Genomic DNA, 60,948 nt, shown 5'->3' on the forward strand with positions numbered 1-60,948 from the left:
CAGACTGCAGGTGCAGCCGCGTGAGTTCACCCCAAGGCGGCCTCAGAGAATGAGAAGAGCCCCGGGCCACCTCAGAGACTTTTTATGCCACCCCTCGGGGCGAGGGACTTAGTAAGGGGGGGGTAATGTAGCGACCCTGCAGTAATGTTCAGTTATGTTAGTAATGTTGTCATGTTCAGATGTTCTGTTTAATGTTAAGCCTGTGGGTAGAGAACAGGTAGGGGCGGGGTAAGCACGGGAGTTGTGAGTGTGAGTGTGCGCATGCATAGAGCGGCTGAGCGGCGCCCGTTAGGAGGCGCGTCAGTTGAACAGCTGTTGAGCGGAGTTGAACAGCTGATTGAGTAAACTCAGCGGGGTTTTTATTGTTTTGGCGTGGTTACGGCCATCAGTAACCCATTTCTGTGACAGATAATAAATCTGTTAAACTGGTTTACGCTTCCTCATCCTTCTGATACATCCTGATCGCTACAATATGTTTAATCTTCTTGAATAACAAACATCACCCCTGGCACATGTTCTGTTTTTTATTTGTATACTGTTCGTGTATACTGTTTTGTGATAATTCTTTTAAATAAAGTAAAAAAAAAAAAAAAAACAGTGAGGAAGATACTTCCGGGTAGCTCAGACCAGCCTACCCATAGACATATGGCCCAATCCCAATCTCCACCCTCGCAGACTCGTAGACTTACGTGCGCATATACAATAGTTGTGTATCACCACTAACTAACGTTAACGTTACCTGCCCAAGTTATCAAGGGTGACCACCAGTACTCAAGTTGTAAAAAAAAAAAATCAGGGGGGATGGTGGATTTTATCATATGGGGGCAGATAATTTGTGCTGATTACAAATAATATAATATATTACAAATAATAGCAGTGACCAAAACACCTGCAGAAATACTGCAGGAATGACATAGCAGCAGTTAAATGCAGCCTTCTGTAAGCTTTAAATATCCACTGGGCTTACATCAAATACATCAAAACACAACAATAAAAAACACTTTTCTGAACTTATCAATATGACTCTGTCCTTCACAGGATAAGTAACATGGATCACTGCAAAAACTCTAAATCTTAACAAGAATATTTTTCTTATTTCTAGTTAAAATGTCTCATTTTAGTAAAAAAATCTCATTACACTTAAAACAAGACTCATCACTGGAAAAAACAACAATTTTCACCTGTTTCAAGTAGATTTTCACTTGAAATAAGTAGAAAAATCTGCCAGTGGAACAAGATTTTCTTGCTTATAAGAAGTAATAAGAAGATAAATCTTGTCTCACTGGCAGATTTCCCTACTTATTTCAAGTGAAAATTTACTTGAAACTGGTGAAAATTGTCAAACATTCATTGATGAAATGACATATGGGATGGAAAGGGGGGGTGGATGGATGGATGGATAGAGATGTGTATATATATATATATATATATATATATATATATATATATATATATATATATATATATATATATATATATATATATATATAGACACACATATGTAATGTCATGACGTAAATACATCATAATGTAATAATATATTAATTTATGTTATATGGTAATAATATGTATATATATATATATATATATATATATATATATATATATATATATATATATATATATATGTTATATGGTAATAATATATATATGTTATAATGTAACTATAAATATTACTAAGAATACTATAGAAATATTGATTAAATATGAAAACCATGTCATGGCTATCTGTTTCTGGTTATTTTCATATAAAAGTACGTTTTTCAATGTTTATAATTATTCACAAGTATGCAGTGTCATAACTACATCTCTGACGTTCATGACAAACCAAACTGTTTGAAAATCTGTTGAGAATTGAGCAAGTTAAGGCTGTTTAAGCAGTACATGCTCCATTGAACACAATGTTATTCTGAGCGAGTTCTCCTGTGGCAAGATGGCCGCCGTGTGACGACGTCGCTCTCCATTGGCAGCAGCGCGGACGAGTCATCTAGCCTTTATATATGTCTATGAGCCTACCCATGGGAGGGGGGGGCTTCCAAGATGGCGGCGTGAGCACTACCGCGTTCGGGAGCTGCACACCAACAATTGGAGAAAATAGTGAAACATATCTCATTATCCGAAAGCCACTCGTGGTAACTTTAGAGCAGTGGTGAGTACACCGTGGTGAACTGGTAGCGACCTTAATTAACAAAAAACTGCTACGGTACAACGACTTACGTCAATAATTGGAAGTTGCTAAGCTAAGTGCTTCAGTTAATTGGCGCACTACAACGACACCACATGGAGGCGCCGTCGACTAAAGTGAACCCTCTCATGCACAACCTGCATGACTACTCCATGACCGACAAACCTGTGATTTCCCTTGTGGATTCTGAGGTTGCTCCTCTTCCCGCGACACCAGTTTGTACCCCATCCAAACCCCCTGCATCAAAGAAACAGAAGACACAACGTTCCCTGGACATGGATGAAGGGGGGTTAGTGCAAAAAATATCCAACGTCCTAAACACCAGGCTGGATAGTCTGGAAAAAAACATGGAGAAACTGATTTCTGACAACACACTGAAGATTGAGGGGTTGAAAAAAACTGTTGATTTTGCCTGCGCTGAGATTCGGGAGGTAAAAGGAAAGGTGATACAAGTTGATGCTCAAGCCAGGGAGACGGAGAAAAAAGTGTCTCTGATGGACCAACGAGTCACTGATCTGGAGAACTACTCACGACGCTGGAACCTGCGCCTGTATGGAGTACCCGAAGATAAGGAGCAAGACGTCCGCACCGAGGTGATCCACATCTGCCAAGCAATCCTTCCGGAGTTCAAAGCTAAACTCCCAGACGTAATTGACACCGTGCATCGTCTCGGACATCCAAGGAAAGATGTCACCAGACCTCGAGGGATAATCATGCAGTTTGCCACTCGCTTCCACCGCGACAAGATCTGGAAAGCTGCAAAAAAATCTACACTTCTGCAGAACAAGAACCTGCGCTTTGCTGAGGATCTGTCACCTGCCACCAGAGAGAGACGGAGGCAGCTGTGGCCTCTGGTGGCCAAAGCCCGTGAACAAGGAAAAACGGCATACTACATCGGAGGGAGAGCGTTTGCTGAAGGAACTGAACTGTTTCCCAGTACCTGAGGTGATGAGCACATCACATGTTATGACTAAGAGTTATACTGATAACTGTGATAGTATGAAACATGGTGTTCTCAATTTATGTTTATGCATCCTAAGTGTTCTAAAATGCCTCCTGTTATGCTGAAGGTTTGATAAGCAAAGACAATCTTACTCAGGACTCTTTTTTACCTCGTTTTTTTATCTTACTCAGGACTCTTTTTTACCTCGTTTTTTTATCTTACTCAGGACTCTTTTTTACCTCGTTTTTTTATCTTATTTTTATAACACCAAGCCACACTTTACATATTGTCCTGCGGGATTAAACTTTATATGGCTTGTTGAGTTCAATCGACATCAAAAGTAGGCTATAGGTGCCACTATGTTTACATTTGATATGTTTCACTGTATATAGAACCTAAGATGGGTCAGCTCCTGTTAGGGAGGATTGTACTCTTTAAGGTTATTCCTTTTTTCTCATTCATTGTTAGTTTTATGTCTTTATCCATTGTTACTTTTAATGCCAGGGGGTTAAGAAGTTACTTTTAATGCCAGGGGGTTAAGAAATAATATTAAGCGAAAGGCACTTTTTTTATTTGCTAAGAAGCACAAAACTGATTTTTGTTTTATCCAAGAGTCACATTCAGTCCCTGATGACCGAAAGTTTTGGAGATCCCAATGGGGTAATGAGTTGTGGCATGCTCATGGTTCTGAACATTCGGCCGGTGTCACCAACTTAAAGCACAACTTTTCAGGATCCGTGTTATTAAAGGTATTGTGACATCATTTTTAACATGCTTTTAACACTATTAAAAGTCTTGGCCAACATCCCTCAAATGTGTCTAAAAGAGTGTAACAAGAAAAACTTCACTCTAGTACTCCATTCTGTCCTTTTTATGACAGTGTTTTTTTGTGCCGTGAAAAATGCTTCCTTTTTCCCCTTTCCTGTCAATCATTGCCCCGCTCCTCCTCCAAACCTCCTCCAACCAACCGCTACACACTTCTGCCGTCTTCACACACACGCGCGCACACCGACCACCAACACCGACACACAGCCCAGACAGGGCGACTAGACAGACCACAGCAAACAATCACAAAAATAAAGGCATGTAAATAAAGTGTCCCCTTATCTTAAGTCCAGTCAGTGGCCGCGGGTCTTCTTAGCTGTTTTCCTCCGGTGATGAGAACAAAAGAGGCTCTAACAGCTCCGTGTTAAGCCTGATTTATGGTTCCGCGTTAAATCGACGCAGAGCCTACGCCGTAGGGTTCAGCGTACGGTGCGCGTCGCCGCGTAACCCTATGCCGTAGGCTCTGCGTCGGTGTAACGCGGAACCATAAATCAGCCTTTATGGTGCGCTGGAGAGGAGAGGAGGCAGGGAGCTGGGTGGAGGGGGCGGTGATTTAGCGGGTTGTTACGTAACGACCCGCCACCAAACCAGGTGCGCCGTTTTTGCACAGTTATGCGGAAAAGCCCAGAAAGCACACAATACACTGAATGTTAAAAGTTCATTGTTTTTTGGGTGTAATTGATGTCAAGACACCCAACAAAACACAAAAAATCAAGAAAAATGTGTTTTTCATGTCACAATACCTTTAACAACTTGTGATCCCTCAGGCCATTTTATTCTCCAAGTGGTAGACATTGAAAAATTCATAGTGTTAACTGTTAATATTTATGGCTATAATTCACATAATGATAATGACATACTGCTGGATACATTAGAAAACCATATTTTAACTGCTTCTAATAAATTTCCTATCTCAGGTATTGTTGTAGGGGGAGACTTTAACATGATTCTTGATCACAACCTGGACTGCTGGCCTCAACGTAACTCTACTGCAGTTAATGAAAACCTGAAAGTCTTCATGCAAAAATTTAATTTAATTGATGTGTGGAGACTTCATCATCACAACGCCAGTACCTTTACATGGAGTAACAGGAGTGCCACCAGGAAATGGCGTCTTGATTTTTGGTTAGTTTCTAATAATCTGAACATTGACAAGATATCAGTTAACATTTTCACAACACCACTAACTGATCATAATGCAGTCTCCATTTTTATACCATTGCATTCTACCTCTACAAAGATATATAGAAATGCTTACTGGAAGCTAAACAGTTCTCTTTTAAAACACGAGACTGTTAAATTAGGCATAAAGAGGATAATAGCAGAATTTTGGAATAAGGCAAGTGCTGAAGGTGTTTATGGTAGCAACTGGGAACTTTTGAAATTTAAAGCTGCTCAATATTTAAGGCACTATGGTAGTACTCACACCAAAAATCAAAGATTAGAGGAAGAGAGAGTAATGTTATTATCACAGAAGAGCCCTGCTGATATGTCAGATAGGGATCGATCTGACTTGATCTCAGAACAAACTAAACTAAATGATATCTATTTACTTAAGGCTAAAGGTGCCTTTGTAAGATCAAGAAAGAGATGGATCGAAGAAGGAGAACAGAATTCATCTTATTTCTTTAACCTAGAAAGATATCACGGAAAGCTCAATTTAATCCAACAACTCAATATTAATGGTGATATAACTGATGACTCTAATAGAATAGCAAACTTTTGTTCCAGCTTTTACAGTGAGCTGTATAAAACAAAATACTGTCATCAGTCAGCTTCTTTTTTCAATTCTCTGAATAACATCACTAAAATTTCTAAAGATGACAAAGAGTTCTGTGACGGAATTTTCACTTTACAGGAAATCACTTATGTCATCGAACGCCTCAAAACTAACAAATCTCCTGGGGTTGATGGTTTGTCTGCGGAATTTTATCAAACATTTATTGAAGACTTAGCACCCTTTCTACTTAAGGTATTTATAGAAAGTGTGGAACAAGAAGCTTTACCTCCCACACTTACACAAGGTCTGATTACATTGATTCCAAAACCTAAAAAAGACCATCTTCTTATTGATAATTGGCGACCCATTTCGTTACTTAACACTGATTACAAGGTATTTGCTTCAGTACTTGCCAAACGACTTAAAAATGTTTTAGACCCAATTATTGATGAGACCCAATCAGGATTTATGAGAAAAAGACATATTTCTAATAATATTAGACTTGTTTTAGATTTAATTGATTACTCTTCTCTGTGTGCTGATGACAGCTTTATCTTATTCCTTGATTTCTACAAGGCATTTGACACCATTGAACATAAGTTTTTATTTCAGACAATTGAACATTTTGGATTCGGTGATTTTTTTTATAAAGCTGTTAAAACTTTGTACTTCAAAGGTAACAGCTCCATCAGACTTAAAAACGGGACCTCCCCGAGATTTGATTTACAGCGGGGAATTCGACAGGGCTGTCCCGCCTCCCCTTATCTATTTATCCTTTGCACTCAACTACTCTCTATTCACATTAAAAATAGCTTATTAAAAGGTATCTCTATTGCAGGCAGAGAAATTATAATCAGTCAGTTGGCAGACGATACCACATTATTCTTAAAAAATGCTTCACAGGTTCCCATTGCTATCCACACAATAGATTCATTTTCTGCAGCTTCTGGTCTTGCCTTAAACCTGAAGAAATGTGAGTTATTCCCTCTTAAAAACTGCGATGTTTCAGTGATTTACAATATACCTGTTAAAAACAATATCACCTACCTAGGGATTACCATTGTAAAAAATCAGACAGATAGATGCTCTGAGAATTTTAATGTGATTATTGATAAGACAAGGAAAAAGCTAAACCAATGGCTTCAAAGAGATTTATCTCTAAAAGGTCGAATACTACTAACAAAGGCAGAAGGATTATCTCGTCTTACTTATGCAGCTATTCCCTTGTCTGTCGACAAAAAAATCTGTAATGCCATTGACAAGTTATTATTTAATTTTATTTGGAAAAACAAGACGCATTATGTAAAAAAGTCTGTTATTATGAACACTTATGATTCTGGTGGTCTAAATTTTCTTGACTTTACCACTCTCAACAACACCTTTAAAGTTAACTGGATAAAGCAGTTCCTACATAATCCTACATCCACTTGGAATTTTATACCCAAATTTATTTTTTCTACCATTGGAGGTCTTGAATATGTGTTATTATGTGACTATAAAATAGAAAAACTTCCCTTAGCTTTGTCAAACTTTCATAAACAAATGTTGTTAGCATGGTCCTTAATCTATAAGCACAATTTTTCTCCACATAGATGCTTTATTTGGAACAATCAACACATTAAATATAAAAATAAATCTCTATTTCTTAACTCATGGTTCAACAACAACATTATTTTAGTTACCCAACTGCTCAATGAAAATGGTAATCTGCTAAATTACACTGAATTCCTTACAGTTTATGGTATTCCTGTGACCCCAAAAGACTTTGCAGTTGTTATGGATGCTGTTCCGTCTGGTATTCTAAATCTATTAAGAGGCGCTGGTAAACCAGTCTGTCCTCCCTTAGATCCTATATTAACACCAGTGGGGCGAGTGTGTTTTTCTGTTAAAACTAAAAAAAGGAATTATTTAATAAGATCTCTTTTTCAGACTGACATCACCTCTACTCCATATGTTGTTCCGTACTGGTCTAATATTGTTCCTGGACTGAACTGGATCCATATATGGAACCTTCCATACAAATATCTAATTACGAATAAAGTTAGAGAAGTGTCTTACAAACTAATTCATAGATATTACCCAGCCAAACATTATTTGTTAAAATTTAAGAAAGATTCATGTGTTGATTGTTCCCTGTGTGAATCTGAACCTGAAACTGTAATACACTTATTTTGGTTGTGTATGTCATAAACTTGGTAATAATATTAGGGAAGTATCACATACACAAAAGTAAATTTACTCACTCAAAACCATCCTTTATTGCATTCCAAAAGGAAACTGAACAGTACATGCAAAGTATTTGTGACTCGAATAACAAGAAAGCTATGAAAACTTGTGATGTTCTGTTCTTTGTATGTATGTATGTATGTATGTATGTATGTATGTATGTATGTATGTATGTATGTATGTATGTATGTATGTATGTATGTATGTATGTATGTATGTATGTATGTATGTATGTATGTATGTATGTATGTATGTATGTATGTATGTATGTATGTATGTATGTATGTATGTATGTATGTATGTATGTATGTATGTATGTATGTATGTATGTATGTATGTATGTATGTATGTATGTATGTATGTATGTATGTATGTATGTATGTATGTATGTATGTATGTATGTATGTATGTATGTATGTATGTATGTATGTATGTATGTATGTATGTATGTATGTATGTATGTATGTATGTATGTATGTATGTATGTATGTATGTATGTATGTATGTATGTATGTATGTATGTATGTATGTATGTATGTATGTATGTATGTATGTATGTATGTATGTATGTATGTATGTATGTATGTATGTATGTATGTATGTATGTATGTATGTATGTATGTATGTATGTATGTATGTATGTATGTATGTATGTATGTATGTATGTATGTATGTATGTATGTATGTATGTATGTATGTATGTATGTATGTATGTATGTATGTATGTATGTATGTATGTATGTATGTATGTATGTATGTATGTATGTATGTATGTATGTATGTATGTATGTATGTATGTATGTATGTATGTATGTATGTATGTATGTATGTATGTATGTATGTATGTATGTATGTATGTATGTATGTATGTATGTATGTATGTATGTATGTATGTATGTATGTATGTATGTATGTATGTATGTATGTATGTATGTATGTATGTATGTATGTATGTATGTATGTATGTATGTATGTATGTATGTATGTATGTATGTATGTATGTATCCCATTGCACTACTACCTCTTTTATTTGCACTACAGACTGACCACCTGAACCCAACGTCTTGCTTTTTGGTTGTCGTTTTATTTTAGTTTTTTATCACACTGTTCACCCCAAGTCCTATTGTTTAAATTTGTTGTGTTTTGTGTCTTGTAAATAGTGTTTTGTTGTATATAGTTGACCTTTTGTTGTTTGTGACTTGTGTAATTTATTTGCTTTTTTTTTGTTTGTTCTTCCCCCCCAAGTTCTACGCTTAACCCATAACCCATTGTATTTGCTTAATACAAATCTGATATTTGCTGTATTTGTATCTGTATTTGCTTAATACAAAAATTTATTTAAATGAAAGAAATGCTCATCAAGGAGTTGTTTGTGTTGATATTTAAAAGAATGACTAGATATGCTTTTAAGAAACACTGACTGCAGAGGGGAAGACAGACACTACTTGTGGCGTGAAGTCCTGGTCTTGGTCCTTTTGACAAAGGGGAGGGACTGCAAGTGATAGTGTCCAGGGTGAGAGGGGTCAGCAGCAACTCTGGCTGCACTTGTCCGGGTCCTGGAGATGTCTTGCAGGTCTTGCAGAGATGGGAGGCTACAGCCGATCACCCGCTCAGCAGAGTGAAAGCATGCTGCAGTTTGGTCTTGTCTCTGGCTGTAGCTGCAGCACACACACCACACTGTCAACACATTGCATTGCCAATTTGCACCAAACAGAAATGTTTAATAGCAAGAATAATAATGGTTTGTCATTTGGCTTAAGGTTTTTCTCCCACTAGGGGAGTTTTTACCTGCCATTGTTTATGTAATAACTGCTCGGGGGTCATGTTCTGGGTATGGGTCTCTGTAAAGCGTCTAGAGACAACTCTGTTGTATTAGACGCTATATAAATAAAATTGAATTGAATTGAAATTCTTGTACTTAAACATTTCTGTTGTAGCCAACGGTGTATCGTTTGTGAAAATAAGATATCAGGCAGGAATAACACTTAATGTGAGCCCAGAAGCTGTAAAAGAATCAGAGAAAATGCAAAGTTAATTAAGCCTAACATTCGGACTGCACGATCATTAATAGACAAAAAGATTTACCCAAAGGTATATAGATAAATAGCATATGACAGCTTGTGTTATTGTGGGGAATCCCATGTGTTTTTTTTTGTTTGTTTTTATAAAGATGACTCGTTTTATCCTTACTCAAAAAAATAAAACTCCACAAATTAACCACATTTAAACATAATATTTGACATATTTAAACATAATACTTGACAAAACTTGTAATACAAAAAATATTTGTCTTAATGTAAGTAATAAACTTGGGAAGTTTCATGGTGATACCTGCTATTTACATTTTTACCCTATTTTAGCCTATTAACCTGGGGTGTCTCATCTTAAATAAAAATGACTCGTTTTATCTTTAATTAAAAAAAACACACAAATGAACCATGTATAGTCTATAACCATGACTTTGAGAACAGCATCGGTTGATTTGCCCTATAAATCCCTAATTTCATTGTGTACATCTATCATTACCGGTCTGAAGGACTCATGAGCGCGCAGCGCTTGTCCAGAGCGCGCAGGGCTCGTTCTCATTGCCCCAGGGCATGATGGGAGGCCCCAGAGCATCATGGGAGGTGACTCAACTGCGCATGCTCTATGGGCCCGTGTACCAGGAAGTAAACCAGGAAGTCCGAGATTTTTTCGGCGGATGCGCTGGGTGAGCAAACCATGGATGTATTATATAACTGGATACAGGATCGAAAATGGCCGCCCATTCATTTCAATGGAGTTTGCTCATGAGTCCTTCAGACCGGTAATGATAGATGTACACAATGAAATTAGGGATTTATAGGGCAAATCAACCGATGCTGTTCTCAAAGTCATGGTTATAGACTATACATGGTTCATTTGTGTGTTTTTTTTAATTAAAGATAAAACGAGTCATTTTTATTTAAGATGAGACACCCCAGGTTAATAGGCTAAAATAGGGTAAAAATGTAAATAGCAGGTATCACCATGAAACTTCCCAAGTTTATTACTTACATTAAGACAAATATTTTTTGTATTACAAGTTTTGTCAAGTATTATGTTTAAATATGTCAAATATTATGTTTAAATGTGGTTAATTTGTGGAGTTTTATTTTTTTGAGTAAGGATAAAACGAGTCATCTTTATAAAAACAAACAAACAAAAAAACACATGGGATTCCCCACAATAACACAAGCTGTCATATGCTATTTATCTATATACCTTTGGGTAAATCTTTTTGTCTATTAATGATCGTGCAGTCCGAATGTTAGGCGTAATTAACTTTGCATTTTCTCTGATTCTTTTACAGCTTCTGGGCCAGGCCCCCAGTCTCGCGCTCAGCAGGCACGCCGATTTTTTCCAGTGGCCAGCCGCGGTACTGCAACAAAAAATCCCATGGGGCCCAGAAAGCTTTTTTCCCATAGACCGCAATAGTAAAAGAGAAGCCTCTAAAACTGTTCACAGGAAACCTCCAGCTGTAATCACCACCAATTACTAATCTTTGTATTCTATATTTTTAAGTCATGGACTTTATATCCGTCAAAAATGTTTTATAACGGCCAGAAAAGTCAAAGAAAAGTCTCTTTCTGGGCGTGACGTCACGGCTGTGCCGTGCACTCGCAAAGCGCGGTCGTGTGTGTCTCGGGAACGAGGATGGCTGAAACTAAGCCGTTCGGCGGAATAATCACTCAGAAACACATTGCATTGCCAATTTGCACCAAACAGAAATGTTTAATAGCAAGAATAATAATGGTTTGTCATTCTTGTACTTAAACATTTCCGTTGTAGCCAACGGTGTATGGTTTGTGAAAATAAGATATCAGGCAGGAATAACACAAGTCTAAGACCCTGTCCACACGTAGCCGGGTATTTTTAAAAACGAATATTTCCCCCCCTCCGTTTATAAAAACATTTGCATCCACACATAACCGAAGATCTGCGTTTTCGACCACATTCATAAGCATTCTAATGATCCTGTAGATCATCTGCGGCTCCGCGGAGGCGCAGGTGTGGGTGTTTCCACTGAGATCCTCCTGCACACACACACCTAACGCACTTCAAATATGTATTCTTCTGTTGCTCTTTCATTTGGAGGCAGCGCCCTGCACGGGACTAAATGAGGGTCAATATTAACAAAATGAGCTTGTGGCGTGAGATCCCCACCTCACAATAAAACTGACCTCCATCAGGTTTGAGCAAACGTGCAGGGAGAGAGATGTGTCGTAGTTGTTGCGACGGTGCCGTGGAGTTTTAGATGTCATGTGTTTAACATCATCTTAACCCTTAATCCTCAGCTTATTTTATGACAGTGCTCCCGGGGAAGCTGCACCTCCGCAGCTCCGCGGGCACTGCGAAGCCGGGCAGTGCCCGCAGGGCAGTGGGCAGTGGGCAGTCCGCGGCTCCGCGGCTCCTACGCCGTAGGGTGCGCGGAGCCGCGGAGCCTACGGCGTAGCCTCTGTGTAACGCAGTAAATTAACCACATTTAAACATAATATTTGACATATTTAAACATAATACTTGACAAAACTTGTAATACAAAAAATATTTGTCTTAATGTAAGTAATAAACTTGGGAAGTTTCATGGTGATACCTGCTATTTACATTTTTACCCTATTTTAGCCTATTAACCTGGGGTGTCTCATCTTAAATAAAAATGACTCGTTTTATCTTTAATTAAAAAAAACACACAAATGAACCATGTATAGTCTATAACCATGACTTTGAGAACAGCATCGGTTGATTTGCCCTATAAATCCCTAATTTCATTGTGTACATCTATCATTACCGGTCTGAAGGACTCATGAGCGCGCAGCGCTTGTCCAGAGCGCGCAGCGCTCGTTCACATTGCCCCGGGGCATGATGGGAGGCCCCAGAGCATCATGGGAGGTGACTCAACTGCGCATGCTCTATGGGCCCGTGTACCAGGAAGTAAACCAGGAAGTCCGAGATTTTTTCGGCGGATGCGCTGGGTGAGCAAACTCCATTGAAATGAATGGGCGGCCATTTTCGATCCGGTATCCAGTTATATAATACATCCATGTTCTGGGCTCACATTAAGTGTTATTCCTGCCTGATATCTTATTTTCACAAACCATACACCGTTGGCTACAACGGAAATGTTTAAGTACAAGAATGACAAACCATTATTATTCTTGCTATTAAACATTTCCGTCTGTGATCCCCCTGGTCAGGGCGTTTAGACCGAGTGTGACCTGAGCGTCCCACCTGAGCTCTGTGCCATAGCGCGCAGCTCCAGCTCAATGAATGACAGAGGGTCTCCTGCTCAGCTGCTGCTCAACACTGATCAGAGCAGCTCCCCCTCGTTTACTGAGGTTTTATTATAAACCCAATGTCTTTTGTCATGGAAAAGAAAATTAAGAGACCACAAAAACACACCTTTGAGCCGTGTTTTCCACTTTTCTGAGTGATTATTCCGCCGAACGGCTTAGATTCAGCCATGCTCGTTCCCGAGACACACACGGCCGCGCTTTGCGAGTGCACGAACAAAGCCGTGACGTCACGCCCAGAAAGAGACTTTTCTTTGACTTTTCTGGCCGTTATAAAACATTTTTGACGGATATAAAGTCCATGACTTAAAAATATAGAATACAAAGATTAGTAATTGCTGGTGATTACAGCTGGAGGTGTCCTGTGAACAGTTTTAGAGGCTTCTCTTTTACTATTGCGGTCTATGGGAAAAAAGCTTTCTGGGCCCCATGGGATTTTTTGTTGCAGTACCGCGGCTGGCCACTGGAAAAATCGGCGTGGCTTCTGAGCGCGAGGCTGGGGGAGTGGAGCAAACTCCATTGAAATGAATGGGCGGCCATTTTTGATGCTGTATCCAGTTATATAATACATCCATGAGCCTACGGTGTCACTACCTTATTTGAGTCCCTACCCTATTTGAGTCAAGTATGGGTAACTGCAGGCAGGGAGGGGGGGCGTGGTGCAGAGAAGGGGGCGTGGTGCGAGGGGAGGGGGCGTGGTGCGAGGGGAGTGGGGGCGTGGTGAGAACTGCAGTGGGTGTGCTGCGATCCAAGCCAATCAGTGGGTTTACAACATCTCAATTTTGTATTATACTATCTAATTTATTATAACTATTTCCATTAGATAATTGCGGATTCATCCAAGTATGTGTTTATCTATAATATATAGGCTACTGCTAAATGCCTAAATTGTAAATTGTGTATATATATATATATATATATATATATATATATATATATATATATATATATATATATATATATATACATATATATATATATATTTAGACGTTTAATTCAGAGTGATTTAGGCCTACTAAGCAAGAACAAAAAATACATCAGATATGCTAAGTAGTATAACAGTGTCAAATATTAATTATACGTAAGGGTTAGTGTATCACGAAGATCTGTAATGATACTAAGCATATAGTAAATAGTGCTGTGCCTATATAAAAGATAAAAGTTTACGTGAACTGTGTGTGTGTGTGTGTGTGTGTGTGTGTGTGTGTGTGTGTGTGTGTGTGTGTGTGTGTGTGTGTGTGTGTGTGTGTGTGTGTGTGTATTTGCCTACCATCACATATTCATGCATTATTAATAGTTCCATGCATTTTTAGTGGTGGTGTATATACATGGTTATTAAAAATGAGCTTATAAGAGGTGACCTTAAAGTAAAGTGTTACCCTTCTTTCTTTCTTTCTTTCTTTCTTTCTTTCTTCAACCAGAGTTTATACATTTGCGACATACTGGACATTCACTCGAGAGCAAACCCCTTTCTCCCACCTGGTTTCTCAGGGTGCTCTATCAATAAAGTCTCTTCAATAGTTTGTCCCATAGTAATTCAAAAAGAATGGTTTTGTGTTCCTCCATGGACTGAGAAGATACATTTCTTATTCCTAATTGGATGGATAATAAATAGGTTGTTTGGTCATATAAGGATAGCCAAAACTTGCCAGACATGATGTCTTCACTCTGCATGCCAACAATATCACTTCCACTTCCATGTGTGTTATGACAGCAGTTGAGCCGAATAAGTCCATTCTAATTATCCATAATGTATAAATTATGGATAAGGGTTCTGGACAAGCAGTACTTTTAAGGGAGTGGTCATGAGAATAAATGATTGACCTATTACCCACAAAACAGTATGCCTACTCATTCTGCTTCTCTTCTGGAACTTCTGTCACATTTGAACACTTCTGGATGTCAAACCACAGACCAACTACAGTACATGATAATACCAATTCTTTAGGACAGTCTTCATTTTCAGTAAAGGGGCTAAACCTTTGGAACTCCCTGCCTACAGGCCTAAAATGTATTATATATGATTACCAAGTATTTTCCCTGATAACTACCAGGTAATGTACCAGTATCATACAGTATGTATAACTATTTACTGTATAATCTCCTGGTAATTACATGGAACTTACCATGGAAAATGACAACCCTGATTGCAATGTATTTGTTTTTACTATATGTAATTACCAGCTAACTACCTGGTATTTAAAAGTATTCACTTTGTTACCAGCCAAGATAGCCATGTAGGTATAGGGACTATAAGTATACCAAGTAATTTACTACCATGTAATTACCTGGTAATTTCTGTGTTACCATGCAAGTTACCCAGTATAGGTACTAGGTAATTACCAAGTATTTTTCTGACAACTACCATGTAATTACATGGTCGTTTTTATGAAATTACCTAGTAACAACTGCAATTGTCTGGTAAGCTACTACCCATGTGTTTACATGGGTAGTACATGGGTGAATTACCAGGTTATTACATGGAAAATACTTGGTATACTTAAAATACCTACCTACATGGATATCTTGGCTGGAGTGAATACCAGGTAGTTAGCTGGTAATTACATATAGAAAACACATAAATACTAGGTAATTGTCAGGAAAATACTTTGTAATTACCTTGCAACCAGGGTGTCATTTACCATGGTAAGTTCCGTGTAATTACCAGGAGATTATACAGTAAATGGTTATACATACTAGGATGGTATTACCTGGTAGTTGTCTAGCAGGTAATACTTGGCAACTTGGGAGTAATTAATGTACACATATATCTGGAAGTTGCCATGTAATTAATGGGAAAATACTCATAATCATGAATAAAATACCATAATTTGTCACCTGGTAATTACCGTACGGTAAAATGAAGGGTTACCTAATTCTATGCTTTAATATTCTTATAGAGTAGTCTGTTGAACAAGTTTCAGTCTTTTCTCCGTCTTGTATTATGAACTCAACACCACCACCTTTACTACTTGCATGGGCTGTCACCTCTCCATTGCATGGTAACAGACGGGTGTGTTGGATTGGTCCTCTAAATAACTGTTGCTGATGTAGCTAGATACCAAATGAAGGTCATGAGACTGAAATGTATAGCTTAATACACAGATGCTCTACTTAAATGAAGACAGTGTGCAGGACCTAGTTTGCCTGCTCCAACACACGTCCCTGTAGGTGTGCAAAAGGACATTTTTTTACCTACAAATGAATAATGCAAACTCCTAGCTTGTGTGGAATTAAATCCAACCCTTTCTTGAATGAATGTACAGAAAGCATTACAAATAGAAAGGACTGTAAATAACCATGCCTACAGAAGTATATTTACTGTATTTATAAATATATAGACCAAAACATCAAATCTCCCCAAGTGTCCAAGGTGAGAATAATGTGCCATCTCATGTGGAACCTAGCATCTCATAACACGATTACCAACAGACTCCATTAAAATGATTCTAGTGCTATAGTCACATTTAACCTTTAGCTGACACATTGTATTGATGGACAAAGCTGAATAAGACATTTCTGCAATGGCTAGAAAAACTTTCACGACAAGAACATTTATTTAGAGCATTTATTCGCAGAGATGGAATGAGAGATGATTTCAATACTGGCAAAAGGGACAGAGACCTGGTAGGCAGTCTGTGTAATAACGGGGGTACTCCCCACGTTTGCCATTGCCAGTGAAGCCAACGCAGTCTTTAAACATCTCGCCGCAGTCATGGCACCGGATTATGCAAAATGCCTTCCTGGATTCCTCCTTGTAGACACATAACACATAACATGAGACATAACATAAATATATCACCATTCACTTCTACTTACCGTCATTGTGGATCACAAAGATAAAAGAATAAAATGATAAACGGTCGGGAAATATATGTTCCCCGCGTTTGAATTTCATTGGGCGGCTTGGTTTGCGGTACGCCCAGTGCTTAGTTCGCAGCACGCCCCCCTGTGATGTCACTCGCTACTCCCTGCCTGCAGTTACTCATGACTCAGATCGCCGACGATGTTGTCCCGTACTGCGCATGTGTGACTCAAATAGGGTAGGGACTCAAATCCATAGACATATATACATAGACGCCGCATTGACTGCCTGAGAACGTCGGGCGTGGCCGCCATCTTGGATCGGTGGCGCTTTGACTCCAGTGCGTTCACTTCTATTGAGGAAGGAGGTGTCTGCATAAGTAAAATAACTATAACTCACTTAATTTTCAACCGATTTTCACGCGGTTTGCTTTGTTACAAACGGCAGACATGTAGCTATGATACAGGATGCTTGATGTACGTTAAAAATGCAGGCGTTCATGCTAAAATACGTTCTGCAGGTAGTCACACCACTCACACTACTAGTCACACTACTGGTTATACTATTCAGGTATACACACATATATTATATATATACATATATACACACACACACATATATATATATATATATATATATATATATATATATATATATATATATATATATATATATATACACACACACACACACACACACTATATACACAATACAAAATACAGTATAGCATATTAATGAATGTATTAATATAATTGAATAACAAACTTAAAAACAAAAAACATAATGGATAAAAAGGAGAAAAAAAAGAAACATTTGGGAGGAGTGTGTGTGTGAGGAATTGTATATTAGTGTTATAAATGAAATTATATAATAATGCAATCGCTATGATATATAATTTTATAATATAATACAGTCAAAAATATATGAAATGAAGCAACATACAATAAGATAATACAATATGTTATATTACTGGGTACGCTTATATGATATAATAACATGTAATATAATATGGTATAATAGATTAATATAATATCATACATTCTGGACCATGAGATACAGCTGTACTGTATGATCGTCGTTCATTTGAGTGATCTGATTTTAACTACTATCCTCTCATCTGTACCGCCATGATTGTCTCTGTATGTGTGTGTGTGATGTGAGCAAGTAGAATCATGTTTTTATGAGTTCCTCATTTAAAAAAACACTGAAAATACAGTGGCTCTGTGAGAGAAACAGACAGAGAGAGAAACAGACAGACAGAGAGACAAACAACTGTTGTGAAGTGTGAAGAACAGTTGGTAAAAATGTAAATAGTGTAAATGAAATAAACTCAACTCAACAATCTTTTTATTATTATTTTTATTATTATTATCATAGTGTACCTTATTTTTTGTTACCCCTTATTACATGTTATGGTATAACAGAAATTATGATATTATATTAATCTATTATACCATATTATATTACATGTTATTATATCATATAAGCGTACCCAGTAATATAACATATTGTATTATCTTATTGTATGTTGCTTCATTTCATATATTTTTGACTGTATTATATTATAAAATTATATATAATAGCGATTGGATTATTATATAATTTTCATTTATAACACTAATATACAATTCCTCACACACACACTCCTCCCAAATGTTTATTTTTTTTTCCATTATGACAATGACAATTGTATGCTGTCATCCGTTATGTTTTTTTGGTTTTAAGTTTGTTATGTCTGTTATTAAAATATATTAATACATTCATTAATATGCTATACTGTATTTTGTATTGTGTATATGTGTGTATATATATATATATATATATATATATATATGTGTGTATATATATATATATATATATATATATATATATGTGTATATGTATATATATATATATATATATATATATATATATATATATATATATATATATATATATATGTGTGTATATATATGTATGTATATATATATATATATATATATATATATATATATATATATATATATATATATGTATGTGTATATATATATATATATATATATATATATATAGCATAACTAGTGGTGTGACTACCTGCAGAACGTATTTTAGCATGAAAGCCTGCATTTTTAACGTACATCAAGCATCCTGTATCATAACTACATGTCTGCCGTTTGTAACAAAGCAAACCGCGTAAAAATCGGTTGAAAATTAACTGAGTTATAGTTATTTTACTTATGCATACACCTCCTTCCTCAATAGAAGTGAACGCACTGGAGTCAAAGCGCCACCGATCCAAGATGGCGGCCGCGCCCGACGTCGGCCCCAATAGGAAGCGTCAGTCAATGCGGCATCAGTCACGGGACTTAAAAATATAGAATACAAAGATTAGTAATGGCCGGTGATTACAGCTGGAGGTTCCTGTGAACAGTTTTAGAGGCTTCTCTTTTACTATTGCGGTCTATGGGAAAAAAGCTTTCTGGGCCCCATGGGATTTTTTGTTGCAGTACCGCGGCTGGACACTGGGAAAAATCGGCGTGCCTGCTGAGCGCGAGGCTGGGGGAGTGTCTAGTACTAGAGAGAGAGAGTGGCGACAACGGAAGTTCAAAAAGCTGGCCGATCACGTGGTCCATGTAGCGCCCCAAAGTTCCCGGAAGTGCTGGCGGGCAATTCAAAAACTTGAGGAAAACCACGACAATCAGTAAAGAATGTCAATAAATGTTTCGCTTTGGAATATTTTTATGCTTATGTTAATTGATTTGAACTCTGTTAAGTTTACTCAACCTGTACATTCTTTGACAACAACAGTAAAATCGTAATATATCTGTTGATTTTAAACTTAAGACGTGAGTGAAGCGGACTGACAGATGACAATGATTTTCCAATTGACTACTACACAATAAGCCTGACTCACAACATATATAATCAATGTGTTCTAATAAGAAATCCGTGGAAAATAAATTAAATTCTATCTAGAGTTATATCACTGCTTAACTGTTACCTATTCTTCCTTATAAATGTAAGATATACTGTATGCTTGTGTTAATTGCTTTGACCTGTTGTCTCTTTGCTAAACCATGTAAATTCTGTACATTTACACGTGTGATACTTCCTTTTTTAAGTTTCAGACTTGAGTGAGGCAGGATAACAGGTAATTAACAATAAATCTGGATTCCCAACAGCATAATTGTCAAATTAAAAATGAATTTGAATTAATTGCAAATAAACTGAATTCTACCGTTTGCTACCTATTGTTACCTATACCTTTATAATTATATATGCTTATGTTAACTTCTAAATCTGTTACCTTTACTAAACCAATATTTTCTCTCTTTTTTTTTACTTTCAGAGTTAGGCAGACTAACAGGTGACCCACAATGATTTGTCAATTGACTACACACAATAAGTTTGGACTTGCAACAGCATAATAACTGTATTCTAATATTTGAATTCATTGCAAATAAATTGAGTTCTATCACTATTTAACTGTTCTTGCTTATCAAACTTACTCTACTGATGGATGCATAGTAAATCACAGTCCTTTTTTCCCAACGCACTGAAGACCACAATGAAACAAACAGATCAGCAGCATTGCAAGCTGTTTGTCTCATTTCTGCTATGTTGTCCTTGATACAGTATTGAGATATAGATATATATATACACACACACACACACACACACACACACACGTGAGGTAATCACATTCAAACAATGCATTTGCACTTTTGCACACTTTCAAATACCAGACCATTAGGAAATTTGAGCCTTTTTTTTTTATTCAAAAAATAGAAAAAAGAACAGGAAAACAATGAACAAACCAAGGGAAGTTAGGTTGCAAACTGGAGGGAAAAATGAGAGGAAACAAACAAAAGATGTTAATGGTAGCAAGACCTAAACAAAGTTGAATATCAGGCTGGAACAGAACAGCTGAAGCTGCTTCAGGACAGTGCTGGACCAGAACCAGGTCTGGACCAGGTCTGGACCAGAACAGAGCTGGACCAGAACAGCTGAAGCTGCTTCAGGACAGTGCTGGACCAGGGCAGAGCTGGACCAGGACCAGGCTGGACCAGAACAGAGCTGGAACAGAACAGCTGAAGCTGCTTCAGGACAGTGCTGGACCAGGGCAGAGCTGGACCAGGACCAGGCTGGACCAGAACAGAGCTGGAACAGAACAGCTGAAGCTGCTTCAGGACAGAGCTGGACCAGGGCAGAGAGTGATGCTCTGCTGTCTCTCTGCTTCTGTCTGGACTCTGCCCTCCTCCTGCAACCCAGGAGAGGAAATACAAGTATCAGTATTAGTACCAGAACTACAACAGTACACAGTAGAAACACCTAGTAACTTTTACGTGATTTGGTTGTTTGCCCAGTTATAATAGTATAATGATCTCTTGAAAAAAAAAAAAAGAAATCAGGTTGTCCAATACACACCACAGTAATGACATGAATTACATTAAACAGAACTACAGTCAAGTCAGTGCAATGCAGTGTTGAGAGACATTAGGAGACCATCCTCATCCTCATAAGCTTTACCTGTCATTCCGCAGCCTAAATGATATTTAAAAAAATAAATAAATAAATAAATTGATGTATAACTGCAATCACACTCCCTACACATTAACCTTGCTACTAGTATAAATTGACAGGGTTGTTATAGCCTGTTCAGAGAGCAGAATCTACAGTTATCAGCCTGTTGCACGGGTTGTTATGGTTATCTAGTGTGATAGCCTAAACTTTTACCTTTTAATATTCCCTAAATCCTCTAATCTATACGGAGAAAATACGCCAACATAATTAATTACTCGTGTCAATTTAATTCCGATGCCCCACTGATACCAGAATGTAATTCTTTAAACGTTTTACCTCGAACAAGTGTTGCTCCTACCAGCTCCTCCATTGAAATACATTGAGCAGCAGTTAGCTTGCGCTAACTTCCGGGAACTTCCGAGGGGCTCCATGCGCCGCCATTGCTGTGAAAAAACTGAACCATTGCAGTGAACGGAGTTGTCGCCACTCTCTCTCTCTAGTACTCTAGCTAACCCTAACCCGTTATATAATAGATCCATGGTAGCGCCCCAAAGTTCCCGGAAGTGCTGGCGGGCAATTCAAAAACTGGAGGAAAACCACGACAATCAGTAAAGAATGTCAATAAATGTTTCGCTTTGGAATATTTTCATGCTTATGTTAATTGATTTGAACTCTGTTAAGTTTACTCAACCTGTACATTCTTTGACAACAACAGTAAAATCGTAATATATCTGTTGATTTTAAACTTAAGACGTGAGTGAAGCGGACTGACAGATGACAGTGATTTTCCAATTGACTACTACACAATAAGCCTGACTCACAACATATATAATCAATGTGTTCTAATAAGAAATCCGTGGAAAATAAATTAAATTCTATCTAGAGTTATATCACTGCTTAACTGTTACCTATTCTTCCTTATAAATGTAAGATATACTGTATGCTTGTGTTAATTGCTTTGACCTGTTGTCTCTTTGCTAAACCATGTAAATTCTGTACATTTACACGTGTGATACTTCCTTTTTTAAGTTTCAGACTTGAGTGAGGCAGGATAACAGGTAATTAACAATAAATCTGGATTCCCAACAGCATAATTGTCAAATTAAAAATGAATTTGAATTAATTGCAAATAAACTGAAATCTACAATTTGCTACCTATTGTTACCTATACCTTTATAATTATATATGCTTATGTTAACTTCTAAATCTGTTACCTTTACTAAACCAATATTTTCTCTCTTTTTTTTTACTTTCAGAGTTAGGCAGACTAACAGGTGACCCACAATGATTTGTCAATTGACTACACACAATAAGTTTGGACTTGCAACAGCATAATAACTGTATTCTAATATTTGAATTCATTGCAAATAAATTGAGTTCTATCACTATTTAACTGTTCTTGCTTATCAAACTTACTCTACTGATGGATGCATAGTTTTCTGTTCAGCACTGTAGCCAGGCTGACAAAGAGTCACAGCTCTGTGGAGCCGTGTATTCCTGCAGCTCTCAGTAGTGAAGACTTTATGAGCTTCTTTAACAGTAAAATCACGAGAATTAGAGAAGAAATCAACCAGCCGGTTGTGGGCGTTTCTTCAGCTTTAGCGACTTCCCTAGGCTCTGACTTGTCTCTAGACTGTTTTGATCCTATAGACCTCCCTGAGCTGACCTCACTCGTTAATAGAGCTAAGTCTACCACATGTATGTTAGACCCCATCCCGACTCGACTATTCAAAAATGTTTTTTCTCTTATTGGTGTGACAATACTGGACCAAATCAACCTATCCCTAAGCTTAGGATATGTACCACAGGTTTTCAAAGTGGCAGTAATTAAACCTTTACTTAAAAAACCTTCCCTTGACCCAGACACCTTAGCTAATTATAGGCCAATTTCTAACCTTCCATTTGTATCTAAAATTCTGGAAAAGGCAGTTTCAAGCCAGTTATGTGACTATTTGTATAGAAATGATCTGTTTGAAGTCTTTCAGTCAGGGTTCAGAATGCATCATAGCACAGAGACAGCACTGGTTCGAGTTACGAATGACCTTCTTATGGCCTCAGATAAGGGATTAGTGTCCATACTGGTTCTACTGGACCTCAGTGCTGCTTTTGACACTGTTGACCATGGCATTTTACTGCACAGGTTAGAGCATGTTGTTGGGATTAAAGGGACAGCTCTACGTTGGTTTAAATCATATCTATCTGACAGGTTCCAGTTTGTTCATGTACATGAGGTTTCTTCAGAACAGTCGAGGGTCTGTTATGGTGTTCCGCAGGGTTCAGTGCTAGGGCCAGTCTTGTTCAGTTTATACATGCAGCCGTTGGGAAGTATAATCCAGAATCACGGCATACACTTTCATTGTTATGCTGATGATACGCAGCTCTACTTGTCTATGAAGCCGGATGAAACAGAACCGTTAGTTAAACTTCAGGCATGTCTTAGGGACATCAAGGACTGGATGTCCAGAAATTTCTTGCTTCTAAATTCAGATAAAACAGAGGTTATCATTCTTGGTCCAGAGCATCTTAGGAAGGGATTAGATGGTGTTGCGATGGCTTCCAGTGCAACTGTGAGAAACCTTGGTGTTGTTTTCGATCAGGATTTGTCGTTTAAACCATATGTTAATCAGGTTTGTAAAATAGCGTTTTTCCATCTCCGTAATATTGCAAAAATTAGGAAAATCCTCTCGCAGAGGGATGCAGAGAAACTAGTTCATGCGTTTGTATCTTCTAGACTGGATTACTGTAATGTGTTGTTAGCAGGATGTCCAAGTAATTTGCTGAATAGGCTCCAGCTGATCCAAAATGCAGCAGCACGAGTACTGACAGGAATTCGCAGGAGAGACCACGTCTCTCCAGTGTTAGCGTCGCTCCATTGGCTACCTGTAAAATTCAGAATTCAATTTAAAATTTTATTACTTGCATATAAAGCCCAAAACGGCTTAGCTCCGCAGTATTTACAAGATTTGATAGTACCTTATGTTCCTGGCCGAGCTCTCCGCTCCCAGGGTGCAGGTTTACTCGTAGTTCCTAGAGTATCTAAATGTAGATTTGGAGGGCGGGCGTTCTGCTATCAGGCACCATTACTTTGGAACCAACTTCCAATCTGGGTTAAGGAGGCTGACACCACCTCCACCTTTAAAACTAAACTTAAAACCTTTCTGTTTAGTAAAGCTTATAGTTAGTGTTAAGTAAACCTCTAGCTGGTGTTGGTAAATCTCTAGGTAGTGTAAACTTTAGTGTGTTAGAGTCAGTAGTCATTGTCGCAGCTATAGAACAAAACTATAATAGTTGGTCTCAAATATAGCTTGGTGGTAGATATGCTGCTATAGGCTTATGCTGCAGGGGGGCACCGACATGATCCGCTGGGCGGTGCCTCTCACCCTTCTTCTCCTCTCCTTTTCCCTGCCTCTCTTCTCCATTACCATTTTTATTTATTATAAATATCTCATAGCTATCATTTTTGTCCATTGTTCCTGTAGTTTCTTGTGCCGGCCCCCCTTTTTTCTCTTTTGTGTATGTTTGCAGGCCGGAGCCTCAGGAGCTGCGTTCTGGCCTGTGTTCCGGGCCCTCCCCCCCCTCTGGTCATCCCATTGCTTCTTCCACCTGCCTACGTGGATGTCTGCTGTTGCTGCTTCCGCCTGCCTGCACCCCCCCCCCCTCTGGTCATCCCGCTGCTGCTTCCACATGACTGTTGTGTGCTGCTGACGCCCCCCCCCCCCCCCCTCTGGTCATCCCGCTGCTGCTTCCACATGACTGTTGTGTGCTGCTGACGCCCCCCCCCCCCCACCTCTGGTCATCCCGCTGCTGCTTCCACCTGCCTGCTGTGTGCTGTCGACGTCCCTGACTCCCCCAGTCTGGCCTTCGGCAGGAGGGTCCCCCCTTATGAGCCTGGTCCTGCTCAAGGTTTCTTCCCTCCTAAAGGGGAGTTTTTCCTTGCCACTGTTTGGCTTAAGGCTTTTCTCCCACTAAGGGAGTTTTTACCTGCCATTGTTTATATAATAATTGCTCGGGGGTTTATGTTTATGTTTATGTTTATGTTTATGTTTATGTTCATGTTCTGGATCTCTGGAAAGCGTCTAGAGACAACATCTGTTGTATTAGACGCTATATAAATAAAATTGAATTGAAATTGAATTGAATAGTAAATCACAGTCCTTTTTTCCCAACGCACTGAAGACCACAATGAAACAAACAGATCAGCAGCATTGCAAGCTGTTTGTCTCATTTCTGCTATGTTGTCCTTGATACAGTATTGAGATATAGATATATATATACACGCACGCACGCACGCACACACACACACACACACACACACACACACACACACACACACACACACACACACACACACACACACACACACGTGAGGTAATCACATTCAAACAATGCATTTGCACTTTTGCACACTTTCAAATACCAGACCATTAGGAAATTTGAGCCTTTTTTTTATTCAAAAAATAGAAAAAAGAACAGGAAAACAATGAACAAACCAAGGGAAGTTAGGTTGCAAACTGGAGGGAAAAATGAGAGGAGACAAACAAAAGATGTTAATGGTAGCAAGACCTAAACAAAGTTGAATATCAGGCTGGAACAGAACAGCTGAAGCTGCTTCAGGACAGTGCTGGATCAGGGCAGAGAGTGATGCTCTGCTGTCTCTCTGCTTCTGTCTGGACTCTGCCCTCCTCCTGCAACCCAGGAGAGGAAATACAAGTATCAGTATTAGTACCAGAACTACAACAGTACACAGTAGAAACACCTAGTAACTTTTACGTGATTTGGTTGTTTGCCCAGTTATAATAGTATAATGATCTCTTGAAAAAAAAAAAAAGAAATCAAGTTGTCCAATACACACCACAGTAATGACATGAATTACATTAAACAGAACTACAGTCAAGTCAGTGTAATGCAGTGTTGAGAGACATTAGGAGACCATCCTCATCCTCATAAGCTTTACCTGTCATTCCGCAGCCTAAATGATATTTAAAAAAATAAATAAATAAATAAATTGATGTATAACTGCAATCACACTCCCTACACATTAACCTTGCTACTAGTATAAATTGACAGGGTTGTTATAGCCTGTTCAGAGAGCAGAATCTACAGTTATCAGCCTGTTGCACGGGTTGTTATGGTTATCTAGTGTGCTAGCCTAAACTTTTACCTTTTAATATTCCCTAAATCCTCTAATCTATACGGAGAAAATACGCCAACATAATTAATTACTCGTGTCAATTTAATTCCGATGCCCCACTGATACCAGAATGTAATTCTTTAAACGTTTTACCTCAAACAAGTGTTGCTCCTACCAGCTCCTCCATTGAAATACATTGAGCAGCAGTCAGCTTGCGCTAACTTCCGGGAACTTCCGAGGGGCTCCATGCTCCGCCATTGCTGTGAAAAAACTGAACCATTGCAGTGAACGGAGTTGTCGCCACTCTCTCTCTCTAGTACTCTAGTCTGAGCATGCTGCGGATTTCTTTCCAGATCAGTACAACATCCGGGTATTTTTCGCACACTGCAGATTTCCTTCTGTTCACATACAGCATACTACTTACTACACTTTGGCCAAATCAGTGTATACTTGTAGTACAGTATGCGAATTCGGAAACGGTAGTACGCAGCTTCTTGTTACCCGTTACGCGTGATGTAGTCTGCGTACGTAACAATGCACGCACGCACGCACGCACGCACGTGTCACAAAAATGTTCTATCATCTTCATGCGTGCGTTCATGCGTGCGTTCATGCGTGCGTTCGCAAAAAACGTGTAAATTTTACACGTAGTCACTACGCGTACTGTGATCACGCGTGACCGTTATAAATCAATGGGGAAACTACATTACATGTTACCCGTTGCTTTGCTGCACAGGCGTCAAAGCACGCGCGAGTGACACGCTCAGTCGACAGCTGCGCACGCATTATGACTCGTATGGAACTTCATACACACAGGCACACACACGCACACACAGGCACACGCATACACACACGCACACACACACACACACACACACACACACACACACACACACACACACACACACACACACACACACACACACACACACACACACCGACACACAATTAATTAATTGTTTTCATGTTTTAAAAGGAGTTAAAATGGTTAACACGATGATTGAACATGGGTTCTGTGTTCGACTCTTTTGCCTGGCCGACAGCAAACAGTGACAGCGCTGCTCGGTGATCGATTAAACATGACTGTTTGACGTGTTGCATCGGGATCAGTGTGATGTGATGGTGAACGGATGAACATCTGGCTGCCACGTGTTGTGTAGTATTTTTTTACTTGTATCTTTTCCCCGGCAGCGGGGTGTAACAGTAGTGTGAGCAGTCCTGCGGAGCGACATGTGTGTGGGAGTGTTGCTGCTGCTGCTGAGCAGCGGCTGGGCCGCCACGCTGCAGCAACAGGCGCGTCAGCCCGGAGACCCGCAGCCCGGAGACCCGAAGCCGGGTAAGTTCAGGCCTCACTACAAAAACACCCGTTCTATCAACATGTCAGTCCCTTATGGAGCCAAATCAAGCCCAGAAGTTTTGCTAATTTGAAAATGAAATTGTAATTGAAAAACTAAGATTTGAACCTGAAAATTCAAGTTTTGATTATGAACTTATTTATTTATTATTATATTATATAATTTTTTTTTCAGTTTCACATCTTTTTTTTCAGTTTCACATCTTTTTTTTTCAGGTTCAAATCTTTTTTCAGTTTCACATCTTTTTTTCGGTTTCAGATCTTTTTTTTTCAGTTTCACATCCTTTTTTCAGTTTCAGACTTGATCTGGCGTAGGGGGCGTGACATCAACGGAGAGGGGGCGTGGCATCAACTGAGAGGGGGCGTGGCGTCAACTGAGAGGGGGCGTGGCATCATGAGTGACAGCATAACAGAGAAGGCGGGGGACGTTCCTCAGTCATGTTGCCTTCAGGAAACGTTTGGTTGCAGACGTTATCAGTAGAAGTTTGATTCAACACTGTATTTACACTATATTCACGTGATTGGCAGTGGAAAAAACTGTCACTAGTGACACATTTCTGTTTAAAAAGCTGTTTTAGACTGTACTTGGCACCGATCGCAGTATAAAAACAATAAACTGAGCCAGACTGTACAGTTCAACAGCCGCACTTTAAAGTTTGATATTTCCCAATTCCACATTATGGTTTGCGATGGCGTCTGCTCCGCCAGCACAAGCCGTGGGCCCCAGCAATCAGGTAAGAAATAGGTACATAAAGGGAAAAAACGTCTTTAGGTGGGGAAAGCTGGAGATTAAACAAAAAAAAAAAGATGAACCACCTTGGGCCCCCTGAGCAAGGCCCTTAACCCTAATTGCTTCAGTGTGTGTCTCAGATGTAAGTCGCTTTGGATAAAAGCGTGAAAATGAAATGACAGTAGTAGTAAACATACTGTAGGGCTCGCATTAACTAGCTTTATGCTATTAGTTAGTGGTTCTAAATTTTACACTTCTTACTGCACAGGTGTCAAACTGAATCCACGGAGGGCCGGTGTCCTGAATGTTTTAGATGTGTAGCGGTCCCCGCCGAAAGATGGTCAAGTCTTTGACTGATGGTATTGAATTTATTTAAACCCATAAACCAACGTGAGAACTGTCAGGAAAAGTGAAACAAACCACAAGCTCAGTTGCTATTTGACATACTTATAAAGAGCAATACTGTCACTCAATCACATAGGATCCAAAGGTAAATAATAAAACAAAAAGTATTTGAAAGTCTTTTACAGTAATTTCTTAAATTCCAAAACCATTATTAATTACTGCAGTTAAAGGCAAACAATTAAGGCACATGAATTAAACAACATCATCTTATTTAATGAATTAAATTTACCATAACAGCTGTTTTTAAATCAAGTAATGAAATACCTTCTTTTAACCTTTTTAATAATGTAAATATACTATCATGAAACACGTTTGTCCATACTGTATAGAATATGCTCATAATAATTATCAATTCGTTTGGAAACAAGAAGGAGTAAGAGGAGTGTAACCAAAACAAACCATTCAATTGCAACAAGCTTGCTTCTCCAAAAACGTGTTCATTTTATAAACAAAAAACACAACCAAAGTTACTAACCTTATGCCTCTTCGGGGGGTGCTAAACTATATTGAGTCTCAAAGACAAACAATACAAATGTGCGGTTTTGCTTTGTAACTGTGAAAACACGCGCCGTTTCTCTCTCTGGTGGTTATGTAAAGTCTATGTTGCGACGCACATCCTATTGCGTCACCCTTTCAAAATAAAAGTATTTGACTCAACACACAAAATAGCAGGAAACCAACTTAAAAACATGCAAGTTTCAAAATAAGCTCTCAATAACAAGATCTAAACACTCAATATATAAAAAAGGCAATCCAAAATGTAACTGGGTTCTTTACAAGATGTCTCCCTCTTCCAACACACCTGATTCAATTGATTGGGTCATTATCAGGCTTCTGCAGAGCCTGATGATGAGCTGATAGCTCATCAACTACTAATAACAACTCATATCAACAACTAATAGCATAAAGCTAGTTAAAGGAGCTTGAGGCAGGATTTATGAAAAAAATTAGTATACGTTTTAAGTTTTCTAGTAATAATGTCAGATGAAGCGTTCCAAACCAAAACGAATGAGCCCTCTAGTGTATCTCTCCGTTGCCTTGAACAGGCTTTGTGCTGCAAAATGTGCTGCAATTCGGACTCCGAATTTCCCGCGCTGGGCTGCGGATGTGACGTCACATGACGCTGCATGCACGTTCTCCCCGTTCTCCCGTGCCGGCTTCGCTGTTGGCTGCAGTACCCCCGACGGCCGTCGTGGCGAAGGGTGGCGCTAGAGAATCTCATTTCTTAAAAGGAGTCTCATGCTCCTTTAATGCTATAAAGTGTTGAATCATACTTCTACTGATAACTTCTGCAACCTACGTTTCCTGAAGGCAACATGACTGAGGGACGTCCCCAGCCTTCTCTGTTATGCTGTCATTCAAGATACCACGCCCCTCTCAGTTGAGGCCACGCCCCTCTCAGTTGATGTCACGCCCCTCTCAGTTGATGCCACACCCCCTACGCCGGATCGGGGCCAAAAATCTGAAACTGAAAAAAAGATGTGAAACTGAAAAAAAATAAAAAATTAAAAATTAAACTAAAATAATAAGTTCATAATTCAAACTTGAATTTTCAGGTTCAAATCTTAGTTTTTCAATTACAATTTCATTTTCAAATTAGCATAACTTATGGCCTTCATTTGGCTCCATAGTCACCTACCAGTTATTGTTCTGGGCCCATGAAGCAACATTCAGTAAGTCCTCTAATCAGCAGTTTCGGATTTTATAGGATATTTAGCAGTGTTGCCTACGTTCCAATTTCTTATGTGTTCCTGAAAATAATCCATAGTCTACTATTGTGTTGGCCGCCTTTCACAGAATCATTGATGAATATAAAGTTGGATTGAGTTCAGTCCCCTACACTGCACAAATAATATGTTCACATTAGGGCTGCACGATTAATCGTTAAAGAATCGCGATCTCGATTCATGCTTGAACGCAATCTCATTTCCAAATGACGACGATTTAAATTTTTTATTTATTTATTTATTTTTTTTTTTTTTATGTTTATTGTTTTTATGTTCAATGTCAGCTGTTACAAAGTTGATGCCAGTCTTTTATCAGGCACCATCATATTTTTTGTAACGTTTACCTTTTGTATCGGCAGCTTCTTTTTTTTTTTTTTTTTTTTTTTTTTTTTTTTTTTTTTTTTTTTTTTTTTTTTTTTTCGGTCAATCACAAACAAAAATGAAAAAAACAACAAACAAGATAACACAGGTTTTTCCCTGGTCAACATTGTGATTTGACCGAAAAGGTCTGGGCTTGAAGCATAAAGCTTATCTTGCCCACCTTTTAACAGAATAAAATATACAAAAAAACAAATGAAGTATCATAAGTCTACACAGAATAATAATAATAGTAATAATAATAATAATAATAATAATAATAGTTATAATAATAGTAATAATAATAATAATAACAATAATAATGATGGTGATGATAATAGTAATAGTAATAATGATAATAATAATAGCAATAATATGATAATAATAATAATGATAGCTCTGAAAACAGAAAGTGAAAAGATGCTAAGGAAACCGGCAAAACCAATGTAAGTTGTCATTTTATCTCGTGCATGTGTGCATTCTTCATTGTTTGTTTATTGTGTTTCTATATATGTGTCCATTACCTTTGCTTTGAATAATATTTTGTATGCTTTTATTGAATTTGCTAGTTTAAGGTCATTTTCTAATGAGTTCCACAGTTTTACTCCTAAAACAGAAATACATCTTCCCTTTGCGTTTGTTCTAACTGTTGTTGTGTCAAACATTGCAGTTCCCCTGAGGTCGTGTTTGCCCTCTCTTGGCTTGAACAGTTCCTGCATGCAGCCCGGAAGTAAATTGTTGTAAGCCTTGTATATTATAACAGTGGTGTTCAGATTGACTATGTCTTGGAATTTAAGTGTATTGTTATGAATGAAAAGCGGGTTTGTTGGTGCAAGATACTCAGCCAAGTTTACAATTCTAATTGCTTTTTTTTGTAAAATATAAATGGGTTGAGTTATTGATTTGTACGTATTCCCCCACACTTCCACACAATAAGTCAGGTATGGGAGTAGTAGGGATCTGTATAGTACTTGTAATGATCTTTTATTTACAATACCTTTCATTTTATATAATATAGCTATTGTTTTAGATAATTTTCTTTTTAAGGTATTAATATATGGCTTCCATATGAGTTTTTCATCAATAGTTATTCCTAAAAATGTAGTAGTGTTTGTTTGTTCTAGTTTTATGTTATTAATAATTAGGTTTATTGGAGCATTTATCATTTTGTTGCCAAAAACAATGAATTTGGTTTTACTGATATTTAATGATAGCTTATTTATTTTAAACCATTTATTCACTATGTTGAGGTCCTTCTGTACTACATGCAGGAGCTGCTCCAGATCTGTACCAGACACGTACAGGCTTGTGTCGTCTGCAAATAAGACACACTGCATTTTTTGTAGGGCTTTACATATATCGTTTATATATAGGATAAATAATTTTGGCCCTAGTACAGAGCCTTGAGGAACTCCAAAAGTTATTTGTAAGGGTTCCGACTCGACTCCGTTTAGGCTAACAAATTGCATTCTTTTATCTAAATAGCTTTCCAGCCAAGAGAGGGCAATACCCCTGATTCCATATCGATATAATTTTTTTAATAGTATTTTTATTTCTTAATAGCAGCAAAAGGCAATGGGGGGTTCATCCCAGCCAGAGGAATAATTTGTTGCCTCAGAACTACAGGATCTGTTACAAGTCCCCTTTCTGAAAGGGTGTTCAACTCAGGGAGGAACAAATATTGTTCAAAATTGTTATTATTGTTTAAATTATTCAAAGGTTTGTGTAAAGAAGACAAGAGATGTTTATTGTTATTATATTTTTGTTCAGCTGTTGCAAAGTTAAAGTAATAAGTGCAATAAATTTTATATTGGAAAAAAATCGTGAGAGAATCGTGATCTCAATTCTAAGCAAAAAAATCGGGATTCTCATTTTGTCCAGAATCGTGCAGCCCTAGTTCACATGACAGTTCGACATTTGTCAGCTGTTATTTTTGTTTCTTGATGTATATTATCCTTGTTTTTAACTGCCACATTTTGTGGCTATGCAAAGATTGTTTTTTAATTTTGTTTTTCACAGGAAGATGCATCAACATGTATGAAGAAATGTATGTAATTAATTTATTCTATGCAAATTATATTAAAATGTGAACTAAATCGTACAGTGTTTCTAAGCACAAGAAGTGAATGTTATCCACTCAAAATACTCATCAAATATGCCTGAGACGGACTTTCACAAATACCCTAAGGCCCTAGGTGGATTGAAAATCAGCATTTCACCTCTAGAGGATTTATGGAGTTTATTAGTTAGCATTTTGAATTCAGTACAGTTCAATGTTATTTATATAGTGTTTATTACAACACAAATTATCTCTGGGTGCTTTCCAGAGACCCAGAATATGACATTTTTGAGTTGGTGTTTTTTAACTGATATTAGAAAAAGAGTAGGCGGAGGATGCTACTCCAGACACAAAATCCAACTGCGTTAGCAACACAGCTCAGGAAATGTATCCAGAAAGGTATCCAAATGAACTAAAACCAGCCAACATTCAGGTTCATTAGCGCTAATTCAGGAACATCTTTGTCATTCTGAAGCCACATTCTCCTGTCATCAGCCTCTTCCTTGTTATAGTAGTGATGGGCAGTTGAAGCATCGTGAAGCTCTCAGGCTTTCCTTCGGATTGTACCAAAACAGATTTAAAGCTTCATGGCTTCAGTCTAAGTAACAATAGTGACATCTGGTGGCCAATTAAGGCATAGGACGCTCTCAAGAGCGTGACTGAAGCAATGACACCATTTCAATCCCATGTCAGCAGTATACATTCAGCAAAGTCTGTGCTGTCATTTTTAAATCTAGAATAAATAAGCGGCGGAAAATGGATGGATGGATGGATGGATGGATGGATGGATGGATGGATGGATGGATGGATGGATGGATGAATGGCTATTCATCGTCCTGTAGTCGACTTTCTGTTAAACAGAAAATATCACTTGATCTCGGTAATTAGATAGTTTACAAATAGAGGCCTCTATTACGCTGCAATTGGTGAACTTTTGGAGCACGGGGAATCGACACCAATTCTATTTTGCTTGGCACCATCATCATTCTTCAATTACATAATACATTCCTATATTTGTATTGGCAGGCGGTAGTCCCCCAGAAGCAGCAGAGAAGCGTGTAAGACTGCAGCTCTGCATCCTGGTCTGAACCAGGATTGTTAGGGGGAGCTGCATCATCCCAGCGATGACATGCGTCTTGGTCAGATTGGGAAAGGGTGCAGAGTGTGTGTGTGTGTGTACACTGGTCGGCGGCTCTCTCTTCAGCAGTTATGAAATGTCATGACAGCCACTGTACATTAAAGGTTATAGTTGATGGAGTATAACTGTCACCAGAAACAAATCACACATGAAAACTCTCCCTGTGTTTGTACAGGGACTGAATGGCCCTTAGCCAGGGACGCAGCCCCCCCCCCCCCTGCAACATGGTCCAATGTCTTCCCCAAATCCACAGAAAACATTTGGATGGGTTGGACAAACTAATGCTTTCTCCAAGACCCAAGTGAAGGATTAGAACGGTGTCTCAGGGGCAGGTTAGAACCCGGGGGACCAAGGAGTGGGATTCCCCTGTAATTGAAACACACCCTCCAATTGCTCTTTTTAAAAAGGGGAACCACCCTCTTACTTAGAGTACTGACCCCCATTATCCATACAGTTCAGAGACACCCTTAAGGAACTTACACAGAACGTTTTAACTCTTTCAGCAACCTCCACTGCAGAATTTGGGAAGCCCATTCCAGAGTCCCAAGACTTAATACGTGGAAGACGACTTGGCAGAGTTGAGAAAATCCTTGAAGTATTCTTTTTTTCTTTCCAATTACATCCCCAGCTGATGTCAACAGCACCCCACCTTTATTATACACAGTGTCTGTGTTACTATACGCAGTGGTGACCTCGCCAAACTCCTCCATTCCAATAGTTTTTGTCCTGGACTGTTCAGCTGTCGCTGAAAGCACACATTGCCTTGCATGCAGAACTGCTTGCATGGTCCTACAAGCTAACCCAGCTTGACAGGACTCCTTCTGCAGCTTGACAAACTTGTTACCTGGCATGTCCAACACTGGGTTCAAGAATTGTCACCTCAACAGGCACTGACAAGCTTTCAGCCACAACTACAGTTGGCTGCAAACTCTGTTTGGTTACGTCAACAATGAAGGCATGGAACATTCAGACTCCATGTCCCCAATTCTGACTGAGTTTTGCCAGTTGAAGATACTTCTGTCAGGTTTCTCTGTGAAACAAACCCTCACTACAGGACTGTCTCAGAAAATTAGAATATTGTGATAAAGTTCTTTATTTTCTGTAATGAAATTAAAAAAACAAAAATGTCATACATTCTGGATTCATTACAAATCAACTGAAATATTGCAAGCCTTTTATTATTTTAATATTGCTGATTACGGCTTACAGTTTAAGATTAAGATTCCCAGAATATTCAAATTTTTTGGGATAGGATATTTTAGTTTTCTTAAGCTGTAAGCCGATTGGTCGGGGGGTTGGAGTCAGACGTCTGAGTCAGGAGGAGGAAATCAGAGAAAGAGACTCTGATGGATTCTTCATTTTATTCAACAGGCAGCAAAAGTCTGTTTCATGATCCAACTCTGAGGTGCAGATGTTCATAAAGCTGGCGCTGAGGAGAGAATTAAAAAGGGATCTAGACGGGAGATAAGGAACAACCAGATCCACCAGGAGCTCTGACACTTCATAGCTGCTCACGGCTCCAGCTGACTTTTCAGCAGCGCAGAGACAAACAAAATTTTAAAAAAAGCGTCGCCACTTGAAGCTTCTCTCTCTCTCATTTTATAACTTGATATGGAACACAAGCCACAGACCCAGCAGCACATCTATCATCTCCTCCAGGTTCTACATCTTTAGTGTTGTTGTCTTCTTCGTTTAGATCACACAATCAAATACGTCACAGCAGCTTCACTCCAACCTCCTACTTCTGATCTGGGTATCTAAAAACAAACGAGGGCAAGGCGAGTGGAGGCGAGTCTCGCTGAGTAGGTACTAGTGTAAAAGCTCTGATCTTGATCTTAAACCTTTCGTTGTTCAACACAGGGCTGTAGCCCAACACCTGCAGTGTCTAGAACACATATGGGCCTTCAGCCATAGAAAATAACTAGTCACACTCTTGCTCAATGGCTTTTTCCACGGTGAACTTGTGTGAAATAAGGTCTAGCCCTTCTTGAGGAGATTGGTTTCTGAATCCATGCTGTGTGTCGAGGTAAGCCTGACCATATTTAGCTGGTACTTCAAGCTCACACACAAGCACAGGTTTCTTTCCTAACAGAGAGGTGATATCCCATGTTCCAGAGCCAATGTTCATTACTAAGGGTGAGGATGCTGAGGCCATGCCCCCGACCACCACACCATATTGTATATTGTATTGTCCTGCAGGTGGTGGGCCCACAGGAGGGGGGACCCACCCACATTATGGCTGTATCCCAACTCACATACTAACGTACTACATGCTACATACTGCAAAGTATGTACTGTATACTGCCTACTAAATGAAGGATTCAGTACGCTGCTCCAGCAGACCGTTCACACAGCAGTGTGCTACAGTGTATCCCAGAATGCATTTTGCACCAAAACGACGGTTTAAGGTGTTTTAATTTCCACTGTTGCGCTGTTAATATGCCACTTTATTAAGTTTTTATATTTTTTCAGGCGTAAAAGTAACCGTTAAGATCCCCAACCTCAGTTTATGGGCTCAGTTTATCCAAATCTCAATTAATCTCAATTAATCCATGATTTCTGTAATTAACTGCGATTAATCGCATATTAATTGCAAATTTATTCACACATTTTGTGCTGTTCTAAATTACCTCAAGGTTTTTATGTTTTTTAATCCCTTTGACAACATGAGAAAGGGCAAATATGCTGCTTTATGCCAATGTTTATTCAACTTGCCACAAAAAAGGCTTTTGACCTGAATGTAACATTCCTACATAAATACAAACACAATGTAGTCCCCAACTTTACACTTGTAAAGACTAACTTAAGATTCCTTGTTTTTTTAAGCAGCTCAAAGTAAAACAATGAACCATATGCATCACAAACATTGTACAAGAAGTACATTGATCAGTTAAATTTTCCATGTAATTATGTCTAACCTCATACGGAGGAAAATAAAAGGCTCAAAAATATCCCCTTCTCCCAAGTGGGATCAAAACAGGGGGATACAAAAAATAAATTACAAACGAATAAAGTGCACATGTAAGGGGAGTAACTCAGCCGTTTCCTCACCTGAATCCTCAGTGCACTCGTGAGAATCACAGTGTGTGTGCGCCCGTCTGTGCGCGTGTGTGTGCGCGTGTGTGTGCGGGGGGGCATTGTTGAGTTATATGTTTTATGTAAAGCGCTTTGTGTTGCATTTCTTATTTTGTAAGAAAGGTGCTTCACAAATGAAGTTTGATTTGATTTGACTCGTCCTTTTTTGCAAGCTGCTATCCAGCGTTGTCTGATTTTGACGAGGGGGGGCGGAGCAGCGCTGCGCTCTCTGGTATTTGAAACTCAACGTACTTCGGTGGTAATTCATTTCAAATCGATGGTACATGTAAATAACTTCAGTCTTGTCCAGCGAACCATCTGGCATCTTTTTGAAAGTGAACTTGCTGTTCAAAAGTCGCTTTTCATTCTCCATCATTCAGTTCACCAGACTTTTTTTTTTTTTTTTTTTTAAATGTGCGTTAAAAAAATTGTCGGCGTTAAGAGAACGTTAAGTTAACGCGTCGTTAACACTTTAAGTTGGACAGCCCTAATATATATATATATATTTACATTATATATTAGATTATTGATACTGGAGCCCCAGAAGCAGCGCTGCTGCACTGTCCGTACATCAGAGCCGTCACAATTTTACTAAATGTATCACAGAACATATCAGTCCATTGAATTTCATTTTATTTTATTATTAACAAAGTTCTTCTCTCTGTCGAGTCGCTCTCTCTCCATCTTCTCCTCCTTGTCCAAACTCTCTCTCTGCATCTCCTATTTATTTCAGCTCCCGGACAAATTCTCTATCAAAACACAGCAATGAAAAGTAGTTATTTCATGAAAATACAATGAACTCCCGTTATATAACGTTGTCATAACACTTTAAGGAGTTTGAGGCTCCTTTTAAGAAATGAGACTCTCTAGCGCCACCCTTCACCACGACGGCCATTGGGGGTACTGCAGCCAACAGTGAAGCCGGCACGGGAGAACGGGGAGAACGTGCATGCAGCGTCATGTGACGTCACATCCGCAGCCCAGCGCGGGAAATTCGGGACCGAATTGCAGCACATTTTGTAGCACACAGCCTGTTCAAGGCAAAGGAGAGATACACTAGAGGGCTCATTCTTTTGGGTTTGGAACGCTTCATCTGACATTATTACTAGAAAACTTAAAATGTATACAGATTTTTTTCATGAATCTTGCCACAATCCGGCCTCAAGCTCCTTTAAATCACTTTTATTTACGTAGCATGCACGCTAAGATAACTATCAAAAACCTAACATACTATTAAAAACCTAACTTAAATCCTTTTTAGGCAGCATTTGGCCGCCCACTGAAGAGGCTTCGTCGGCGGATCGCCAGATTATCAGCGCGTCGGTGTCCTGCTCTGTTTCTAATAACAACAAATAGATTTTAAGTTATATGTTGTTTTCTTCTTGACAGCTTTCTATCGTTAACAGTAACGTTACTTTGGCTGACTTAACGTTACGTTATCACTTTGTATTAACGTTATTAGGACAAATATGCCAAGTTCTACATTCATTACAAATAGGCAACGTAGCTTTGTCACAATTTTTAATCATTGTCCTTACACTAAATTTAATTAAAAAAGTTACATATTAATGTTACTTACATTTATATTCCTCCTTCTCCCTCTCCACGGTGCAACTAGTCCTTTCTGCCATCACAAAATTGTACTGTCCAGTCGCCGCTGTTTTGTATTGTATTTGTATTTCTCAATAAAGCTTGTAAAAAAAAAAAAAAAAGCCCTGTCCGGTCAAGGGCGAATTGCATTCTGGGATATAGTAGGCGAGGTAGACTGGTCTGATGCATGCTGCGGATTTTTTTCCAAATCAGTAAAACATCCGGGTATTTTTCGCATGCTGCAGATTTTGCTTCTGTTCACATACAGCATACTACTTACTACATTTTTGCAAAATCAGTACATACTAGTAGTACAGTATGCAAGTTCGGAAACGTATGTGTGCAGGCTTTCCCCATGCAAGGCTTTCCGGGGCAGTCACCAGGGGCCTCCCCCATACCTGGCCCCTGGCTGTTTTCACTTTTGCATGTTGGACACATTCAGACAGACTTAAAGCTCTAGTAGGTAAAATAGTTGAAACAGCATGCAGAGGCGTCTACAGAATCAGGTCACAAATGATTAATAAACAGTAATCCCTTACAGAAAAAATATACAACAAAACATCACATCAGAGGTCAGACTTGCTGAAATAGCTGTGGGCAGGAAAAATGCCATATGGATGTTGGGATGTTCTGCTATCGGGAGAGGTGCTGAACCAGTGGAACCTTTTTTTTTTTATGTCCAAACTCCTGCTAACCATATGGGATGTGCTCCACCCTCATAAAGTACATTCAGTATGGGCCGTTCTGCTGGTTACCATTGGAGGTAAGGGATACTTTAGCCTCTACGGAGTGAGATGTGGGATAGCAGTGGGCGACAGAGCTGGGCATTTTTGATACGTGGATATCACTTAGGACTTTACAACCAGATCCAATTCAATCTGCTCCTGCAGCTTGGTTAGCAGCAGTTTGGACATAAAATTAGGACTGAAGAGACAGGTGACAGGAGTAACATGTCAGCTTTAGAAGGAAGAAAAGGCTATATGGTCTTAAATATCCAGTTTCACACAAAAGAGTGTGAAAGTTGTTTAGTATTAATTTAATCAATGGTCACATTTTGTCTCTCCTGCTGTGTTGCTAATGTGTTAAGTTAACCCATTATCGATGATACAATTGATTGTTCTGTGTTGCATATAAATATCCTAACCCTTGTGTTTATAGGTTTGATTAGATTGCATGAGTGGGTCACCATATATTTATTGTCCACCACTTTTGTACTTTTGATCACCGTTATTGTTTGCTTTGTTAATTCACAAGTTATACAACATGTTTTCTTGGATGTCAGTGAATGTTTTAATCAGCGCATCGGATTAAAACAATCGCCCAAGTTAAACCCAGAGAGAACTAACAAAATTGGCCTTAAATTGAAAAAATCTCCTAACTCCAGTCACATGACACTGTTTTATTACTTTGAAAGGAAACACAAGTTAAGCCTTATTAGCTTTATTTATTCTTCCTTTCTCCTAACAGCTGCCTGCACAGAGGTGAACCTGGGCTATTGTAATGATATGGATTACTTAAGGTGGGACTTAAATTTATGGCTTTGATTTTCATTGTTTTAAACACACTTTTTCAAAATATTTTCAAGGATTACCATTAAATTCTTGAAACATCCTTTACACCATATACACAGAACAATATTCCCCAACATCCTTGGCCATCAGAGTGGTTGGGAAGCAGAGTCAGGGGCAGAGTATCTTCTTCTGAGTGTCATTCATGGCCTGCTCAACGGTGAGTGCTCCCCTGAGATTCGGCTGGTAGGGTGCTCGGTGCTGGCCTCGCCATGCCAGGATAACAAGATGATCAAACCCTGCCGCAGCACATGTGAGACACTGAAGAATGACTGTGCCCATGCCTTTGAGGCCATTGAGATGGCCTGGCCCTATTTCCTGGATTGTGACCGCTTCTTTGCCAGTGAACAAGAAGGTTGCTTTGATCCGCTGACAGGGCTGAAAGGTAAATGACACATATGTTGTATTCTACTGTTTGGGCCAACACAAATCAGTTTATTTGCAAAACCAACATTCTTTCCCTCCTGAACTCCTGATGTCTATTCTTTAGCCAGACAGGAGCTTGCAGTGTCCAGTCTTTCCCCTGAGGAACCCAGCACCATCATCCAGTTCACCTATACCTCCAATGCACAGATGTACAGCTTGCTTAAGAGAACAGCAGCCAAATGCTCCCATATCTCTCATGTATACAGCATTGGACGCAGCACTGAGGGTAGAGATCTACTTGTGATTGAGTTCACTGACAACCCAGGACAGCATGAGCTATGTGAGTAAGAAACAGCTGTGTAAAAAAGATTCATTATACTGATGTTACCTGAAGATTTCTTGTTATACATTATGTCAGTATTACACTGAGCTCAAATTTCCTTGCCATAATTTGTATTAATTATGATCCAATTGTAGTGTCATGATTCTGTCTTACTTCTCTTATGAGACTGGGGATGGTTGCAGGAATGGTCCTCTGCTCAGAAACATGATAGAGATAGCATTCAGTCATTTCTGATGATTATTTTTGATCTGAAATAACTGAAAAAAGGGGCAGAAAGAATTTACAGTTGTTCTGAAGCAAAAGCAGTCAGGAGCAGAGTTTTTCATGATAACAAAACTATATCTATAATATATAGAGGGTACAGAGGGCGTGGGACTTGGGACCTTTGGGTTGCTTTGAAAACCAACATCCAATTTAACAAAGAAACACCTGGTTAATGTGTTCTAACATTCAGAGGTGGAACTTGACATCTTGGCTGTGGCCGATGTTAGAGGTGGCTGACATCGAGAAATCCTATCAGTGGCTGAAAAAAGGCTGATCTGAAGGACAGCACTGAGGCCTTAATCATAGAGCGATAGAGGCCAGGGTCTAGCACACCAGACAAAACCTCGGCTGCAGACTGTGCAAAGATGCCCTAGAGACAATCCAGCACATAATAGCAGGATGCAAAATGATGGCGGGTAAAGCATACATGCAACAACACAACCAGGTAGCGACTATAGTATGCATGAACATCTGCACGGAGTATGGGTTTGAAGTCTCAAAGTAAAGGTGGGAGATGCCTCCAAGCAAAGATTTTGTGGGACTTCCAGATCCAGAGTGATATGCGAAGATGTGGAAGGTGAAGACAGCGGTGGTACCAGTAGTAATTGGAGCACTTGGAGCTGTGTCCTCCAAGATTGGAGAGTAGATCCCAGGACCAACATCAGAGATCTCAGTCCAGAAGAGCACTGTCCTAGGAACAGCAAAAATACTGTGCATAAACCTTAAGCTCCCAGGCCTCTGTTAGAGAACCTGAACTTGAAGATGGACAACTGCCCACAGATGAATAAGTAAGGGTGGAGTTGTTTTTGTGTGTGTTTATATAAACTTAGCACAAAAGTAAGGAAATTAGTCTTTAGTAGATTATTTCTTTGTTGTAACAGTGCTTCTATGCAATAAATCTTTTACTGTTGGGAAGCCAGTTTATGTCCCTTTTAAATGGTAACACATTTCTAAGGATCATCCATTTGTGGGATGAGCAACAGAGCTGAGTATGTGCCCATGGACAATTTGCCAAATCTTCTCTGCCAATGCCAAATAACTTTGACTCTTGTTTGGTGTTTGGTGGATTGGATGATTATAGTTTGAAGAAACAACACATATTTCCAATTAAACAGTTTTTGCATTTAACAAACAGGAGCCTCAGTAGCGTGTAGAAGAACCATACAGAGCAGTCTGGCTCCTCTTCCTCATACTGGTCACACACGGCTGTAGGATGGCATCCCATTCTTCAACCTGCATTTGTTGCAAGTCAGCCAATGTGGCTGTGTTGGTCACTATGGCATAATCAGCACACCCAAGCTGATCCCAGAAGTGTTCAGTTGGGTGTAGGTCAGGACTGCTGGCAGGCCATTCCATTCTCTCTACTCCCAAATTCTGGAAGTAGGCTCTGTGTAGGTTATCTTGGAGGATAGAATCCGGCCGCAGACTGCAAATATGGGATTGCCACTGGTACCCCTTTTACACCAAGCTGGTTCCAGGGCTGGTTCTGGGCTAGAGCCAGACTTAGCACCAGTTCTTTGGTTTTACACAGCCTAAGCACTGGCTCCTGGCTCTCAAAACTGGTGCTACTGTAGCACCAGGTCTTTGCTGGGCCAGGGTAAGAACCGCTTTACGTCGGGGGCTATGTGCTTACGTCAAGGGCTGGGAGGGCTGTTACTGAACAACCAAAGCAGAATAAACACGGAACGTTGAAGACGGCGGTTAAGTTTAGCAGACTCTTTTATTATTACATCCATTTATTTAATAATGGATGTAAAACAGAAGCATCAGTGGTCTACGGTACAATCCATCAACAGTAATGTCGGCGGGCTCCGTGCCCGCCGATGGAGCGGCAGCCTCGTCCGAGCCCGCGGGGAACCGTTCCAGCCCTGGGACGCTTGGACGCGAGGCTGCTGCTCGATCGGCGGGTTCCCGGCCCGCGGGGACGTGTCCCAGCCCGCTCCCAGCCCGCGGTTCTGGTTCCGCGTTACACCAAGGCAAAGCCTACGGCGTAGGTTACGTAACCTACGCCGTAGGCTCTGCGTCGATGTACGCGGCGACGCGCGCCGTAATTTCTTAACAGGCGTAGCTACAACTGATAGATTTAATCTATTAAACCAATATTTATCTTCCTAAATGATTTATTTCATCCTGCGTAATTCTCAACAGAGCTGCAGGTTTCTCCCCCGGGAAGACGGTGCAGGTTGAGCCGGCTGTGAGGAGCTGCTGTGCCCCGGGGCTGCCGGCTCTCGAGTCAAATTTCTTAACAGGCGTTATTTGGATAAACTGAGCCCAGGTTGGGGATCTTAAAGGTTACTTTTAAGCCTGAAAAAATATTAAAACTAAATAAAGTGCCATATTAACAGCGCTACAGCTGAAATTAAAACAGCTTTTGGCTCTCAGCTTCCTGATCAGGGTTGGGATGAAAACAAGGGGGAGTGGTGGTGACGTATACAGTAACGTAATGACGTGGCTCTCTGGCCAACTGCTGGCCAGGACCAGCTTGTGTAAAAGCAAAAGGTTCTCAACCGGTTCTTACCAACCGCGAACCGGCTCTAGCACCAGCACTTGCACCAGCCCTGGAACCAGCTTGGTGTAAAAGGGGTATGGTTGCAGAATTTCATCTCGATATCTCTCTGTTGAGACTGCCTCCAATGATGCCGCCCCACACCATCACACTGCCTCCACCAAATGATGTTACTTTATCGGTGCAGTAATCAGCATAGCATTTTCCACGTCTTTTGCGCACTTTGGTCCTATGATCCAATTCCCGAAGGCAGATTCCGGACTCATCGCTGAATATAACGTTCCTCTATATGTTTAGGTTCCAGTGCAAGTGTTGCAGACACCAGTGCAAACGGGCCAGACAGTGAAGGGCAGTCATGGCAAGCATCCTATGCGACCGGATATTGGCTGTGTGCAGTCCATTCTGGATTGTCTAGGCAGAGAGCTGTCTGTCATATCGTCCTGCAAACCTTGACTGCAAATCTGTATAAGACAGCCTATGGTACCTAAGTGCTGATTAGGCATGGGGCGATATACGATATTATCGTATATCGCGATAAAAAACGGCCGCGATAACGTTATCGTGGGGTACTGTAATTATCGCCAAAAAAAAGTGTGGAAGAAAGTGTCAATTCACTCGCCCGGTTGCATATCCGGCCCAGACCGGATACGTATCCAGCTGTAGAGGCGGAGCGCCGGGCGGAAGTGAAGAATCCCCCGACGTGTGTTATTGTTGATGAGCAGGCAGAGCAGCCAGCCACTGGCAGCCAGCCACTGTTAAAGTTTCAGAGAGTACAATCAGTGTGCATTTGGCTCTACTTTGTCACTTATTTCTTTCGACTCTCAGGGAAGTATTTTCTTACAAAAAAAGAAAATTCAAATAAGTACCGGTACTATAGTTTACACTTTGTAATGCATAACATTTACAGTACACTATTTGTTCTCTACCTCAAGTGTCACTGTGTTGAGAATGATTTGAGAATAAATTTTCTGAAGGAACCAGTGGATCCACGGTTAGTCTTTTTCCTTGCATTTTAAGAATTTTATAAGCGACACGCTAATATCGTGATAATATCGTAATCGTGATATTTTTGTCCACTAATATCGTGATATGAAATTTTCATATCGTCCCATGCCTAGTGCTGATAGGGGGAATAAACTGTCTTTGGAACTTGGCCTGAAGATTCTCTCCAAATAATGCTGCAACTTGGTTTTGCAGATCGGTCAGATGTGGCATACTGATTCTTAGAGCACCTTAGAACACCTACTGACCACGGTAGCAGGGTCCAACAGTTAATAGCAACAGCATTGTGTGTGTGTGTGTGTGTGTGTGTGTGATCGCCAGAGGGCATCAGAGAATGAATTATAAGCTTTTTATTGTCAAAAGGAATGTATTGGAAATGGAAAGATACATTAAGAGATGTGTGGTATCACCTTACGCCCTCAACTGAAAGGCAAGTGCCTGCTGTTATTTTTTTCATGTTTATTATTCTTTTGCCATTGAGTTTTTGAAACTAATACACCCATTGGGCTACACATTTTCTACAAAAGAAATACCAACTAAAGTGTTCTGTAGTAGTTATGTTAAAAGGTAATCTGACTCTCACTCAGTCCAAATTTTTGAAAGGATACTTAATTTAGCTGTCATTCCATTTTTTCATGCACTAAAGTTATAGTTTATGGGGGAATTGATATCGTAGTTATAATAAGGATATAGTTAAAAATCACAAGGTCATGGATCAGCACTGCCAATTTTCACTCCGAGTTACAGCAACTTTGTTCTTTATTTCTCACGTTTGCACCTCGGTAATCACGTTGGAACAACTTGTCTTTATTTCTGCAGCAGAGGAATCAGGTCGTGATGCCTCATGTTTTAAGTATAAGTTTATATTGTTCACATTGTTATACTTATGAGGGAGGTGATCGCGGACATCCACAATGTGTAAGACTCAATACACGTGTACATTGGTCTTAATCCGTCAGTATATAATACAATAAAGCGGAACAAGGAGCAGTTTTTCGTCCACAAACTTCTGGTGTCGGTTCTTAAAATACAAACAAGAAAAAGAGAGTGTAATGATGCACTAACGCTGCCCATAAACATTCACAAACCCTTACGATCATAATAAAACCACAACTCTTCATGTAACGCAACACAAAGCAAAGAACAACATTACCCATAATGCAATGCAGCTAAAACTGGAAGAAATGCCCCCAAATAAATTATTTTTCCAGCTTCAACTTCTGACAGGAGTGTCTCCAGCTCACGGCCAATGTTTTTTTTAATTTGTATTACTTGTTTTTGGAAGTTCCTTGTTAGGATGAGCGGTTTTTAATGGATAATTATCCTCATTTAATCCTCATCATATTCAAATATATCTACTTGAGGGAGGAGACAGGGAGAGTGTTGTGCTCCTGCATGTGCACTCAAATCCACGCTGATTGTGATGTTCAAAGAAACTATTTTTGGGCGTACGCATATATATAAACGTATATAAAATACATATGATATGATGATATGTCACATTTATTTATTTTATTAATATAAATATATATATATATATATATATATATAATATATATACATACACACACCCATTTTTGGGTGGGGGGGGGGGGGCTAATTCGAGATGCGATGAGAACACGCATGGAAGCCACATCGAGCACTGGAAATCTGCAAGAAAAAAAACTAAAAAAAAACAGACGCAAGAACAGACAGAGACACGAGCAGCAACGGTCCCAGATCCCGGGACCCAATCACAGCTTGGCTAAGCTAGGCTAGCGCGACTAACTAACCCCTAAAACTGCAGAGCGAGCATGCAGGTGAACGAGCGTGTGTGTGTGTGTGTGTGTGTGTGTGTGTGTGTGTGTGTGTGTGTGTGTGTGTGTGTGTGTGTGTGTGTGTGTGTGTGTGTGTGTGTGTGTGTGTGTGTGTGTGTGTGTGTGTGTGTGTGTGTGTGTGTGTGTGTGTGTGTGAGTGTGTGCGTGCGTGCGTGCGTTAGCTGGCTCCAAAAGTCAGCAAGTCAGTCAGTTTCCTTTCACCCCATGTTAAAATCTGGATCAAAAAATGGTTTTGGTCACTGTATTTAGTATCACATGTATCACATCCATTTCAATTAATTTTATTTTATATAGTGTCTAATACAACAAAAGTTGTCTCTAGACGCTTTCCAGAGACCCATACCCAGAACATTTAGATGCTACCCTGCTTCAGCACACCTTGATACAAGGAGCTGTGTCATCAACAGAACTGTCCAGACCTTGATAACAAGCTAATGAGGACCGTTAATTAAACTTTAAACTTTATTATTATTTATATAGCACTTTTCATGCAGGTAAAGTGCAACAAAAAGAAAGAAAGAAAAGAAACACTCCCCTCATTCATACGACACACACACACACACACACACACACACACACACACACACACACACACACACACACATATATATACACACACACACACACACACACACACACACACACACACACACACACACACACACACACACACACACACAGCATACTATTCAGATGCAGACACCCCCGGCCACCCCCACCCTTGTGATAAAAATGGAGTATGGCTGAGCTGATAGACCAGGTGAGGAAACACCGTCCTTTGGGAGCCATCCACACCGAGAGCCGTCCAAGCCCACGACTACAGGGGACGCCACCGCAGAGACCCCCCCGACCCAGACAGAGAGGGGCCCCCACCACGGCTATAAAGCCCTGGAGCATGACCCCCAACTATCCAGGCCCTGGAGCAGGACCCCCAATCCAGGCCTATCGAGGCCCTGGAGCAGGACCCCCAGCTATCCAGGCCTATCCAGGCCAGGAGCAGGACCCCCAACTATCCAGGCCAGGTGTTTTGGGAGAAATCTCAATTAGGTTCTAGGAGTGGTCGGCTGTATCAAAATGAATCACACACACACACCTCGCCTCTGCTATAAGATGTGAATACATTTATTAGCAAAAAGCAAGCATTTACATAGAAGACATCCACAAAACTGCCAGTTTGCTAGAATAATTCGCCAAGTTACCCCCTGCAAAGACAGCAGTACACACAAAGGACCCCCAGCTATCCAGGCCAGGACAGCAGGAACTCCAACTATCCAGGCCCTGGAGCAGGACCCCCAACTATCCAGGCCTGGACAGCAGGACCCCCAACTATCCAGGCCAGGACAGCAGCAACCCCAGCTATCCAGGCCAGGACAGCAGGACCCCCAGCTATCCAGGCCTGGACAGCAGGACACCCAGCTATCCAGGCCAGGACAGCAGGACCCCCAGCTATCCGGGCCAGGACAGCAGGACCCCCAGCTATCCAGGCCAGGACAGCAGGACCCCCAACTATCCAGGCCTGGACAGCAGGACCCCCAATCCAGGCCTATCCAGGCCAGGAGCAGGACCCCCAACTATCCAGGCCAGGACAGCAGGACCCCCAACTATCCAGGCCCTGGAGCAGGACCCCCAACTATCCAGGCCAGGACAGCAGGACCCCCAACTATCCAGGCCAGGACAGCAGGACCCCCAACTATCCAGGCCTGGACAGCAGGACCCCCAATCCAGGCCTATCCAGGCCAGGAGCAGGACCCCCAACTATCCAGGCCAGGACAGCAGGACCCCCAACTATCCAGGCCCTGGAGCAGGACCCCCAACTATCCAGGCCCTGGAGCAGGACCCCCAACTATCCAGGCCCTGGAGCAGGACCCCCAACTATCCAGGCCAGGACAGCAGGGCCCCCAACTATCCAGGCCAGGACAGCAGGACCCCCAACTATCCAGGCCAGGACAGCAGGACCCCAAAAATATCCAGGCCAGGACAACAGGACCCTCAACTATCCAGGCCTGGACAGCAGGACCCCCAGCTATCCAGGCCTGGACAGCAGGACCCCCAGCTATCCAGGCCAGGACAGCAGGACCCCCAGCTATCCAGGCCTGGACAGCAGGACCCCCAGCTATCCAGGCCAGGACAGCAGGACCCCCAGCTATCCAGGCCAGGACAGCAGGACCCCCAACTATCCAGGCCTGGACAGCAGGACCCCCAATCCAGGCCTATCCAGGCCTGGACAGCAGGACCCCCAACTATCCAGCCCTGGACAGCTCCAGGACAGCTAAAACTCTCCTCCACACTCACTGCCAGATCGCTCAGAGCTCCCCACCTCCACTGCTGCAGTGTGTGACTTCGCCTCAGCTCTCCGGTGTGAGTTGTGATTGTTTGCTGTGCTTACCTTTTTTTTTTTTTTTGCCGATTTTTAATTTTTTTTCCCCCATTTTATCCCCCAGTGCTCCTACCTAACTGACAGTCCTGGGCATTGCTCCCTCTACCAACCCCAGGAGGTCCTGCACTGAGCTCCGGTCTCGTCCTTAACCTGAGGAGTGAGCAGCATCTTTTCACCAGACAGGGTGAGGATCCTCCCCACCCCATCTGTCCCCGGTTGGCCAGAGGGGGCAGTAGAGCCCAGGACTGTGTGCATGTTTTTGTGAGGGTAGCTCACATTAGCTACAGAGGGAACACAGGGAGAACATGCAAACTCCACACAGAAAAGCCCTTTCACCAACCCCACCCAGGGTGTGGGCGCTGAAGTCATGGGGGAACTAACTTCAGCGCCCGGCGGAAATTGAACCCAGGACCTTCTTGCTGTGACGGCTGCGCTACCAGCTGCGCCACCGTGCCCTTGCTGTGCTTACCTGATTCTGCTGACAATAAGTCATTACCAATCTATCTGGTCCAGTTGGTGCTGCTCTTGGGTCCAAAACCCCACCCCTTACAGAATCAGGTGTGCCGAGGCCTGGAAATATCCAAAACATGCGGGACAGTAGATCTTGAGGATCAGGGTTGATTTTTATTCTTTCTTTTCATGAGCATTAACCTGACATTAACCATTTTGTTTAGACAAAGGAAAAATAGCTTACCTAAGCTCAGAAGTCAAGTCAAGAAGGTTACCACTATATAGCTAAAATAAGGAGAGCTAACTATTAATCACAGCCAGTCATCAATCAAAAGAACACCCACAATTGAAACACCACTTGTAGCCTGTTTTCATTGAGTGGTTCCGTATGCTCCAGTACTGTATTTTGTCTGTTTCCATTAGGATACCGATACTGGTATCGGTATCGGGGCCGATACTGCCCTCATATACTCGTACTCGCAAAAAGTCTCCGATACCACGCACCGATACTTTATTGTTGTTGTAGTTACTGGTTAGCGCCGCTAGGGGGAGATGTTGAGCCGCCCCGCGGCTCCCCGGGTCAGTCTACAGCCTGGCTGAGCAGCAGCCTGGCTGAGCAGCAGCCTGGCTGAGCAGCAGCCTGGCTGAGCAGCAGCCTGGCTGAGCAGCAGCTGCTGCTCTGTGGCTGTAGCCAGCTGGTCCATGTTTCAGTAAATTCTATCTTCCTTAATTATACAAACTGGACGTTTGAGTATTACCCTTACTCACAGGGAACTTTATTAAACACTCCACGTAACCATTGTTACATTCCGGTTAGCCGTTAGCCGCGTTAGCCGGTTAGCCAGTTAGCTGCGTTAGCCGCGCCGACAGCCTGCAGTCTGTCTTGCTTCTGTCGTCGTCCCTTATTTTGAAATATGTCCACCCTGCTGACATTCCGCTGCATTAATTATCACTATGTTGCCTGAAACGGCACTGCCAGTCTTACTCACGGGTATCACTCTATATAACTGGACTGTAACAATGTTCTTCTTCTTCTTCTTCTTCTTCTTCTTCTTCTTCTTCTTCTTCTTCTTCTTCTTCTTCTTCTTCTTCTTCTTCTTCTTCTTCTTCTTCTTCTTCTTCTTCTTCTTCTTCTTCTTCTTCTTCTTCTTCTTCTTCTTCTTCTTCTTCTTCTTCTTCTTCTTCTTCTTCTTCTTCTTCTTCTTCTTCTTCTTCTTCTTCTTCTTCTTCTTCTTCTTCTTCTTCTTCTTCTTCTTCTTCTTCTTCTTCTTCTTCTTCTTCTTCTTCTTCTTCTTCTTCTTCTTCTTCTTCTTCTTCTTCTTCTTCTTCTTCTTCTTCTTCTTCTTCTTCTTCTTCTTCTTCTTCTTCTTCTTCTTCTTCTTCTTCTTCTCTGTTTTATTGGCGGATCGCAACCAACTGTAAGGAGCATACCGCCACCTACTGTACAAGAGTGTGTAACATCATTTCATTTAGCCTGTTTTTGAAATTCTATTTGATTGTTTATGTTGTTTCACACGGACGGCTTCAGGTGAAGCACCGCACATGCTCAGTTGATGTACCTGCGATGAGACTAAAGCGCGGAGGAAAGACCGACCGAATTTCTGTTGCAAATAAAACCATCCCTAGTTTCCTAAAATCGTCTCATTAAACCGAACCATACCGTACCGTTTTTGGCATCCGTTGTTTGTAGAAAAATGGCACGGTATGGTAAGGGCAAAGCTACTGCCATCACACGTTACAATCCGTTGATTGGTGGACAGAAAACGTCACTACACATGACAAAAGCAGGCGCAAAACCAGCACGAGAGTTTGTAAAAACTCTTTGTCGCCCACAATCTTCTCACAAACTACATGGCATGGATTTTACAGACCAAGTTACCAAAAGCCAAGCATAACAAAAACGGGCTGCTGGGTGACCTACCCTTGGTACCGTCTCCATGGTAGCTTTGCTTCTGTTGTCTTTGGTTTACTATGATGCCACGCTAGCCATTCTGTCTACAGCCACATGCACCGTGGCGGTCCGACTTACAGTGGAAACGCTCACCTGAATTGAGTGGACCATTCTAAACTAAATATATTGATTTCTTCTGTAAAGGTGAACATTCTGACAATGGGGGCCCAATGACGATTGACTCTCTTTTAGCCAGCCCCTAGTTATCATTCCAGGAACTGCAGTTTTTCTTACTTTCGCAGCACGCAGCTCCCGAAGCTATCGCTATAGACTAAACGAGTGTTCTATAAATGTGTGTAAATAGGTGATTGTGGCTTCTAGTGAAGTGCTTGCTCCAGAAGACTAGGAAAGTGTGATATACCTGTAAAGAGTTTATTTACCATTTATATATGTGTGCAGGCCTGAAATGATGGAATGAATTTATATGAAGACTTGCAATGCAGCTGAAGAGGCAAAACATGAAATGTTTTAAATTTTAAAGTGTTGGCCTTTTTTATTTATTTATCTATCTTTACTTTCCATATTGTCCCAGCTTTTTATTTTTGGGTTGTAGATAAGTTGTCATATTAGTTTTGTAAAGAAAAAAAAGGATTTATACCGGTAGTTAATATCATGTTTGCAGCTTGTTTCACTGTCCTACAATTATGGAAAATGTACTAAAATGTTTTATCATATTTGCATTAATTATAGTGGAACCAGAAATCAAGTTGGTGGGCAACATGCACGGAAATGAGGTGTTGGGCCGGCAGCTTCTCATCTATTTGGCCCAGTACCTGTGTTCGGAGTATATTCTGGGAAACCAAAGAATACAGACCATCATCAACACCACTCGCATCCATATTCTGGCCTCCATGAACCCTGATGGTTATGAACTTGCCTCCTCAGAGGTAGAGGATAGGAATGATCAGGAGTTCTCCAACCAGGAAGTAAATATTGTTAACCGAAACAAAGACAAACTGCCGTTATCCGCTTCAAAAGCTATTGTCTATCTTCTGTACTTTACTAAAGAACTACTAATGAAAAGGATTCTCACAAATGGGTTGCAAAATGGAAACCCTTTCAACAAATCCATGTAATATCATCCTGGAAACTCTGAAAATGAGTATGCAGGTTTCCACCTCCTACCTGTCAGTCTGTCAACCTATACATGACAACATAGTCCCACTCGTCTAGGACAGATCCTCCCACTCCCAGACTTAAGTGATCAACCAGCGATGAAAGAAATTGGATGCAAAGAATAAAACTATAATGAGTATATCTAAATGGAATCTGACAGTGTCCTGAAAATTGTAAAATACGTTGCACACTTAAGCTGGCTGTGGGAAAACATGCATGTGCTCTACTTACAGGAACCAACATTTCACGCTTCTTTAATATTTGTATGAAATTCTCACCCCAGTTTGTCCCACATAAGTACGGGAAACTTATTTGGCATCTCTTGAAAAGAACAGTCAGTCTGCGCAAAATATTAGTTTATTTTCATTTATGCTCTGGCATGTTCACTGTGCCTCTAACAACCTCTGCAAGAATGTAATGCCGTGAACAGATTACTGTCAAATTGTAATAATTTGTTTCTTAACTCAAAACAGAAAATAAATACAAAGAGCTACCATATCTTCCTGTGAGTCAAAGATTACACAAAGTTGTGGTCTGATCTGTTGGTAGGATGCATGTTTGCATTGGCAATCAAAATGTTTAGTACAGTGGTTTCCAAACTTTTTCAGCTGGGCCTCACTTTGATGTATGAGAAAATATTTGGTCCTAGCCCTGAGTTTACACGACCTCCAACCAGACAGACATATTTTGTTTTCAAACTCCATTGCAGTTTATTTCACACCCAGGGGCGGTTTGTTCATAAGGGCGATCGGGCGATGCACCACCAAAGGGGAAAAAAGAGTGTGCCCATTGTGAAGCAAAGAGTGTGGAGCAAAAGGTGCCCCTTATGTACATTGCTATACACACCAGTTTAATTTGGATTATGCATCAAACCACTTCTCACATCCTGGCAATGAGGTTTTTTTTTTCATTGCCAGTTTTTTTTACCCAGTCCCCTAAACGCACCAGCATACTCGACCAGATAAGTTGACTACCAAGGCTAGCAAGAGCTTCATCCACAAGGTGAAACTTCAATAGCAGGATTGTCAACACTGTCTAAAAGAACCTAGATGACCTCGTGCAGTGTTTTGAATACATCAGAACTTCGGGTTCATTTGACAGCAACAGTGAGTTTTGGTGGGCGGCTGTCTCTTGGCAGGTTTGCTGTTGTGCTATGTTCTTTCCATTTTGTTATGATAGATTTGCTTGTGCTCCTGGGCATCATCAAAGATTTGGATATTTGTTTATAACCTAACTGACTTGTACTTCTCAACAATTGTTTCCCTCACTTGTTTGGAGAGTTCCTTGGTCTTCTTGGCAGTGTGGTTAGTGGTCCCTCTTGCTTGTTGCAGCCTGTGGAGCCTTTCACAAAAGGTGTGTATATATAATGATCATGAGACACTTAGATTGGACACAGGTGGACATCATTTCACTAAATATGTGACTTCTGAAGTAAATTTATTGTACCAGAAGTCTTTATGGGCTTCATAACAAAACAACTTGGGCAATTCAGATTTTAAAAACATTGAACAAAAGGCTGTAATGAAACAAAATACGTAAAAAGCGAAGGGGGGGTGAATACTTTCGCAAGGCACTGGTCACCTGGGGCCTCATGTATGACACGAAAAACGTGCGTACGCCACTTTCTACACTCATGGTCGGATGTTCAAAAAGTGATTTGAACGTGGAAAGTTTCACGCACAAATCCTGTCTGGCACTTTTCTGGGGCTTTGTCCGTTGGCTGGGCCGGTTTTTGCTTAGGGCAATATGGGTGACTGCCCAGGGCCAAATCCACGTGGGGGTGCACGAGCGCTCTCAAAAAAAAAAAAGAAAAAAAATTTGCTCTGCTGCTTTCTATGATACCGCCGGTACCGTAGGGCGCAGACTCGGCGCAGAGCCTCCACCACCACCTCCTCTCCTATTGGACACAACTTTCTCTCTTCTCCCTTCTCTCTCTTCGGCCTTCTCTCCTATTGGACACAACTCTTTTCCCTTCTCTCCTATTGGACGCGCCAAGATGTCGTCACAGTGGGGCACGGTGAAATAAAAAAATGTTCAATTTGGGCAGGCAGGCACGGCCCAAACGCGAAAGGGGCTGCCCCTTTCACATGGAGGGCGCAAAGCGGGGACCACTGCCGGCTTTCCCATTCATTGTGTATGTGCTACCGCGGCACAAGAGCGGGCCGCTCTGCCGCCGAGCTCGACGGCGCCCGAGAGGGCGCCTGCCGTCGGGTTTGAACATTTTTTAATTTCACTGTGCCGCGCTGTGACGACATCTCGGCGCGTCCAATAGGAGAGAAGGCGAGGGAGGGTGAAAAAAAACTTGCGGGTTGTAGATCAGAGACGATCAAGATGGAGGACAAAATGATTTTGGCTGTGAGTCTGTGTGAGGAGCTGTGGGATACAAGACTGCACTCAGAATTGGTCTGACCCTTCCAGTGACAGTAGCAGAAGCAGAAAGGAGTTTTTCCTAGCTGAAGCTTATTAAATAAACAAATATCCCTTGTATATTGTTTGGATTGAAAAAAAGCTCATTTAAACTCTTTAGTTGATAATAACTAACTGCATCAGGCTGCAAATGCTTTTTCTCATGACGGATATATGGTCTTGTCTATATGTTAACAATATAATTAACAAAAATGGTCTCATATAATCTTACTTGAATTCTTGACTAATATCATTTGCTTAATATTTTCTTAACATAATCAGTTATTTCTCATTTTTTACATATCATTACCACTATTGCTATTCATCAGTCTCATCTGTATCACATGTTTTAATATTCCTAGTTGTTTGACCTTAAACATTTTAGGGTCACTTGTTGAATGCTTGGACAAATGGCCGGAACAATGCCCAAAATATTGATCTGAATCGCAACTTTCCTGACCTCACTTCCATCTTCTACCGAAACCGGCGCAGCAGACGCTACCGTATGGACCACATCCCAATCCCAGATACGTATTGGTTTGGGAAGGTAGGAAGAATTTGCTCATTAATAATATTTACAGAAAATAAACTGCATAAAAAGTTTGTGTGAAACCCAACCAACGTAGCATCTTTGGGCCATAGGTAGCACCAGAGACCTATGCAGTAATGAAGTGGATCAGGTCGTTGCCTTTTGTTCAGTCTGCCAGCTTCCATGGAGGGGAGCTGGTCGTTTCCTACCCTTTTGATTTCTCTAGACATCCACATGAAGAGAAAATGTTTTCCCCCACTTCCGATGAACAGGTATGACTTTAGGACGGATTCATTCTTCTAAATCGAATCAGAATTAGGCAGTTCAATTGCTATATTTTTTCTTTGTCAATAATTTTGCAATATACAGGTTTTCAAGCAGCTGGCTCGCACGTATGCTGATGCCCATGCCACCATGTCCAATAACGACACAGAGAGGTGCGGGGCTACCTTTTATCGGACCCGGGGCATCATCAACGGGGCACTGTGGTACAGTTTTGCTGGTGGTGAGATTTGTTTAAAACCAGAAGTAGAACAATTTATATACCGTATTTTCTGGACTACTGTATAAGCCGCTACTTTTTTCATAGGTTTTCAACCGTGCGGCTTATGCAAAGGTGCAGCTATTCTGTGGATTTTTCTTCCACCGCTCGGGGCGCTCTAACCCGGAATTAGAATCAAAACTAAGACAAAGTAAATGCAAAGAAGAATACGCTACTTCTTCTTTAGCAGATAGAAGTAGGTAGAAGCAGATTTCAAACAGATAAATAGATAAATAAATACCGGATATTTTCTCTTGGTTCTGTCCCGTTTTAATCATCAAAGTTGCTGCCGTGTTAAAAGACACTGTTAGGAAAGAATCTATTTAGGTACAAACATGTACATCATTTACAGTTCAAAATCCTTCTGTACATGTAGTAAATATCTAATCTAACAACATAAATATCTGTGGCTGAAATATCTTTTTTTTTTAAATAGAGCAGAGGCGGCTTATATGCAGGTGCGGTTTATAGTCCAGAACATACAGTAGTTTATTTTTTGCTTCTCACAATACCTTTTACATGTTCTTTCATCTGCAGGTATGTCAGATTTCAATTACTTGCACACTAACTGTCTGGAGCTCACAGTGGAGCTTGGCTGTGACAAATTTCCCTCTGAGGCCGAGCTTTACCCAGAATGGAAGAGGAATAAGGAAGCTTTACTCAGTTTAATTGAGTCTGTAAGTGTTTGCTGGAGTATCTGGTGGAAGAATGACTCATCATGCATTTTAACCAGTGTTGGGACTAACGGGTTATTTAGTAACGTGTTACAGTAACGCCGTTAGTTTTGGCGGTAACTAATACTCTAACACATTACTTTTTAAATTCAGTAACTCAATCACCCTTACCAAACGGTGTGTTACTCCATTATTTCTGGCTACAGTGAAGCTTTTTTTCCCCACAGCGGAGACCGGAGGAAATGTAGTGGGCGAGTGTGTGTTTATTCAAAAACATGACGTTCATGAGCTAAGACAAGGCGAGTTTCGCAACGTGGAGATATCGTCATTACAGTAATCCCTCGTTTTTCACGAGGGGTTACGTTCCAAAAAGAACCCGTGATAAGTGAAATCCACAAAGTAGCAACCTTTTTTTATACAAGGCTTCAAAGTGCGGAGATCAGCACGGCCTCGCACGTAGTCCACTGCTCTTCTGAGCCGCTGCATCCCGACTCTGTAGCGTCTTTTTCTCCTAAAGCCGCGGTGCAGGAGTGTTTTTTCCAGAGAAGAACATAGTTATGGGAAGTTGTTGTCGCTCTTTTTTCTTCTGGGCAAAAGGATTCTTATAATCCGACATGCCACCATGGATTATATCTGAGACTGTAATGAACGATTCATCAAAGGGTCCTGTTCTTGAGCTGCTGCTGAAGCTCATTGGCCGTTCTCAGCTTGTTGCTAAGCAACCAACGTTATTGACACAGGAAGTGAAGAAGCGGGGAGACTGTTTAGCCAATCAGAATGAAGAACACGATGCACAATGTAAATCCATACAGAACCTGCTGAAATGAAGGCTAGAGGGCATTAATGGGAGCATTTAAAATAAAGTTTTTTTTAAGTAACTAAAAAGTTACTTTTCATAGTAACTCATTACTTTTTGGTCTAACTGAGTTACTAACTGAGTTACTTTTTAATGAAGTAACTAGTAACGGTAACTAGTTACTATTTTTCAGTAACTAGCACAACACTGATTTTAATAATGGCAAATTTACAGTGTTTTACTAATGTTTACTAAAAAATTTTAAAGTACAGAAGCAATCCACTTGTTATTGATTAGATGAATAGTACTCTAACAGTTATGCATGCAGCACATGTAAGTTCATTTATTCTGTCCAGACCAAACCTTCTAGGTAGTTAAAACAATAGTTAACATTGTCATCTCTCTCTGAACAGGTACACAGGGGAATTAAGGGAGTAGTTAAGGACACCGAAGGAAATGGCATAAAAGGAGCAACTATCTCTGTCAGGGGGATAAGGAAAGATGTAACTACGGGTAAACTTTGAATGCATTGTTAAACACGTACACAATATTTGTGTGGAGTAGTGGATGACCAGGATTTGTGATTTCCTTGTAACATTTCTGGTTAAAGTTCAAGGGACAATTTCCTAAGTTTACCTTGGATACTTTTTTTCTCCCCACCTGAAATACTCATCACTCATTATCTCCACATGACTTTCTGCTTCCTCACCTTCCTTTTCACTTGCTTCAGCTGAGGATGGAGACTACTGGAGGCTGCTGAACGCTGGCACTCACATCCTCACGGCCACAGCCAAAGGCTATTCCAGGATCAGTAAGAGGGTTTATCTCCCTCACAACATGAACAAGGCTGGACTGGTCCACTTTGTCTTGGAAAAGGTTTGGATTTTATCTAGTGTTGTCAATCTAATTAATTACAGGATTTATAATTAATTAATCTAATTAATCACATTTTTATCTCATATCTGCTAAAGGTCCCTAAATAAAGAATTTGAATTCTAGGACATTGCAAAATTGCAGTGCATGACTAATCAATTGAATACACTAAGAGAATATTTGAAATCCACATTTTAATTGGTGAAGTGTTTCATAAATGAAATTCAAAAGAAGAATCTCAAGCACATCAGCAAACCAATTAGGCCAGGTGAATTATTCAAAAATACAATGCAAATACAGTTAAATGAATAAAATTCAGAAATAAAATAAGGCTGAGTCTCAAATAGCCACTTAAGCAGATTCTCAATTCAAGATTAAAACTAAAGCTGACTCAATACAGCATTTCAAGTACTAGTAGCTGTAACGTTTACAGTGGAACTTGTCCGACATGTTTAGTGTTTAAATGATAATTCAGGCTGGAGCAGCTCCGCTGATAGGAACATTCTTTTTTACAAAATGTACAAATCACCGCGTTCTTGTTGATAGTCCCGTCTTCTTTCTTTTTATACATAAACTTGTCGTTCAAAGGCCCAGCAAAGATTTGCTGAGTCTCCCCTGAGTCGTCCAGGTCTGTCACTGCTTTGTTAGTTTGACTAGCAGCAGGAGGGAAGTGACCTGTTACTGCCAAGTGAACTACGGCTCCCTCAATGGGACACATTTAAAATGCTCGCGCATTTTGCCACTCATAATTAATTGCGTTAATTTTCATAACGCGTTAACTAGCAGTGTAATTAATTAATCTAATTAACGCGCTAAACTGACAGCCCATTTTGTCTTTATAATCTTTGTGTTAATTACACAGTTTAAGATTGCATACCATTATTGTGGATGTTGTGAATGTTATGGCTAAATTTGACGTTCAGTGACATTATGAAGAGGTGAAATGGAAATGTCATTTATTTGTAAACACGGTCATAAGTTAATCTCCTTTGTTCTCAATTTCCCCACAATGTTGTATCCAGGTTCCTGTGGAGCCTGATATTGACGACCACCTCTTCCCCACCGTGGACAGCTGGGATCGGTTTGACCCCTACAACCAGTTTGAGCAGAGTGAGCCCCATGTTGGTGAGGGAGGGGGAGAGCGGCGGGAGAAACCATGGTGGTGGAACTACTTCTCCACATCTGGTATCTCACCCCCAACTTGGCTTCTGCGAAATGTGTAGAAAGATTTAGGGGGAAATGTACCACTGCATAAGGAGGCTGCTGATAAATGGACCCAGATCCACTTGTGCTTGCAGTGGCGTTTATGTTGCAGAAACTGACACTGACATTCTCAGATGGTAAATACACAATCACTTATGGGAGGATGTGAATAGCATCCTTTCCACAAGCAAGCAATAACTTAGATTTTTGTCTGTGAATGAGGTTTTGGCCAGTACTTGTTTGCGGAAAATGCTGTATCACAAGGAAATAAGTAAGGTATGGCAGCTACAATCGTCCCCCAAATTTGACTGTATGTAAAAGCAATGCCATCAATTTCACAAGATGTTGGCTACTTTAGTGGACATTAAAAAAAAAAAGATTTTTGTTGCAGTATTTTTGAAATCCCATTACAATGGTTCACTAAAATTAATTCCCTGTATCTATAATTTAACAATAACATGTTACCTTTTGAAAACCTTTTGTACCGATTGTTGCATCTGATGTGAAGCACCAAATTGAAAGCTTGTATTAGTAGTAATCTTGTGCAATCTCTATGTGAACTATATCCTTTTTTGCTTTATTTGCATTTCCTGGGCATAAAGTAGTATGACAAGAATATTTTTCCTAGTGCTTTGTTGTCCCAAATATGTTTTTTGAATTCAGAATTACCTTATATTTCTCATATATTGTTCTGGATCTGAATCAATTTGATCGCCAGAGGGCATCAGAGAATGAATTATAAGCTTTTTATTGTCAAAAGGAATGTATTGGAAATGGAAAGATACATTAAGAGATGTGTGGTATCACCTTACGCCCTCAACTGAAAGGCAAGTGCCTGCTGTTATTTTTTTCATGTTTATTATTCTTTTGCCATTGAGTTTTTGAAACTAATACACCCATTGGGCTACACATTTTCTACAAAAGAAATACCAACTAAAGTGTTCTGTAGTAGTTATGTTAAAAGGTAATCTGACTCTCACTCAGTCCAAATTTTTGAAAGGATACTTAATTTAGCTGTCATTCCATTTTTTCATGCACTAAAGTTATAGTTTATGGGGGAATTGATATCGTAGTTATAATAAGG

At 40.3% G+C, this 60,948-nt stretch overlaps 1 protein-coding gene across 2 annotated transcripts; it reads left to right on the top strand.

Moving 5' to 3' along the window:
* The first annotated feature begins 27,746 nt into the window (after positions 1 to 27,746).
* cpz (carboxypeptidase Z) lies at positions 27,747 to 60,480 on the top strand. 2 transcript variants are annotated; one of them, XM_061728258.1, is made up of 12 exons: positions 27,747 to 27,983; positions 40,550 to 40,601; positions 40,713 to 41,035; positions 41,141 to 41,356; positions 52,417 to 52,652; positions 55,634 to 55,795; positions 55,891 to 56,049; positions 56,147 to 56,282; positions 56,856 to 56,995; positions 58,202 to 58,301; positions 58,519 to 58,664; positions 59,684 to 60,480. In XM_061728258.1, the coding sequence occupies exons 1-12, from the start codon at positions 27,878 to 27,880 to the stop codon at positions 59,882 to 59,884; spliced, it is 1,977 nt and encodes a 658-aa protein (XP_061584242.1). In that variant the 5' UTR covers positions 27,747 to 27,877; the 3' UTR covers positions 59,885 to 60,480. The 2 variants fall into 2 exon arrangements, with proteins under 2 accessions (XP_061584242.1, XP_061584250.1); XM_061728266.1 differs by having other exon boundaries at positions 52,417 to 52,613.
* Positions 60,481 to 60,948: the final 468 nt, after the last annotated feature.

The sequence above is a fragment of the Cololabis saira genome, chromosome 1 (assembly GCF_033807715.1).
Source record: "Cololabis saira isolate AMF1-May2022 chromosome 1, fColSai1.1, whole genome shotgun sequence".
Lineage (NCBI taxonomy): Eukaryota > Metazoa > Chordata > Actinopteri > Beloniformes > Belonidae > Cololabis > Cololabis saira.

Bases quoted from the DNA above. Each gene is read 5' to 3' on its own strand.
- cpz (XM_061728258.1), top strand. From the start codon at position 27,878: ATGTGTGTGGGAGTGTTGCTGCTGCTGCTGAGCAGCGGCTGGGCCGCC. The intron at 52,653-55,633 runs GTAAATATTGTT...TAAACATTTTAG, and splicing joins AGGAGTTCTCCAACCAGGAA to GGTCACTTGTTGAATGCTTG. The intron at 56,283-56,855 runs GTGAGATTTGTT...TTTCATCTGCAG, and splicing joins GTGGTACAGTTTTGCTGGTG to GTATGTCAGATTTCAATTAC.